Below are 72,089 nucleotides of genomic sequence, written 5' to 3'. Positions count from 1 at the left end.
TGCTCATATTGTTGAATCAGTAGCTGCATCTTGTTCTCCCTTACTTGCTCAGTACCATCACAAATAATCTGGATTGTATCCCAAACCTTTTTGGCGGTTTTACAGTTAATGATATTATCAAACATATCACCATCAACTCCATTGAACAATATATTCATGGCCTTCTTATCTTTCCTGACTTGCTCAATATCAGGGTCTGACCATTCATGCCTAGGTTTTGGAACAGATGGCTCATTGTCAGTTGCAGCTCTCATTGGTACATGATGACCTCTCTCTATGCAGTCCACATAGGCCTCATCTTGGGAAAGAATATGTAGGTGCATCTTCACCTTCCAGTGGTGATAATTGTCTTTGTCCAGAATTAGAATCTTTACTCCAACATCCTTTTTGTTCATCTTGTTGTTTGTTGTGATCTTTACACTCTTTGTACTTCAAGAGCTTGCTCTGATACCAATTGTTATTCCCTAACAATACAACAAGAATTAAAGAAGGGGGGTTGAATGTAATTCTGGCTACTTTTTCAAATTAAAATATTGTTCTGACTTGATAAATATAACAGTGTTTGATTAGCAATGGTGCGGAATAAAAGAGTGATAGAAATCAAAACACTTAAGTAATAAAAACACAAGCTTTTAAAACTTTCTGGTGGATTCGAAAGTATACACCTATTAGGTCACACACACTGTAGAGGGGGTGAATACAGTGTATAATACAATCAAATCGAACTTTAATATCTTGAGTAACAGAAAACAAACTTTATTGAAACAATAAACTTTGTTACAGTATGGAACTGTTACCTCTCAGTGATGAACAAATATCACGAGAGCTACTAGGGTTACAATGAATAATCTTCTCGAATATGATAACACTTGTAGTGTAAACCCTATGTCTGTGTTTATATACTACACAGTTACAAGATAATCGCTAATTTATATGGAATATAATTCTGCTTCCTAAAATATATCAATCAGATATCTTTTCTTCCAAGTATTCCATTCTTCACGGAACTCCTTCTTCATGCATATCTCTTCTTATGTTTATCTCGATCTTCTTTCCTTTAATCAGCTACTTTCCTTATCTAATCGTCCTTCAGCACTTAAGTTCTGATATCCAATTTCTGATGATTATCTCCTGATAATATAAGTACTGATATCCCTAAGTCCTGACTTCCAGTATAAGTATTGATTCCCAGTTAAGTACTGATTTATCCTGTTAAGTAAGATCTGAAAACTAAACATAAATCATATTAGCCATGACATTATCAAATATATCTAACAATCTCCCCCAACTTGTAAATTAGCATAATATACAAGTTTAACAGATATTTGATAATGTCAAAAACATTAAGTACAAATGCATGAGAATTAGACTAGATAACTACAACTTACAGTCCTTAAAGCTTTACCAATATTTAACTTCTGATAACAACTTCAGTCTGTACAAATATCAGAATTTAAGCAGTTGTAGATCTTTGACTTGGCTTCATCTTCTGATCTCTCTGATGTCAGGAGTTGTTCTGAGATAGTTCTTCAACAAACATCTCTCAGCACATCTAAGTTCATCAATCATTCTCCTTTTGGCATCTTTAATCTCTGCAGTATCTTCACCAATTTGAAAGATTGCAGCCCTGAGATCATTAATCTTTGCTTTTCTTATATCCTGATCCAGTCTGATCAAATAAGCTTTATCAGACTCAAGATTGAATTCCACAGCCCTGTACCCTAGAAAGGTAGTTATAATTTGAGCAGAATTGGGCTTCATTTCAACTATATCACCCTTGTGATCTCTGTACTTTGGAATATATGTGCTGTCAGACTTAACAGAATAAAGTCTTTTCTGTCTCTGAATCTGATCCTTCAAATAGTTTGCAGCAGTTCCTGTCAATCTGTCATCCACATAAAGTAAGAATAGTACATGCTCCAATTCTTCAAAATACTTCAATGGAATGGCATTTTGTCTTATATGATAAACCCTACCATCTGTCATGAAATACAACAAGATGTATTATTTCAAGTAGGTATGGTAAACCATTTGTACAGATTCCGGTTGATTCAATCTCTCAGGAGTTGCTCCAATACCTGGTTCACTCAAGGAAGTTGGATCATTGGTAGTGTTATGTATTCTCCTTTCATCAGCACTTCCCAATCCAGTTTTATCTCTTGCTTCCTTTCTAGTAACTACTCTAGCTTCAAAACTACTTGCAGTATTCTTCAAAGGTTGAGTCTGTTTTGCTTTAGTGAATCCTGGTAGGAGTGTCTTTGGTCTATCTTCTGATATCAAGTTAACTTGAGCTATGTCAGAGGTTACTTGCTTCTTCTGAATATCAGAACTTACAGTTTCTTGACTCTGAACAGCTTGAGCCATGTCAGAGGTTGTTTTAAGAACTTTTCTTGAAGTCAGAGCAAGATCATCCTTTTCATCAGTAGTTTCTTCATCCTCAGGAGGCACATAAACCTTGATAGGTTCACCAACCTTTTCTTTACCCTTGGATCTTGGATCTATCTGCGGTTGTGATTTAGCCAATGTTGCTTCAGTATGTATCCTTTCTTTGATCACAATGCCTTTGAGTTTTGGAAGTGGCTTTTTACCAGAAGCTTCAGATTTAGATGTGACTTTCTCTGATTTAAGTCTGGCTTCTTCTTCCATTAAACTCTCCAAGTCCATTCCTGGATTTTCCTGAAGAAATAAATGTCTTGACATTTCCTCATCAAGATCTAAAAGTTCATCAGAACTTATCCTTTTACTAGTAGCATAACTTATTCTTTTCCCAGTATCAGAACTTGTCCTGTGACTTGTGATTGCAGCTTTTCTTGATGTGAAACCTCTACCTTGACTATGACCTCTACCCATTCCAGAGTTTCCTTGATCATCCTTTTCATCATCCTTCCCTTGCAGTGTCTTGTCAGTCTTGCATTTGGACTTAATTACTTTCTCCCCCTTTTTGGCATCAGCAGGTAATAGGAGAGAGACAAGCAATTCCACTGAGGCTTGGATTTCAGTAAGTTGAGATTGCTGAGAAGCTTGATTTTTCAGAATATCATCAATCTGAGCTTGTTGTTTTTCTTGAGTCTTCTCAATAAAAGCAATCATGTCAAAGGTATATTTGAAGAATTGTTTCTTATCAATCTTGTGAACTTGATCTTGTTTGATAAATTCTTCCCGAATCTTGTGTAGCTCTGCATGAGTAGTTGAATGAAGACCTTTGTAATAACCCCAATTTTTGGAAATTTTTGAAACCCTTATGAATAGTGTTTTTGCTGAATGAGAAAACTTTTCATGCCACACTATGTAGGGGTTCTGTTATGGATATTCTAAGATCGTATTAGTATTCCATAAAGTAAATAAGTGTATGTAAAGATCGTCAGAATCCAATTCCGAACACTTTGATTTTTCTCGAAAATCCACCAGATACCGAAAGAATTGAGTATAAGGTAACATGATTAAAGGGATTTAAATTCAAGGATTATAAGAGAGGATTATAAAAAGGAATATAATGTATTGAGAAAGGTTAAGGGAACCCAAGTAATAAGATCCCGGGTATGATCCCTCAAACGATCAACGAGAAAGAGAGTTAAGCGAACCGTAAAACAAATAAACGTCCATGGGGCAAGCACATGCAAGTAACATGAGAAGGAAGCTTCTAATATAAGCTAAAACATGTGGTTAGAAGCAAGGTGACATCATCACACCACAAGAATGAGACATGTGGCAAAGTAGTGATGCAAGCAATGACATAAGCAAGTGAAAACAAGATATTTAGCCAATAATTAACCACAACCATGCATTCTTTGCACAAATATCAAGGCAAGACAAGCAAGCAAAAGCTCTCCCCCATTTCTTTCTTCTTCCATTCGACCTTTTCAAGAAATGAAGAAATATATTTTCAAAACTCAAGTTCTAGGCCATGGAAAATTACAAGGTTTGTTTCCTTGGATCCTATATTTCATAACTTAGTTATACCATGAGTTTAAGATCAAGATTCCATGGTTTGCATAGCTAATCCACTCATCAAAGATGATGATGAATAGTAGTGAATAGTAACTTACTTTGATTTTCTTGATTTTCATGAAAGCTTAAGGTTGATTAAGCATAGATCAAGGTTCCTAGAGGCTTGTTAGTGACTACCCACTCTCCAAGGAAGGTATAAACTCTTGAACCCTTAGTTTTAAGTTTGGTTTGTTTGGATGATAATAGTGCTTAGATGAATGGGTTTAGTTTGATGTTGATGGATGTTGGATTGTTGTTGAATTGGTGATGATTTGGTGTAGTTTAAACTTTGGAAATCGTTAGGTTATAGCTGTCGTAATGCCCGATTTTCTATAAACTGTTTTGTGATTAACTGTTGGACCCGAACACCCACTTCTATAAACTAACCACTTCCATTCTTAGATAGGTTATGTTTCAAGCTTCGTTTTGATATGTGGTTTGCTTGAATCCGATGTACGGTTTAGGAGAAACGACCGTTTTAAGTAACGGTGTTTCGCGAATGAACCTTTACCCCTCGCCTTACTTTGAAACCTTGGTTAAGGCCCTTAAATGACTAATTGGAGCATGAAACATTTATGTAGAGTGTGTTAGGCAGTTGATAAGACGCTCGCGAAAGAATCGCCTTAAAACTCGTAATGGGTAAATTATTAAAAATGGTGGAGCCGAGGGTACTCGAGCAACTTAAGTAAATCGTTAAGCGCAAAACGAGCGTTAGAGTCTGAGTTGGTTAGAGTATAGATTTACAAGTGACTTTGGTTTAATTCCAACTTACTTGTTGCTTATAGGTTACCAGACTCGTCCCGAGCCATTCGTAACCCCCAGTCGCTCAGGCAAGTATTCTATCCGTTATACTGTTGTTGTGATGTATACATTTGTATATGCATGATCTTGCGATAAATGCATGTTGGTTATTTAGCAAATTCTTGCGATATATTGTAGCATGTGATATGGTATATATGCATGCATGTTTCATATTCTTGAAATATATATCTGTTGGTTCAGTTGATAATACCTATGCTAGAGGATAGCGGTAACTTGCATATACCCTTAGTATAGGGACCCAAAGGTGAAAATATTTTCTAAAACCGGGAGTCGAGGATCCCGAGTAGATTTTGTATATATGGATATGGATATATATATATATTTATATATATATATGGTCATAGTTTTCAAAACTATTAATCGAATAAGGTTTATTCGATAACTTTAACTTTATTTTATTATTGAATATTATTTCGAATATTATTCGAAGGCGTATGACTCCTTTTATTTATTTATTTGAATATTATTTGAATATTCATTCGAGGGCTTATGACTCTTTTATATTATTTATTGAATATTATTTGAATATTCATTCGAGGGCTTATGACTCTTTTATATTATTTATTGAATATTATTTGAATATTCATTCGAGGGCTTATGACTCTTTTATATTATTTATTGAATATTATTTGAATATTCATTCGAAGGCTTATGACTCAGTTTATATTATTTAATGAATATTATTTGAATATTCATTTGAGGATCTATGACTCCGATTATTTGCTGAAATATATTCTTTATTTTATTAAAGAATAAGGTGTTAATAATCAAACTTATTTTCGATTATTCAAATAAAGATAATACTTTCATATAAGTATATCTTTGGTTATTTAATACTCGTTTCAAGTATAAGTTTTAATACTTCTACTTCAATTATTTTTATAAAGATTATTCTTTATGGGAATATTATTTAAATAATAATATTCAGTCATTTTCTAAATATTCTGGGGACTGATTTACTTCATTAAATCAGCTTTACTCCAAACACTCTTTAAAATGTTTTCGAGTCTTCAAAATGATTTTTAAAGTCAGAGCGGATCCCAAAACTCATTTTTATATTTAAGATCTTCCTTTTTAAGGGGATTTAAATACTCGCTCAAAACCTGGGGAATCTGGCTCTGTGGTGTATTTTATATTCGCAACGAGGTTGCAGTTTTGGTAAATGAATTGATTACTTGCCCAACGTTCGGGAAGTAAGCCCATCTAATTGAGTCGGCATAAGCGACAGGCCGGGGTACGGTCTATGAAAGTGTAAGTGGCTGGGTGGCAGTCCATCAACGCGTGAGGGGCCGGGTAACGGTCTAGCGCGAGGTCCTAATGCGGCCAGGGTGATGACCGGTGAGGAATTCATCCATCTACAGTAGAAAAGGTTACTTATTGGTATCTTTGCCTGATCAGCAAGATATCAGGTTTATGCCAAAATTCTTTCCTTTCCAAATTTATTGGATATTGCAATTCTGTTCATACTTTACATGACAGAGGTTTTCAGGAAACGTATATATATATATAGGTGTATATATATATATCGGGACTTAATGAAGTATATCATAACTTCATTTTCTTCAAAATATTTCAAAGATTGAATCTATTCAAGTCTTATCTTGTAGTCTCATCAGTGTGATGAACTTTGGAAGTTAATTATAACTTGAACGGTGGTAGTTCAAGTAGTATGTGGTAGTTCAAGTTGTATTTGGAAAAAGATATAAGTATATTGGAGTATCTTGTAACTTCATCTTTTAAACTTATATCTAGTAAATGATTATCTTATGTATGACAAAGATTTTCAGAAAAACGTTGAGACAAGGTTAGATATATTAGATCACCTTGCAACGATATTTTTATACAGTTATAAACTGGAACTTTGTGTATATTATGCATGGAAGAGGACTTCCAAGATTTTGAAAAGTATATATGTATATATACTAAATATTTTGCGACTTCATCACATTAAAATATCAAACTTGGTTCATTTCTTTTGACCAAGACTTTCATGAGTACTATGAGAAGGCTCATATATTGTTAATCATTATACATATTATTTTGGTGGGCTTGTTGCTCACCCTTGCTTTCTTCTTTCATCACACAACATCAGATAGGCAAGATGAACAGGACCAAGCTCCCAATTCGTGAGCGGATAGGAAACATTCCGCAGTTTCCTATAGGCGTTGATGTCGCTGTAGCTGAGGTAGGAACTACCAATAGGCTAGGCTTTCAACTTTTGATGTACCAGATTTATGTATATTTATGAATTGTAATAATGGCAAAGAAATGTAAATTTATTCAGAAAACCTTTTAAGGTGTATTGGCAGATAATTGTGGAATAAAATGACTTGTGGTTATTTTTGGATGTTCATCTCTGAGACTATAACGTGTGGTGTGTGTGTTTATTGTGGGGTCACAGTACAGAGTAGTTGAGTAATTATTAAGATTGGGTGTTATTAAGGGAAATGGAACTTGTTACAACCCGGATCCCCGACCCCGGATTTGGGGGTGTTACAGAAATGGTATCAGAGCTAAGCGTTATAAACCTCAGAGATGATGTGACGTTAAGATAATAAGTTCGTTAAGATAATAAGAACTCTTGCCAAGTTCATAGTCGGGCTACCTAACGTAGCACCGACAGTTAAAACCCTTATGGGAACCCTTATAAATATCGTGATAGAAGCGTAGTTCGTTATCGTATATGGTAGCGGGACTCCGAACCCTGAGGTTGCGGAGCAACAACGCGATGATGTTTTATTACTTATTGGAGATTAGATTGTGGATCCGATGGAGCGTCCTAATGCAGGACCGGATAATGTTGATATTGAGGATATAGCGGTTGAGGATGTTGTTCTAGAAGGGATAGTTGCTGAGGAGGATCCCATGGAGGATCCTGACAAGAATGAATAAAGGACCACTGATGAATTGATGACCATGGTTAGGTCGACTACCAGAGGTAGGATTGGTCGATCACTACCGGAGGTTCGTTCAAGTTTGTAAAGATAGTAGCCCCCTTTAACGTGGCTTACTCGTAAGACTGAGAAGTTCGAATGGACAGAGAAATACGAGAACAACTTTCAAGAACTGAAGCAAAGGTTGGTGACGGCCCCTATGCTGGCGTTGCCGGATGGAAAAGGAGATTTTGTGAAGTGTAGTGACGCTTCGCACAAGGGCGTGCTTATGCAGCACGGTAAGGTAATCGCGTACACGTCAAGACAATTAAGGTAATATGAAATTCGATATCCCCACCCATGAGCTTGGGCTCGTGGCAATAATTTTGCCCTAAATATTGGAGGCACTACTTGTATGGAGAGAAGTGCGAGATTTACCTAAGCCATAAGTGCTCTAGTACATTTTCCCGTAGAGAGAGCTCAACATACGCCAGAGGAGGCGGTTAGAGCTAATCAAGAATTATGATTGAGAGATTCTTTATCATTCGGGGAAAGCCGATGTGGTGGCTGATGCCCTTAGTAGAAAGGAGAGACTCAAGATGATAATGTCCTTGGGAGAGTTATAAGAGATTTTGAGAAAATGGAAATAGAAGTGAAGGTAACCGGAGCCGGTACCGAAAAGCTGTTTGAGATTGCAATACAGACCGAATTATCGGAAAAGAACATATTGTGCCAGAAAAAGTGATGAATGAAGGCAGAGAGCCAACAAATAGATATGAGATTAATACCGAGAAAGATGATAAGGGAATAATGAGGTATTCCTATAGAATTTGGGTTCCAAATGTTCAAGAGCTTAAAGATGAGATCTTAGATGAAAGTCATAGTTCAAGGAATAAGATTAAGGGCAAACCCTGAATGTGATAGTCAGGGAGGACGCCATCAAGATAGAAGGAACCCATAACATAATGAAGTGGAAAATGAGGATTTTAACGTATAAGATAACCCCAAGTATGGGAGAAGGTTGAAACATTTCATACTAAGGAAACAGAAAGTCGAGTAAGGAAAGGAGACCCGAGACGGTACTCCTATACGGCAATTTATGGACCTGTCTAGACAGAACTTACACTATTATCCCCAACCACCACCTTGAGGAAACAATGTAGTGGGAAATTCTTTCAGGACCTTTAAGTCGCTAAGCTCTCAGAGTTCCAAGGAACAAGCTGACCCAGCCGAGGTAAGAGCCTGGCTAAAGGAAATAGAGGAATCATTTGAGATTCTGAATGATTGACGAATCACAAAAGACTGTTTTTGTCACTTACCCTCCTAAGAGAGAGACCACCCGCTGGTGAAAGGCCAAGGAAGGCACGGAGCAAGAGATTATAATAAACTGATTTAAGTTCAGTCAATTGTTTTCAGGAAAGTACTTCCCAAGGTTATGGAGATAGTGTAAAAGCTTTAGAGCCAGAACAAAGGCAGACGAGTATGATGAATTATGAATCTAAGATGTAAAAGTTGTCAAGATTCGTTCTGAAGACACGAATCCAGAATGACGGGATGTTTGAAATCAATGCTTATGTTGTGTTGGTTCATGAAATAATGATAAGAGAAAGGAATATAACGGCAATAGAGTTTGAGGAATGATAAGGGAGTTGGGTATGAGGAAACCCTAAAGACTCGTAGAAATAGAAATAGAAGAGTATATAATCGTCAGGATGAGGGTGATTCACCATGAGTTAAAATTGATGGTTGAGGGCATAAGAGATACATATATTTTATCCCCTGTAAGTTGGGAAGATTCGAGGAAACCTTGAGATAATTCGAAGAATAAATAATGAGACGCGGATAGACTGAGGAGACAAGAAAGTAAGAAATTAAGAAAATTGGATGAAGGAAGTGACCTTCAAGAAGGTGAAGTGTAAGACCAGTGGCATGATACCCAGAAAGGGAGACGCCAGATATGAAAGATATCCCAACATTGAGGTGACTGTTGAGATAAACAACAAAAGTAAATAAGGAATTATTAAGAAGAAGTTCACGTTGAACACGACCAATATCTTCCAGAACATCCTTGTTATCGTTACCAGATTAGGCAAGAAAAGCGGATAACCGTTGTTATCTTTAGGAGGCCATTTTGATTAACCTCATTTTGTATACAGATGTTATTGTGAAATTAGGCATATACTATCGAGGTGGGAATGATTGAATAAGACACCCTTATCAGGGATATATGACTTGATTTATCCATGGAAGGATGCAGGTACCTTTTAAAGGTGGAATTAAGAATAGAACATCGGTAACTTAAAATGAATCCTAGGGGAATGCATAAAGGTTGGCATTTCACCCTTAATAGGGACAGTATGAGTTTTGACAGTATGATTTGGAAAGGATTAAGGTAATAACGACCTTTAAGGATCAGTGGAGAAATTTTTCAGAAGTATATAGACAATAGTTTTAGTATTAGTAAATGGTATTTTGATATGCCCTGTATCTAGGGAATACAGGAGGAACGATTCAAGGATAACCTTAGAGGTTTTACAAGGAGAAAGGTAATATTCAAAATTCTCCAGAATAGAAATGTTGATAAAGGAAATGTGTCGTAATTATAATGATGCCAAGTGGGGTACGTGTTACACCACGAGAAAGTATGGATCGAACCAGTAATGGTCGAAATTGTTCAGGGCAATTAGGGCCTAGGATAAAAAATGTTCTAAGTATGATTGAGAGTCAGTCTTGACAGTGATTAGCCTCTAAAGACTGAGGCAATAACTTATGGAAAAATGGTGATATTTTTTTTTTACCCATCTGATTTTAAGGAAAACATCTTCACATAAGTTGTGATTGAAATGAGGTAGAAAATTTATTTGGAGGTGGTTAAAATGACATTGACTGTAGGGAAATTTTACTATCAGGAAAGGCCAAAGAGGTGGCCGACACTTTAAAGGTAAGAGGATAATTATAGGCGCTTGTGCCAAAGGAATATAGTGATGATGGTTGAAGCCGTAAAGGTTGTATTATGGTTTGGAAGATTGACATTCCTTCTGATGACTGTGCAATACCCAACCGTAATAGTAGTTGGTAAAGGTTTAATTCGTGTAATTGCCATGAACGGGCTATCTATCTTAGAAGGTCCTATCTTGAGAATAATCCAGGACCATATTTCAAAAAGGACTAAACGAACCTTTGAGTTAAGTCTTCAATTGAAGGCATACGATTAAGAATGGTATTAACCTGCTATCGTTGCTTTGATTGAAACTCTTCTGCAATTTTATCTGCTTCATGTCATGAATGTATTTCAGGATCAGGAGTGTTCTTCATGAATCAGGAATGGTGATTATGTTACCTCCGTAGAAGGATTTGATACGACATGTATGGACTCCGTATGGTTAGATATTAAGATTTCATGGAAAATGAATGACGACAGTAAGTCAGTGGTGGACCATAGTAGTGCAGCAATGATTCTGCGAGTAATGAGTCGATTACAACCATGAGAGTTGTATTGGAATGGATGTTGAGATTAAGTACCACTAATCGGGTCATGGTGATGTATAAGTTATCATTGAATAGACTAATTAGGTAGATTATTTACCTATTGAATATTTATTCCTCCTTATCAATTGAGGGTCGTATGACTATACGAGGAAGGTTGCGATGCAAGCATAGAATTCTAGTAACGATGATGTCTAGAATGAGATCCCAGATTCGATTTTCGAATGTCGAGGGAGTTTCAAAGGTGATTGTGTATAAGCTCGACGGAAGAGCATGGGTCCATAGAATGATGGACGGGATAGCGAAAATATTTAGGCATGTGAAATACGATGCTATAATACTTGATGTTGATATAAATACATATATGTTTTGTTCTCCTATGACAAACCTCTATAGTTCAGAGGTAGATTCTAAGCCAGATATTTTATGGCAATACTTTTTTTTCATATATACAATTCTCTTTAGTTCGTTCTTTTCTCTTCTTTTCATTTCATGTAAGCTGAGAAGAACGACCCTTCCAGAAGGGGAGGTATTGCCGAATGACTATCTATCTTTGTGATAGAAGCCTAGTAGGATACCACATGTTGTTTAATTGCTTGTCAAGTACTAAAGGCTGGCCACCTTCTGTACTAACTATGCAATAGAACAAGTGTTCATGATCATAGTGATCTCTCAACAAATTCCTTTACTTCTATATGATTGATCAAACTTTGGGAAATAGAAACATCTGAAAAAGGAGTAGTAAAGTTATGGTGGTATTCAGAATGGAAGCACATTCAGTGATACTAAGGTTGACGTGGTTATTAAAAGGTTATAGAGCGCTAACAAGCAAAAGTATAACCAGTATAATATTAGGAACGGAAGGTAGTAGTGATTACGAGCTGGAAAAGAATAGGTATTAAGAAGGAAAAGCTCTAATGCTTAAAAGCTATAATAAGAGTCTGTGCAATAGACTTGAAAGAATTTGGAATGATCACTTAACACGGATTAAGTTTTCTTACGACAATAGATCATATGTCATTATCGAGATGTCGCCTTATGAGATCCTTGAGGGAAGACAATGTCGATCTCCCTTATGTTAGGATGAAGTTGTAGAGCGCAAGATGCTCGGACCCGCAGTAGCCCAAATGGCCATGGATATAATAGATCTAATCAGAGGACGGCTGGTAGTAACCCAAGATGGACATAAGAGGTATGCTGATTTGACTCGAAAGGACAAAGAGTATGAAATAGGGGACCTAGAAATGTTATAGGTATCCCTTGGAAAGGATTGATGAGGTTCGGAAAGAAAGGAAAGCTAAGTCCACAAATTGTTGGACCCTTGGATATATTAAGACGTTTTTGGAAGTTAGCATATGAGCTAGCCCTACCCCCGAACATGTAGTAAGTTCATAGCGTGTTCCACATATCAATGTTAAGGAAGTGTAATTCGGATGCCAGACAAATAGGGGCATATGAGTGCATAGACATGCAACCAGACGTAACCTATATGGAGCAACCAGGAAGGGTTATAGAGTGAAAAGGAACAAGTGCTTAGGAGAAGGATTATCAAACTAGGCAGAGTTTGGTGGTAGGACCACAATGTGGGAAAATTTACTCGAGAGTTAGAAAGTGCAATGCTAAGAGAGTATCCCTATTCATTTTCTACCTGATTCCGGGACGGAATCCTTTTAAGGAGGGGAGACTGTAATAACCCCAATTTTTGGAAATTTTTGAAACCCTTATGAATAGTGTTTTTGCTGAATGAGAAAATTTTTCATGCCACACTATGTAGGGTTTCTGTTATGGATATTCTAAGATCGTATTAGTATTCCATAAAGTAAATAAGTGTATGTAAAGATCATCAGAATCCAATTCCGAACACTTTGATTTTTCTCGAAAATCCACCAGATACCGAAAGAATTAAGTATAAGGTAACATGATTAAAGGGATTTAAATTCAAGGATTATAAGAGAGGATTATAAAAAGGAATATAATGTATTGAGAAAGGTTAAGGGAACCCAAGTAATAAGATCCCGGGTATGATCCCTCAAACGATCAACGAGAAAGAGAGTTAAGCGAACCGTAAAACAAATAAACGTCCAAGGGGCAAGCACATGCAAGTAACATGAGAAGGAAGCTTCTAATATAAGCTAAAACATGTGGTTAGAAGCAAGGTGACATCATCACACCACAAGAATGAGACATGTGGCAAAGTAGTGATGCAAGCAATGACATAAGCAAGTGAAAACAAGATATTTAGCCAATAATTAACCACAACCATGCATTCTTTGCACAAATATCAAGGCAAGACAAGCAAGCAAAAGCTCTCCCCCATTTCTTTCTTCTTCCATTCGGCTTTTTCAAGAAATGAAGAAATAGATTTTCAAAACTCAAGTTCTAGGCCATGGAAAATTACAAGGTTTGTTTCCTTGGATCCTATATTTCATAACTTAGTTATACCATGAGTTTAAGATCAAGATTCCATGGTTTGCATAGCTAATCCACTCATCAAAGATGATGATGAATAGTAGTGAATGGTAACTTACTTTGATTTTCTTGATTTTCATGAAAGCTTAAGGTTGATTAAGCATAGATCAAGGTTCCTAGACGCTTGTTAGTGACTACCCACTCTCCAAGGAAGGTATAAACTCTTGAACCCTTAGTTTTAAGTTTGGTTTGTTTGGATGATAATAGTGCTTAGATGAATGGGTTTAGTTTGATGTTGATGGATGTTGGATTGTTGTTGAATTGGTGATGATTTTGTGTAGTTTAAACTTTGGAAATCGTTAGGTTATAGCCGTCGTAATGCCCGATTTTCTATAAACTGTTTTGTGATTAACTTTTGGACCCGAACACCCACTTCTATAAACTAACCACTTCCATTCTTAGATAGGTTATGTTTCAAGCTTCGTTTTGATATGTGGTTTGCTTGAATCCGATGTACGGTTTAGGAGAAACGACCATTTTAAGTAACGGTGTTTCGCGAACGAACCTTTACCCCTCGCCTTACTTTGAAACCTTGGTTGAGGCCCTTAAATGACTAATTGGAGCATGAAACATTTATGTAGAGTGTGTTAGACAGTTGATAAGACACTCGCGAAAGAATCGCCTTAAAACTCGTAATGGGTAAATTATTAAAAATGGTGGAGCCGAGGGTACTCGAGCGACTTAAGTAAATCGTTAAGCGCAAAACGAGCGTTAGAGTCTGAGTTGGTTAGAGTATAGATTTACAAGTGACTTTGGTTTAATTCCAACTTACTTGTTGCTTATAGGTTACCAGACTCGTCCCGAGCCATTCGTAACCCCCAGTCGCTCAGGCAAGTTTTCTACCCGATATACTGTTGTTGTGATGCAAAATATATGTATATGCATTATCTTGTGATAGTGCATGATTGTTATTAGCAAATTTTGCGATATATTGGAGCATGCTGATATGGTATATATGCATGTCTGTTTCGTAATCTGGTTATCTATCTGTTGATTTCAATGCTTATAGTTGCATAATACCTATGCTAGAAATAAGCAAGTAGTTGCGTATACCCTTAGTATAGGGGATAAAAGGTGAACATATTTCTAAACCGGGAGTCGATATTCCAGAGTATATTATATATATATATATATTTATATATATATGGATATAGTTTTTAAAACTATGGATCGAATAAGGTTTATTCGATACCTTTATTTTACTTAATTGAATATTAATTTGAGTATTCATTCGAGGGCTTATGACTCAGTTTATTTTATTATTTGAATATTATTTGAATATTCATTCGAGGGATTATGACTCAGTTTATTTTATTATTTGAATATTCATTCGAGGGCTTATGACTCAGTTTATTTTATTATTTGAATATTATTTGAATATTCATTCGAGGGCTTATGACTCAGTTTATATTATTATTGAATATTACTTGGATATTCATTTGAGGATGTATGACTCCTTTATTTTATGAATATTATTTATAGTATTCATTCGAGGTATTATGACTCCGCTTATTACTTAATAATATTTTTTATTGTATTAAAGAATAAGGTGTCGATAATCAAACTTATTTTTGATTATTCAAATAAAGATATTACTTTCGTATAAGTATATCTTTGATTATTTGCTATTCATTCAAGTATAAGTTTTCCAACTTCTACCTCAATTATTCTTATGGGAATATTATTTAAATAATAATATTCAGATATTTCTTTCATATCGGGACTGATTTATTTTAATAAATCAGTATTACTCCAAACATTCTTAAAAATGTTTTCGAGTCTTCAAAATGATTTTTAAAAGTTAGAGCGGATCCCAAAACTCATTTTTATATTTAAGATCTTCCTTTCAAAGGGGATTTAAATATTCGCTCAAAACCTGGGGAATCCGGCTCAGTGGTGTATTTTATATTCGCAACGAGGTTGCTGTTTTGGTAAATAAATTGATTACTTACCCAACATTCGGGAAGTAAGTCCATCTATTGAGTCGGCATAAGCAACATGGGCTCAGTGGGCGTCCATGATAGTGTAAGTGGCTCAGTGGGAGTCCATCAAATGCATAAGTGGCTGAGTGGCAGTCCAGCATAAGGTCCTATTGCGACCAGGGTGATGACCAGTGGGGAATTCGTCCATCTACTAGTAGAAAAGGTTACTTATTGGTATCTTTGCCTGATCAGCAAGATATCAGGTTTATGCCAAAATTCTTTCCTTTCCAAATTTATTGGATATTGCAATTCTGTTCATACTTTACATGACAGAGGTTTTCAGGAAACGTATGTATATATATAGGTGTATATATATATATCGGGACTTAATGAAGTATATCATAACTTCATTTTCTTCAAAATATTTCAAAGATTGAATCTATTCAAGTCTTATCTTGTAGTCTCATCAGTGTGATGAACTTTTGAAGTTAATTATAACTTGAACGGTGGTAGTTCAAGTAGTATTTGGAAAAAGATATAAGTATATTGGAGTATCTTGTAACTTCATCTTTTAAACTTATATCTAGTAAATGATTATCTTATGTATGACAAAGATTTTCAGAAAAACGTTGAGACAAGGTTAGATATATTAGATCACCTTGCAACGATATTTTTATACAGTTATAAACTGGAACTTTGTGTATATTATGCATGGAAGAGGACTTCCAAGATTTTGAAAAGTATATATGTATATATACTAAATATTTTGCGACTTCATCGCATTAAAATATCAAACTTGGTTCATTTCTTTTGACCAAGACTTTCATGAGTACTATGAGAAGGCTCATATATTGTTAATCATTATACATATTATTTTGGTGGGCTTGCTGTTCACCCTTGTTTTCCTCTTTCATCACACAACATCAGATAGGCAAAATGAACAGGACCAAGCTCCCAATTCGTGAGCGGATAGGAAACATTCCGCAGTTTCCTATAGGCGTTGATGTCGCTGTAGCTGAGGTAGGAACTACCAATAGGCTAGGCTATCAACTTTTGATGTACCAGATTTATGTATATTTATGAATTGTAATAATGGCAAAGAAATATAAATTTATTCAGAAAACCTTTTAAGGTGTATTGGCAGATAATTGTGGAATATAATGACTTGTGGTTATTTTTGGATGTTCATCTCTGAGACTATAACGTGTGGTGTGTGTGTTTATTGTGGGGTCACAGTACAGAGTAGTTGAGTAATTATTAAGATTGAGTATTATTAAGGAAAATGGAACTCGTGACAACCCGGATCCCCGACCCCGGATTTGGGGGTGTTACACCCGTGTTTATAAATTTCAATATTATCCTAATTCTCACTTCTTAAAAGCTACGGGTGGTTCTGGTTCGAGTTTTATATGGTCTAGTGTTATTACAGCTAAGGAGTCTCTGGTTGAGGGTTTCCGTTGGGTCTTGGGGGATGGTAGGGAGATTGATGCATTCACAAATCCATGGATACAAGGCAAGCTTGACTTTATAGTAGACCAACATACCAACTACAATGCGGGGGACCCCTATATGTCAAGTTTTATTCTTCCAATTACGAAGTGTTGGGATATTGGTAAAGTCATGAATGTGTTTTCTAATGCAAAACTTATTCTCTCTACTCGTATTCCTCAAACAGAAGCTACTGACATGATTGTTTGGCTGAGAACTACCAATGGACATTACAATGTAAAAACTGGTTATCACCTTTGGCATGAAAAAAATGTAAACACAATATATATTACCCAGTCTAAAGGGTGGCGAAAGATCTAGAAGCTCACACTACCTCACAAGGTCAAGGTATTTCTTTGACAATTGTGTAAGAATAACGTTTCTGTTAGAGACAGACTAATGCAATGAGGTATCTCCCTTTCTATTCAATGTCCTACGTGAGAGGTGGATGTTGAGAATCTTCTGCACATATTTTTTGTTTGTCCCTTTGCAAAAAAAATTTGGCAGTATGCAGGTGGCATTGACTATATGCAAACTGTTGAGGATGTCCTGACCTGACTTACTCAAAAAATTAGTACTGTAAATGGTGATGAGGTTGTTCGTATTGCTAAAGTTCTTTGGGGTCTATGATTTTTTAGAAAAAAGAGGGTTTGAGAGAATATAATTGTGAGTCATATTATTGCTATGGATTGGAGCACGAAATTCCTATCAGATTGGAAACATGCGAAGGCTAGCAGCAAAAATACAAGCTAGCTGTGTGTCAAATGTTCTTCCTTAATTACACAGATGGGTGCCCCCATATATAGATTGTTCGAAGCTTAATATTGATGATTCTTTCCGCATTGAATCTGATAGATTTTCTATAGGCATGGTCCTTAGAGATCATCTAGGTAACTTTGTGGCAGGTAAGGTAACCTGTTTTCCCAATGTCAACACTGTTCTTGAAGCTGAGGTTAATGCTATTTTTGAGGGGGTGTAATGGCTGCTCACTATATCTTGTAAACGGGTAATCATCGAATCAGACTCTCTTCTATTGGTTCAAGCCATTCAGCGTAGCTCATGTGACCATCTTCTTGAAATTGGTCATGTTATTAAGGTGTGCCCTGGGATTGTGGACTCTAGATAGGAACACTCTCTCTCTTTAAAAGGCAAGCGAACAAGGTGGCCGATGTTTTGGTAAAATTCCATGCTCGCTAAATTGTCAAAAAAAATTCTCGTTTCCTCCTCTTGAATTGATGGAGACACTATTATATGATTCATCTTCTTTTTAATGAAAGTTTTGCTTTTATTCAAAATAAAAACTAAAAAAAATCTTATACTAAAAACATGTAAGAAATTTTTTCATTAAACTAAAGAATCTTATATTAAAAACACTTAAAAAATCTTAATAATTAAGAGAACCTTATATTAAAACTAAGATAATTATATATTAAAAACACATAAAATGATATAATATTTGAGATTCTCCCAAATATTCAATATTCTCTTAAATATTTGATATTTAAGAGAATCTTTACAGAATAAATTGTTTAATTTCACGTACCATTTAAAGAAATCTTTCATTAATATATTAATACATTAATTAAAAATAATAGTAAAAAAACCCGTGTATAACAAATTGATATAAGAAGTACCTAAAATATTAAAAAATAATAAGTTTTTTAGAGGCAAGTGTCTTTCTTAAATAAGATACTGTCATCTTTAAATAGATCACATAACAATTTTATGTCTGCTCAAGTATAGAGCTTAATGGACTTAAGTTTTTTACTCAATACTATTATTATTTTTCCAAAATATAATACAATATTTTAAATATGCTCTAATATGTTTAACAAAATCTTATTATGTTATTTGCATAAATTCAAATAGTTTGAAATAAAATAAATAAGAATGTTAACTAATTTTATGATACAATAAACGAATTATAAAAATATGACGATTCATTTAAAAGATGTATTTATTATTTGATTTTGTATCGTACCACTTTAAGAGAATCTTCCCTATGAAATAATAATATATATGCTAGTGAATGTTCTAAGAGAGAACTTTTAAGTTATTAATTTGTAATATCTTCTTTAAAACCAATACAAGTTTTTTTAAAAAAATGGTTAATAATATTTGATAAAATCCTCCTTGTTAGAATAATATAAAATTCTGGAAATTTTCTAACAGCTTAAAATTTTAGAGCAAGTTTATGCTGGAAAGGACTAAGTATCCTGTCACCCCAACATTTTCTCACCAATTTACTAGGGACACTGCTAGCAAGCTTCTTTTTATATAAAAAAAATTGATGCCTATAGCAATAAATCTTAGAATGCTTATTAACACACTGGGTTACATATAGATTCTGTAATTGATAGATTGCACAATACGAGGAGAAAAGAAATTAGGGATAATCTAATGTCCTCTCTCCTTTCAATTGTTAACATTTGAAATAAAGTATTCAATACATACATTGCTCCTATATAATATAATTATATGAATTATTTTTTTAAAAAAATTCTTCTAAATAAATATTAAATATTTAAATTTTTATTAAAAAAAATAAATTCAAAATAAATTATACAATTATCTTAAGATAAAATGGGTGGGTGTCCTATACTCAAAGAACAGAAGGAAGGGAGTAACACGTAAAGAAACATCTAATAAAATCTTTTAAGAAAATTCTGCTAAATTTGGAATAGTCGTGTAACTTGATAACTTCAAGTTTTTTATTATTGGTCAGCACTCAGCACTACCACACACAAAGATCTTAATTTTTTTAAAAAAAAAGATAAATAACAATTAAAACACTTGTGAGATTCTTCTATCAGATACCCAATTTGTTTACCAATTAAAATATCTAATTAAATTGGATAATAGTTAAAAAAAATTCTTTGATAGAATTAAGTTATTTCCATATTGATGAAATCGACCATATTTAATATTCACGAGGTGTAAGATAAATGTGCTCATTCTTCTTACTAATCACAGAAATGATGTCACCATTATTAATTGATTAAGTTATAGAATAATTAAAAGCAACGGTCTTAGATCAAGCTCTCTGTTCTCATGATCTGCCTGGAACCTTACTAAAAAAATCATGGACACTACCTTTTTGTTATAGTCTTCAGAACCTATGTTCGGCAAATAATAACAAATATCATTATTTCAATAAAATTATATAAATCTTTTACATTATATACAAGTGTAATGGGTATGTTCTCAAACTAAATATGTATTTTCTGCAATATGAGTTGAACTTCTGTAATATATTTTGTTAAATAATATATTTTGTAATGTTTTACTTGTAAATTGTATGCAATCTATATATATATATCCATAAGTAAGAATTTGGGGCCTAGAATTTGGGGCAATTCATATATATAATTTTGATATTTTTAACAAAAGAAAATAATTGGATCACATTTTTGAATGGGAAGAAAATATATATAAATCCCATAAGTAAGAATTTGGGCCGGAAAATTTGGGGTAGGTTCATGTATATAATTTTGATATTCTCAACAAAAGAAAATAAAAGAAAATAAAATATTGGATCACATTTTTGAATAGTAAGAAAATAGTTCATAATTTTGATAAGGTGTTTATGGAATAGAAGAAAACAATTGTAAATAGTTGAATGAGAATCTTGCATAATTTTGATATTTAGGAAAAAAATATATTTGGAATGGGAGAAAAAGCCTGAGATTCTTATTAAATTTTTTATATTTGAAAAGGTTGAAAAGCTAAATTAGAATTTTTGGAGGAAGCTTGGATTAGAATCTTAAATCTGTAGTTGAACTCAATTTTGATTTATGTGATTCTTTTTAGGCAATTATTATTCTTTTTTAAATTATATTTTAACATTACTCTTTATACATTTGTGTTTTTATAATTTTTTTGAACTTTTTATATATGAAATTAAAATAATTAATTTTTATTTAGACAAAATTTGAAAAATAAAGTGTAATAATTTTTTTTAATTAAAAATTACAAAATTTAATACATAAAAATTGTACTTTTATTTTTTGATAATTTCTCGTTCAAACCAAAACTTCTTATAAACTAAGGGAACAAAGAGGGTTCAAAAGTCTACTTCACCTTTAATATTTTTTTTAATAATATTCAAAATACGATACAATCATTTCATAATACTCAACTTAATTTTTTTGAATGAAATTCAAAAGTCCAACTCAAGTATATTTTTAATAATATTCAAAATCTAGAAGAATTATTTCATAGTTCCCTAACTTTAATTTTTTATCCTAAGGATGAATTTGTAACTCCTTAGTTTTGATGATCACAACACAGCAAGCCATCATGTTGTTATTTGAGAATGTTTGCAGGATATAACAGCTTGATATCCGTGCTGTTTAAGTATCATGACAACAAGCTATCATAAGACAGTAATCTATTTCAGCAAGCTATGATCACGATTGTCAGAATAACAGCAAGCCAAGATGCACAGTCCAGATTCAACAAGGAAGTCGAATTTCATGGAGATTTTATAGGATCTTCATATATATTAGTTGTAAGGACTTCTCTAATATAATATACGTGCATGATATATAGAGAGCTCATTTATAAAACGTTTTTAATCATTCAAATTGATTTCCTAAAGAATAGGAGTTTGTTTCTCTTTCAAACTCTTTCTCTTATCTTCTTATTAAAACGTTTTATACTCTACAAAATAGAAGAGATATTTTCTGTACGTTGAACATCTTTCTTTCTCTTCTATCTAACGTACACATGAACGTTGGAAACCATCCTAACGATCTTAAACGGTAGAATTGGATTCTAGCCGTTGTAAGTTGTTGAGAATGTTTCAAATGTTAATGTGTGGTTATTTATATATATGGTTTCTTGCAGTTTTTATAAAAAGACGACTTTTGCAAGCTAGAACACATACAACTCCTGATCTTTATTGATTTCAAAATACTCTCAAGCTCTAAATATATACACGTGTTTCATCTTAGAAAGAGTTTATAGTTTGAGTTGTAAACTTTATCACTGATTTGTATTGTTCAATTTGTATTGATTAGTTGCTGGATAAGTTGGCTAGGGAAATAAGGGTTTAGTGGTACTTGCTAGAGGAGTTTGTACTACGGGGTAGTATAGTACTTAGAGAGCAGGTTCTTAAACGGGGTTTCAGCAAGCCATTATCAGCAGTTGGGATAAAGAGAGATATATTGTTGTATCTTGTAGTTGTAACCTTCATTGATCAATAATATATTCTCTTACCAAGTTGGTAAGGGACCAGGACGTAGACCATAGGGGCTTAGGGGTCGAACCTGGCTAAAATTCTTGTGTGTTCTATTTACTTTCCTGCACATTATTTTCTGCATTGCATTTAGTCATCTCAGCTTACTATCATTGTCAGATTATAGTTCAGTTGATAAAATCTCAGTAAGCTATTATCGGGTAAAATTTAAAAGTAATCCTAGTTAGCCATAATCACCTATTCACCCCCCCCTCTAGGTGTAATTTCAGTTGGTATCAGAGCTTTGGTATACTAATCTTTCTGTAACAGGAATAGTATTCGATCAAAATGGCTGACAAATATCCCGAAGGAACCTCAGATTACCGAGCACCTCTCTTGCTTGGTACAGAAAACTATAACTGGTGGAAAGGTCGCATGGAAGTGTATCTATCCAGGGAGCCACTAGCTTTGAGAGTTGTTCAGAAGGGTCCTTTTGAGTTCAAGGACAAAGAAGGCAAAGTGAAAGACGTTGATGATCTCACAAAGGCTGAACTAATCAAATACAGCTTCAATGGAAAGGCTAGGAATTCTCTCATGAATGGGTTATGTCCTAGTGAATGTGATAAAGTCTCTTCATGCAAATCAGCTAAAGAGATATGAGATACTCTGGAATTGTATCACGAAGGATCCAAGAGTTTAAGAAAGGTAAAATTGAGTAAACTAATGAATGAGTTTGGAAATTTCAAGCTTCAAGACGGAGAAACTATTCGAGAAAGTCAAGCTAGATTCCAGATAAATCTGAATGCCTTAAAGCAGCTTGGCAAACATATCCCACAAGAGGAAATCAACATGAAGATACTTAGTGCTGTGCCATTTATCTATGAACCAAAGGTAACAGCTCTAGAATCCTCTCCAACTATAGATACTATGGATCAATTGGCTGTTTTTGCAGAATTGGAACAATTTGAAAGCAAAATCAAGGAAAGCCAATCAAGTTCTATGCAAGCTCCAGTTGCTCAAATGAAGTAATTAGCTCTTCACACTAATGATAGCTTACTGGAATCTGAAGATGAGTCAGACGAAGAACTAGCTTTAATATCCAGGAAGATCAGAAAGATGATCGAGAAGAAGAACAAGCTGAAAAGAGATAAAGGCAGATTTTCCAACAACAAGAAGCCCAACAAGGATTCTAAAGATCAGACATGCTTTGAATGTGGAAAGCCAGGCCATTATAAGCGGGACTGCTACAAATTGAAGTCAAAACAACAAACTGTCTTCAAGGATAAGAAGAAAGCTAAAGCTCTAATGACTTGGAGTGATGATGACTCGGTTTCCAGTGATGATTCAAGTGAAGACATGGTCAATCTTGCCCTAGTTGGACTTGATGATGATTCTGTTCGAGTAAATTCAGAAAGTGGATACCTAGAAAGTGATTCAGAAGAAGATCAGAGTGAGGTAAACTCTTGTAAATATAATTTATCTTCTAAAAATATTGTTTTGGAACCACTAACCATGCAGGAATGTAAGAATGTATCTATGGGTGAATATTATTCTCTTAAAGCTGAAAATAGCAAGCTAAAAGAGAAGAATAATTATCTCAAGACTATGGTTCAAGATTTGATGAGCAAAGTAGATACTTGGATTGACAAGAAGGTACCTACACAAGCTGACAAAGAGGCTGAAATCAAGGATCTTCAAGCTAAAGTTAGTCATGTGGAAAACTTCAACAAAATTCTCCTCAAAAGAAACAAGACTCAATTAATGGAGATCACAGAGTTAAAGAAGGAGATTGAAGCAAGGGATGAATGTTTGGAGTTGTTCAAACTCAGAGAATCAATAGATGCAACACCTTCAAATCAAGCAGAAGAACCATCTCAGCAAGCTGAAATCATAAGTCAGCAAGCTGAAAAGATTGATCTGCTCACAAAGGAAGTTGAGGATCTGAAAAAGGGCATGGGATCGTTTGTTCAAGGAGAAGAAAGTCTCAAATCTATGATGAACAACACAAATATTCCATTGGTCAGAGAAGGAATTGGAATGAATGCGAACAAGAAGGACAAAGCTCTAAGATATGAAGGAAAACATGGCATACCCTATGATTATGCTATGCCTTGGAAGATATGCAACAGATGTGGAAAGAAAGGGCATCTTGAAAAATATTGCAAAGTTCAGAATGGACAAAAATCATACCATGGAGGAAACAAACAGAAAACAGCTTACTATGATCAGAATGGCAGAACAAAGACAGCTTACCATCATCAGGCTGGCAGAGTTAAATCACCTAGATTTATCCAAAAATGGATAAAGAAATCTGATTTACATGTTCTATATGTTTTATCTGCTAACCATGTCGGACCCAACAAACTTTGGGTACCAAAAGGTTGAGTTGTTTTATTTGTTTTGTAGATGTGTCTTGCCGCTCGAGTCAAATCAACTCAATGGATTTTAGATAGCGGATGTACTAGACATATGAGTGGAGACAAAGCACAATTCTTGAGTCTTCAGATGAAAAAGGGTGGAAGAGTGACTATTGGTGATAGCAAAACTCTTCAAATTCTTGGAAAAGGTAAAATAGGTAATAAACACATTTCAATTGATAAAGTTCAATATGTTAAAGGCCTTAAATATAATCTGCTTAGCATAAGTCAGTTATATGATGATGGTCATACTGTTAACTTTGGTATTGATAAGTGTATTATTACTATTGGTACTAACAAAGTCCCCCTAGTTGCTAGAAGGGAAGGAAATATATATATTTTGGACTTTAAGTTGCAGAAAACAGCTTGCTGTCTTGCTGCAATAGACACTGATCCTTATGTTTGGCATAGAAGATTGGGTCATGCTCACATGGACTTACTTAACAAGCTTTCAAAGAAGAAGTTAGTCAAAGGTTTACCCAAAATCAAGTATGTCAAGACTGAGGTGTGTTCGGCATGCCAATTAGGCAAGCAAATTAGAAGTACTCACAAAGCAAAGAAAATGGTATCTACTTCTAAACCCTTAGAACTTTTACATTTAGACTTATTTGGTCCAGAAGCTTATAAAAGTATAGGAGGTAAGCAATATGGTTTTGTAATTATTGATGATTATTCTCGTTTTATATGGGTATTATTTCTTAGAACTAAAGATGCTGCTTTTAATGAGTTTGATAAACTAATTAAATTACTTGAGAATAAGCTCAATACAAAGCTTGTAGGAATAAGGAGTGATCGAGGTGGTGAATTCCAAAAAGACTTTGTTACTTATTGTGAAGAAAGAGGAATATCACATGAATTCTCGGCTCCAAGGACTCCACAACAAAATGGTGTGGTGGAACGCAAGAATAGGTCACTGCAAGAGACAGCAAGGACTTTGTTGCAAGAAAGCAAGTTACCTAGAAGTTTTTGGGCAGAAGCAGTCAACACAGCATGCTATGTTCTGAATAGAGTATTGATAAGACCTATTTTGGATAAGACTCCATATGAATTACTCAAGAAAAAGAGGCCCAACATCAATTACTTCAGAATCTTTGGCTCAAAGTGTTTTGTGCTCAAGACAATTGGTAATGATGGTAAATTTGATGCTAAATCTTATGAAGCTATTTTTCTTGGTTATTCTATGAATAGTAAAACCTATAGAGTTTATAATTTGTGTAAGCATATTGTTGAGGAATCTATAGATGTTACTTTTCAAGAACCTAACAATGATCTTCTAAGAGACGAGGAAGATGATGCAGGTGAAGCTGGACAACAGCAAGCTGAAACAGAGAAGGCTACTCAAAACAGCAAGCTGAAACAGAGACTGATTCTGGAAAAAAGCAAGCTGAAATTGAAACTGCCTCAGGAAATCAGCAAGCAGAACCTTCTACTCCAGTTGATGATGCAATTGTAAAGATGGCAAAGATGACTCTTGATGGTCCTAGAGGAAATAGAGCAAAGGATAAAATGCCAATCTATGATGGTGAAGACTTAGCTCCTCCATCTAAGATAAGGAAGACTTCACATGAAGATATTGCAAAGCATTCATTGCCAAAAGCTACACGGACAGTGAAGAATCACCCTCCAGAACAGGTTATTGGTGATATTTCTAATGGTCTCAAGACAAGAAAAGGCACTGCAAATTTTTGTGCTTATGCTGCATTTTTAGCTCAAGAGGAACCCAAGAATGTCAAAGAAGCACTTGAAGATGAAAATTGGATCACGGCTATGCAAGAAGAACTCAATCAATTCGAACGATGTGATGTTTGGGAACTGGTCAAGCCACCAAAGGATGCTTCAATCATTGGTACAAAATGGATTTTCAAGAATAAAGTGGATGAATTTGGTACTGTTACTCGAAATAAAGCAAGGCTCGTAGCACAAGGGTACAACCAACAAGAAGGCATTGACTTTGATCAAACTTATGCTCCAGTAGCTAGATTGGAATCAATTAGGATGCTTCTTGCTTATGCATGCTACAAGAAGATCAAGCTACATCAAATGGACGTCAAAAGTGCTTTTCTTAATGGATTTCTGGAAGAGGAAGTTTATGTCAAGCAACCCCCTGGTTTTGAACATGGACAACATCCAGATTATGTCTACAAGCTTAAGAAGGCATTATATGGCTTAAAGCAAGCACCAAGGGCTTGGTACAAGAGGCTTAGTAAGTTTTTGATCAAAAATGGCTTCATTCGAGGTAAAATTGATCCTACTTTATTTACTAAGCAAAATGGTAATGATATTTTGATTGTCCAGATATATGTAGATGAGATAATCTTTGGATCCACTAATGATTCTATGTGTGAGTGGTTTTCTAAGTGTATGAGCAGTGAATTTGACATGAGCATGATGGGTGAGCTCAATTATTTCTTGGGGCTCCAAATTAAACAATCTAAAGATGGAATTTATGTGCATCAATCAAAATATGTCAAGAATTTGCTGACCAGATTTGGTTTTGACAATGTCAAGCCGAAATCTACTCTAATGAATCAAAATAGCAAGCTGAAATCGGATGAAAAAGGTAAAGATGTTGATATCAAGAAGTATAGAGGTATGATTGGTAGTCTTTTATATCTTACTACTTCTCGGCCAGATATTATGTATAGTGTATGTGTTTGTGCTCGTTTTCAAGCTAAACCTAAGGAATCACACTTAAATGCAGTTAAAAGAATATTTCGATATTTAAGTGGGACTATTAATCTTGGGTTATTTTATCCTATTACAAGCATATTTGATCTTGTGGGGTATAGTGATGCTGACTATGCAGGTTGTCAAACTGATAGAAAGAGTACAAGTGGTGTTTGTACATATTTAGGACAAAGTCTCGTATCTTGGCAAAGTAAGAAACAAACTTCAGTTGCATTATCCACAGCAGAAGGTGAGTATTTGGCAGCTGGTAGCTGTTGCTCTCAAATTTTGTGGATGATTCAGACTCTACGAGATTTTGGAATCAAGTGTGGCAAAGTTCCAATCTATTGTGACAACACTAGCACCATCAACATATCAAAGAATCCAGTTAATCACTCAAGAACAAAGCATATTGATGTTCGTCATCATTTCTTGAGAGATAATGCTGCCAAAGGTAAGATTGAATTAGTTTTTGTACCTACTGAATATCAATTGGCAGATATCTTTACAAAATCCCTTGGCGAAGCAAGATTTTCTACCATTCGAAGGGAACTTGGCATGTGCAGTGTTTAATGGCAAGCTATCTTTGGAAATTTGGTAATGTTGGCTTACTATCATTTTTCATATTAGCTTACTATGATTGGTTATTTGAATGACATTTTTGTGTTAAGTTATTTTTTTTAATTATGATATGTCATTCTCTGTTTAATTATGTTTAAATATTTGCATGATTTGCTGATTTAATTGTTAAATGATTAAAGTGCTAATTGTGGTGTTTTAGATATATTTAAGATGTTATTTTGATAAGTGTTAGAATTAGGATAATTATTATGTGTTTTTAAATCTTATCCTAAATTCTCCCCTAAAAAGGCTATCAAAACACGGGTTAGGGTTTTCACTTCTTATTTCACCGCCGCTCAGTCATTTTTCTACTTACCGTCTTCTCTCCAACATCATCAATTTGATCTCATCATGGTTCGAGCAACAAGGAAATCAAATCTTCTCGCCAATCGTTCTGTCTCTAAACAAGATAACACTGTGGTTGATTTGGGAAATGAAAGTGCCGATGAAATGTCTCAAACTCCTGATTCCAAGAAGCTCAAGATCACTCTATCATTTGACTCTCCGGATTTGGAACAGAGGTTCACTGAGAATGCATTGGATTCTCGTCCCATTCTTCCTGGTATTCCAGTCGTCAGTAAGCTTCTTCAACAATCTGGTGCTTTAGCTTTGTTTAAGACTGTTGGTATGGATAATTTTGTGCTTGAATTACCGAAAGTTTATTACCCTGATTTAGTTCGTGAATTTTATGCGAATTTGCATGAGGATAAGTTTGGTAATTGTGTGTCCACAGTTCGTGATAAGCGCATTCGATTGAACCCTCCTTTTCTTAGCTCATTAATTAAGTTTGAGAATCCAACTGAGATTGAGGTTTTTACTGGAAAGGGTTATGTTGTGTTACCTGATTTTTCTATAATGGATCAATTTAAGTTGCTGTTAGGGTCTGATAGCAATATGGAAGAAAATCCCCAACCTCCATCCACTACTTTAGTCACTCCAATGGCTCATTTTCTGTTTAAAATTTGTCGTGCTAATGTGTGTCCTAGAGGTGGAAACAAATCCACTTTCAGTTGTCAGGATGTTACTGTGGTTGCCATGATTTTAGCCGGTAGGGCTTTTGACTTATCTCATTTGATTCTCAAGAATATGCTAGCTGCTTTGAATCAGAAGAAAATAGGTTTGCCTTATGGGTTGTTATTATCCAAGATTTTTGACTCGTTTAAGATTGATCTTAAGTCTGCTGATAAGTTTTCTGTAAAGGAAGTGTTGGATGCTAAAACCTTAGCAATGTCAAACTTGCATATTGAAAAAGGTGAGTTGGTCAGGATCATTCCTAATCTACCTACTGAAACCCCTGCTGTAGCTGAGCCCTCAGCCTTTTCTCCAACTGCTGAGATGATGCACTTGCTTAAGGGTATTCAAGATGACAATATTCTGCTTTTTGGACATATGGATGCTACTACAGAGCAAGTGAATCAGCTGAAGACTGAGATTAAGAGATTGAAAGATATTATGCTTAACTTCATGTCTGCTGCAAAACCCTCGGCTTCTCAATCAAATGTTGTTTTGGAAACTGGACTAGATGAGTTGGTAAATGCTGCTGGAAATGTGGAAAATGAAGATCAGCTAGATGCTTATTTTTCTCCAAAGGATGATGCTGTCAACACTTCTGATCAGCCTTCAACCTAGATCTTTTTGATGCTTTAAGGGGGAGAAATTTAGGAGACTTATTTTATGAGACTTATTTTATGATGCTTATGTTTATTTCTGTTTGACTAGTTGGCTTATGGTTAAGAATTTCTTATGTTTAATCTGTGGTTTGCTACTTGGTTTATGATGCTATTTGGTTTATGTTGGCTGTTATTTAAGACTTAATTGACTTTTAGTTTTTTAAGAATTGATGTAATGATATAATGCTGCTATGTTGGATATGCATATGTGTCATTTATATTAATTGCAGTAACATGTTATAAGTTTTTGAGATATGCATAGATTTAGGGGGAGTTTTTATAATTCTCCTAAATGTGTGTAATCATCAAAAAGGGGGAGATTGTAACTCCTTAGTTTTGATGATCACAACACAGCAAGCCATCATGTTGTTATTTGAGAATGTTTGCAGGATATAACAGCTTGATATCAGTGCTGTTTAAGTATCATGACAACAAGCTATCATAAGACAGTAATCTATTTCAGCAAGCTATGATCACGATTGTCAGAATAACAGCAAGCCAAGATGCACAGTCCAGATTCAACAAGGAAGTCGAATTTCATGGAGATTTTATAGGATCTTCATATATATCAGTTGTAAGGACTTCTCTAATATAATATACGTGCATGATATATAGAGAGCTCATTTATAAAACGTTTTTAATCATTCAAATTGATTTCCTAAAGAATAGGAGTTTGTTTCTTTTTCAAACTCTTTCTCTTATCTTCTTATTAAAACGTTTTATACTCTACAAAATAGAAGAGATATTTTCTGTACGTTGAACATCTTTCTTTCTCTTCTATCTAACGTACACATGAACGTTGGTAGAATTGGATTCTAGCCGTTGTAAGTTGTTGAGAATGTTTCAAATATTAATGTGTGGTTATTTATATATATGGTTTCTTGCAGTTTTTATAAAAAGACGACTTTTGCAAGCAAGAACACATACAACTCCTGATTTTTATTGATTTCAAAATACTCTCAAGCTCTAAATATATACACGTGTTTCATCTTAGAGAGATTTTATAGTTTGAGTTGTAAACTTTATCACTGATTTGTATTGTTCAATTTGTATTGATTAGTTGCTGGATAAGTTGGCTAGGGAAACAAGGGTTTAGTGGTACTTGCTAGAGGAGTTTGTACTACGGGGTAGTATAGTACTTAGAGAGCAGGTTCTTAAACAGGGTTTCAGCAAGCCATTATCAGCAGCTGGGATAAAGGGAGATATATTGTTGTATCTTGTAGTTGTAACCTTCATTGATCAATAATATATTCTCTTACCAAGTTGGTAAGGGACCAGGACGTAGACCATAGGGGCTTAGGGGTCGAACCTGGCTAAAATTCTTGTGTGTTCTATTTACTTTCCTGCACATTATTTTCTGCATTGCATTTAGTCATCTCAGCTTACTATCATTGTTAGATTATAGTTTAGTTGATAAAATCTCAGTAAGCTATTATCGGGTAAAATTTAAAAGTAATCCTAGTTAGCCATAATCACCTATTCACCCCCCTCTAGGTGTAATTTCAGAATTATCAAAAATATTGCCTTATATTTTTGTCAAATCATGTTATCAAATTTATATTTAGATTTGTTTAAAATTGATATTGTTTTCATATTTTTGTTTCTCATTACTTTATTTTATTTTGTAAACTTGACAATTTATCATATTCTTGTATTTGCTAGACCTTTTTTGTTTAAAAGTATCTATTTTTTTCAGAATATTCAAAATTTGAGAATAATAATTTCATAATGCTCAACTTTAATATTACTAGAGTTAACTTCAACTTTTTAATAATATTCAAAATGTAGAAAAAAATTCATAATTCTCGGCTTTAATTATTTTTAAATAATATTTAAAATCTGATAATAATCATCTCATAATATTTTTTTATTTTATTTAAATAATTAAAGAAAATAAATAATATTTTATTATTTTTAATAAAACAAGTATCTAATTATCTCACCAATTATGCTTACTTAATATGCACATAAATATGACAATTTTTATATTATCAGTATAATATAATCTTATGGATCCTCCCGACTATACATTTACTATTCTATTTAACATATATGTGTATTTATATATTTGAAGTGACTACTACTTTTTTTTAAAAAAAAATTGTTTTCTTTAATTTTCTTGTAATTGATGTTTGCCTAAGCAAAAGGTCTAAAATATGAAAAAACACAGTTTAATTTTTTGTCAAATCATGTAATCAAATTTATATTTGTTTAAAATTGATATTAATTTCATTTTTTGTTTCTATGTTATTTTACATTTTTTGTAAAACAAAGGATTTTTCACAAAGTTTGTGTTTGACAGACCTTTTCTCCAACAAAAACTTATTTCAGTTTAATCTCGTTAAGAATTTTGTTGATGGCGTCAAAAGTTTAAATATTGATTACATTTAAACCTCAATTGAATTAGCAACATATGCTTGGGCCCTTTTATTGAAAAATTATTAATGTTGTTTGAGGAGAATGTAACTGTCTCGGTTTGGTATACCTGTTACAGACATGCTTTAAAATTGTAAAAAAGTTGTTTGGTAATATCTAAAAGGTGATGTCTGGAAAAATGATTTTGATCTAAAAGCTTTGTTACCAAAAACATGGCAGAAAAAACTCTTTTCACTACCTTATCAAAAATATTATTTTTTATATATTATAACTCAAAATATGCATAAATTAAAAAAAAAATTATCAAACAGTTACTTTTTCACCAAACATATCCCATATATCATATATCAATATCAAGAGTGTTGGATGTAGTAAACATTTGATTATGAACTTGGATATTATTAACCCCAAATTTTTTGAATAATTTCTAATATAATGTTAAAAGAAAATTTCATTATGTAGGAAATTAATAGTAAGTCTCCGTTCACATCAATATCTAACAATTTACAACAATACAAACTTTCTTCATTAATAACTAATAGTATAAATATGAATTCTAAATGAATAAGATCATATGATGATAAATATAAAAATAACATATAACTTTTTTTTGTTATATAAATTAAAATTTTAAATTATTCATATGTATGCAATATCCAAAAGATGTTAATGATTTTTATAGTAAGTATGTGATAATAATTTGAGTGTAAATAAGAATTATTTTAAAAATGTGAATAAAATAATTTGAGTGTAAATAAGAATTATTTTAAAAATGTGAATAAAATAATTTGAGTATTAAAATAATAATTATATTTATTATGTGATTTATCTTATGTATAACTATTATTGAATAAATTGATAAATTAAAATAAATAAAGTAAAAGTTAAGAAAACTAGAAGAAGTGTCCATTACAGGTATAGCAATAACAAAGTAGCAACTTTCTCAAACTTTCTCAACAATTGAGTTGGCATTGTGTTTCTTATGCTAAGTGAATTATGAATCATTAAGAGCGCAAAAATACTAAATAAATAATTTTAACAATTCAAAATCCTATTATTAAATTAAGTTAAGTTTATTAAGATATTAATAAATGACCCCTTAGTACCATTGCAGTTAAATGTAATGATCTGATTTGGATGAAGAACACTATCATTTTTTTCATGAAAAATGCCTAGCTAGTTGATCCACTTAGAGTTTCTCAAAAAATAGCCTTTGGCAAAACTACCAAGGCAATACGAATGAAATAAATCAAAAGTAAACCAAAATATGATATCAAAAATCAAAAATCTGTTCCTCCAAATTTCATTTCAAATTCAAGTCCAAAAAATAGGTAAAAAAAGATTAGTCTCAACCCAAAAAAACTGATAATGGAGTCCAACATTATTATGATATAGCTGTGTGTGTTTGTCTACATATTGCGAACTCGAGCCTCCCATTTTCCATATCCATCATGCTTTCATCGACACACTTATAGCCTGCAAGCGCGAACAAATTTTTTTGATCAGATGATAAATATCGAATTTTGTAAAGAAACTAATGACGTCGTATATAGAATGTACTTAGAAACAAATTGTGTACCATATTTGAACATATTTAAGTTCCGGCATTCGGATCAATTCCATTCAATGCATGTTTAATATTGTTGCAGCTGAGCCTTAAAAACTGTACTACACTGGTAGCATCTGAGTAGGTTATGTCCATCATTGGAGATCTATTAAGCAGAACCTGAAAAGAGACGGTTAATAAAGTCCTGCTTGCACCTTCTTCCCCAAATGAAGGTCCATCAGGGAGGATTGTGAATCCTGATGGCAGTAAAGCTTGACCGTTTGGATTTCCACTGTCCAGTATCACATCTAAACTCCCTGTTTCAGTGTAGGAAAACACAACGTGGGATGCAACTGCATCCCTCCAGCTTTCTTGTAACATTAGCGCATCCCCCTGCCTCATCGTCTACAATTTTTTATTTACGTCATTGTCATTTTATGAAAAAAAAATGAATGAGAGAGATAGAGCAAGGAGAGGGGGGTGTACTTACTGAAACTTTAAATATAGAAACAAGATTTTCAGCTCCTTCTCCATAAGAAATGTTGAATATTGGGTCATAATTATTTCCTTCGCCAAAAATGTCCCACTGTGTTGATCATAATATACATGGATTCAAATTGTGTTTCAATGTAAATTTAATAGTAAGAGTCTTCCAGATGTAACAAGACTTATGCATGATTGATGATAATTGATTTTTTTTAATTTAAATAGGTGTAAATCTGCATCACATTTTCAAGAATTTTAAACTACAGGGGTGAGATAATTACACTAGTTTTCGTAATGCATAATCTTTCAAAATTTCCAGATAATTTATATAAGTATAAATTAAAAGCTGAATTACCTCCTTTCTACAACGGTGATCACGCAGGAAATCAAACACCATCTTCGGTGAATCTGACAGCGTAAAAGAGATAGAAGCACTTAGCAAAGTGCCATTTTGTATGCCTGGATCACCCATGACTGTTGTGCTCATCAACTTAACATCATCATCGAAATTCCAATTCAATTTAGTCCATATGCCATCCTTTGGACCGGTAATCCCAGAAAAGAAGTTGTTCGCCATTCTCTCTGCAAATTTTAATATTCCTCTTCTCCCTTCTGGACTTGAAATCACTTTAAAAAAAAACATAATCTCACCAAAGATACTTTGAAGTTGCCTTAGTACTAACTAGTAATTCTTTGCTTGCATTAATTCAAATTATATTTACTCACATAGATTGTTGAAATGACGAGTTGATGGAACATTGGGTGACATTGCTATGGCCAGACGCTGACTTTGTCTATCTAGAATTGAAACCCATCGGTTTGCTCCCAATCCCAGATCAGACTGTAGTAGATGTTTGTACATGTTGCTAACATCATTGTAGTCGACGTATACATGCTCAATCCAAGTAATCTAGAAAAGCATAAAATTAAGATTACTATATCAGTCATAAAAGAATATTACGAAGTAGTAATATAAATGCTTGTAATTATGTATTTACTCACCAAGGAGGTTCCATCAGCCATTGCTTGAATCATGCAACCTGATGGCTTTTTCTGACAGGTGGTGTTTCGAAGATTAGGGAGTATGTTATCTAATGAAACATCAACAACTGCCCACATCCCGTCGGAAAACTGTGTACAATATCTCGCAAAACAAATCTCGCGCTTAGGAATATGTGGTGTAGATATATGATATTCAGCATCCACCTGAGATGTAAATGCATGCAGTTAATTATTCATATATAGTTGCACATAGAAAAACTAATAGTAATTAATTAGATAATAAGCATGTATGGGTTAGTTACCACTAGCAGAGCTGTGTTGTGGTCTATTCCCTCATTCAGTACACCCAACGTCGAAGCTCTTGAGACAATGGAAGAAAAAATGAGTGCCCATTCATTCTAGGAGGGATAGAACAAGAGAAGTTAGATGATTATTACTTCAAGATCAATATATGTACAATCAAATTGATAAGAGTAAATAACAAATAAAAATGGAACTTACCACATTCATTAGAATGGCGAGCAATTGTGCGGGGCTCAATAATACCCTGGCTATATGCCATGAAGCTTCACATGTATAGCCTAATCTTGTGAGACCAAAGATATTATGAAATTCTGCAAGATACTCTACCTGATCCAGGATTCTAGTTGTGCCGTCAGCACTACAAGAAATCCATAATGGATCTATAGTCATTGCCATCCGTTTAAACTCGTCTGCAGCTGAAGTGACTAGTTCATTTATAGCTCTATAGCCATTGCCATCTATTATTTGAAGGCCTTGTGGATTGGGTATTTCCATTGGAAGGTTTTGGGGATTCTGAGATAATATTATTGGGTTTTGTGAATCCTGAAATGCTATGGGAAGATTTTGTAGATCCTCGTTACCCATATGCCCTGTATTTACTGCAGATTTAAGTTGCTTTACCTATAAGAAAAAATTAGGATTTAATTCAAAGAAACAAGAAGAAGAAAAACCATGATAGCACACTAATCTAAACTGAGATTATTATACAATGACGACAAAAATACAGACTCAAGTTAATGAGTTAGAACTATAATTGCTAATCGATGAAGTTAAAATAAATTAAGGTAATCATATCATACCTTTTCTCTTAAACATATATTTTCAGCTCTCAATAAATTTCCTTCCGTGGCTTGTTGAGCACTGCTAAATCCAGAATGCTCACATTGTTGAGCAATTGTTAAATCACATCGTGGGCAAATTGTTTTGCTCAGAATTTCTCTCAAGTACTCGTTTCTAGCTTGTAAAACTTTATTCTGGCCTCGGAGAAACTTGTTTTCCTTGCGTTTACTTTTACTCTATAAAAAATTGAGATACAAATACAACAAAAGTTAAATTGTATTTAATTTGTAACTTACAAAAAAATTGACTATATGATCGACAATAAATTAAATAAATAGAATATTTGTACCTTAGTTTGAGTGCGCTTGTTCTGAAACCAAACCAAAACTTGCATAGGTTCCATATGTAAAGTTTGAGCAAGCTCATTTCGTTTCTCCTCATTAGGGTGTGCATCTTTCTTGAAATACCTAGATTGAAATAAAAATGACAGAATTAAAAATGAAAACATATAAAATGCAGAATATGGCAAAACAGTCTAATTTATTAACAGCTAGATATTATCCAAAATATACTAGATATTTATGTCACTCTCGTTATATATGGTATACACAAAAAATCATGTTTGAATGCAAACTAATTTAAACACAAACTATATATAGAATAACTTTCCATCTTTTTTACGAGCAAAGAGTCTTACATCTCCAATGCAGTGATTTGTTGTTGAGTGTGGCGTTGGATTCTCCTTTTTTTAGAGGAAGGGCCAGCAGCAGCGCCAACACCAGAACCACCAGCAGCGCCAGCACCAGAACCAGCAGCACTGGTACCACTATCTGTACCTTCAATAGCAGCAGCAGCAGCACTGGCACCACCATCCGCTACTCCATTAGCAGCAGCAGCAGCATTGGCACCACCATCCGCTCCTCCATTAGCAGCAGCAGCACTGGCACCACCATCCACTACTCCATTAGCAGCAGAAGCACTGGCACCAGTATCAGCACCAGCACTACCACCAGCAGCACCAGCACCACCTGCAGGGGCACCAGTACTAGCACCAACAGCAATTTGAATGCTGCCGACTAAAAAAGAGCCTGAAGAAACATTTGTAAGGCCTGCCTCCTTAAGTCCAGTTTGAGTGTTGTTTTTCTCCATTTCAATCTGTAAATCCCGTAACATTAAGTTGAAATGTTAGTTCCGTGCATACATTTGCCAAGCCATGTAGCTTGTCTATATATTATAATTAAAATCAAATACATTTTTACTCTATCTTTTATTTTTAAGTTAAAGCAGTTTTATTGATAATTATTTTATAATATTTAATTAAAGGTATTTTCATATTTTTTTTAATGTCACATTAGATATTCTATTTTCTATATATATATAATATATTACATAATATCAAAACAGTGGTTAAGATAAAAAAATATTAACAATATAATTTAATTGAATATGTTTGTGTGCACAAAAATTGTTATATTAATTATTTATTTTCAAAACATTCAATTACCAATATTTTTATAAAAAAAATGTCGCAAAAAGATGTAATTTTGAAATTATTAAAAAATGTTCACTTTAAAACAATTAAAAATTAATCACATATAAAGATATCATAATACAAAATTAGGAGTCAATCAAAAAAACCGTGTTTGTGGTGCCTGCAATTTTTGTTCAAACTGCATGTGTAGTTTGGTCAAATTCTCAAATTTCTCAAATTGCAATCGTATCGCGTTAAATCGCACAAATTGCAACCCGAAATACGGTAATGTCTTTCAAGATTCAAAAAATAATAAATAATTATTTATTGATAACTAAATTTGTATTGATATTTTCCATTAAAATTAAATATACCTGATTGAAATAAATTTTATTAAATTATATTGTTCAAAGCATAACCTTAACAAATAAGGCAATGGAATAAATCCCTTAAACACAAGTTTGACGTATATTATAAGTTAATTTTGTTATATCAAATCAGGTACTTAATAATAATATTAATAATAATCATAATAATAATTATAATAATAATAATAATCTATTTATCTTTATTATAATAGTAATCATTTAATGGTGATAGTCTAAAATTAGTAAAATACAAATAACTTTAATAACGTATGAAATATAATATTAATAAATATATATTATATAAATATTACATTTATTAAATTGCTATGTAATATGATTTGTAAACATCAAAAACTTAAACTGCAACACATACCGCAACGGGTTTGAGAAAAATCCAACGCAACCACACTACAAGAATTAAAATCGAATTTTACGGTGCGGTTCGAGTGATTTTTGCAATATATAGAAAAATTTATTTGTTCAAAAATAATCAAATTAAAAAAAAATTAGGGATAAAATATCATTTGGTCAGCTAAATCGTTTCATTCCATTTCTCCACAAATTGTAAATTTTCTTTTAAGACAAAAATGTCAAACATAAACAAACAAGAACGAAAATTTGTGGAAAATGTATGACTTCAAAATCACACGCCAGAAAATGAAGTTTTTGTATATCCACATCTACTAGATTCATGTATAGAAAGTAAACATGCATATGATGAAAATAAAGATAAAGCGAATCAATTGCGTAAAATATTACTTACAAAAGGAAAAATTAAGATGAAGGTGAAGCTAATATGTCTTGAAAAGAAAAAATGGATTGTAATTTGCTTAAGAACTATGTTACAAAATGTGTGAGTGGGAACCTGTTATGGCAGGATATTTATATAGATATCCTATGAAGTTTCTAGAAAAAAAAACAAAGATTTTGGGCGATATTCGTCTATGATATTTTAATATTTGTTATGAAACAAAACAGCTGGATTATAATCTTTTATCTGTATTTGAATCTTAAATTTGTTCATAATTTCTTGAATAACACTTGTTCCTTCATTTTTAATCATTTTAATATTTGATACAGAACAAAACAGCTGGATTGGATTTTAATTTTTTGTCTATAGTTGAATCTTTTCATAATATTTTCTTATCTTTTTAAGAAAAGTAAAGAAAACTAACAAAATTTAATTAATTAAAAACTACACAAGTATTTTACAATATCCCAATATGCTTATCTGACCAAAATGCAAAAAATGATTAATTTTCTTTTATCCTAATATACACCCTACTAGATGACGATTATTAAATAACGTGAAATATTTTCATAATGATATATTATTATTATCGAAAAAAATTCTTTTATTTCATCATAATTATCGATGATTACCCTAATCAAGTAAAATGCAATACAAAAAATGAAAAGTACCTTATATTAATTGATAAATTATGTAAAATTCATATTTGCATAAAATTGTTACTTTCTCAAGTGAAGTATTTGATTTTTTTCTTATTTACTTTATCTTTTTATAGACCGCCATTTTATTACGTAACGCAAAAAAATGAAAGAATCATTTGAAAACTTTTGACGTTGTGACATAACTATAACATACAAGCCTATAACTGAATATGTATCGGACCCAACAACTCACTACAGGTCAAATCAAAAAACTAGCAATTGGTACACATTAATTGTTGACTTGTATCAATAAAGGCCTCTAATATGATAGATGTCCTCGTCGATCTCAGAAACACACATACGGAACCTTAGCAATGCCTCTGCACTTCTAGCCAGGCAGAGTTTTGATACCATTTATAACATTCAAGCCCCCAACCGAATGCGTACCGGACCAACCAACCCATCACAGGTCAGTCTGAAAAAATCTAGCGATTTGATACACATTAGTTGTTGACTTGTATCTGTAAAGGCCTCAAGTAATCTTATTATTATCGATGTGGGATGTTACAAATATCTCCTCTAATAGGATCGACGTCATCGTCGATCTCACAAAGACACATACGGAACCTGGACAGTGGCTTTACACTTCCGGTCAGACAGAGCTCTGATACCAACTGTAACCATCCGACTTTTCGAACTATCAATTCTAAGTCAAAACTAAAATGAAATAAATTTTACCAATCCAAAAGTCTATTACAAAGGTTGCTATCACAAATGCGCGGCTAACGGAAGTCCAAAAGTCAATCTACTCTAATACTAAGTCCTCGAACTCCAACATTATCCAACTCGAATCTTAGAGGAAACCTGAAAATTGAAAGAATAAGCTGCGAAATCCAGCATGCAACTTCCGTCCAACGACTCAAAATAATATTTTTAACATTTTTTCAAAACACAGTTTAGACGTGCGAAAAAATAACATATTTACATAGGATTTCACAAATATTCGGTAACGAAGATCACACGATATATTTTCTAGGGCAAGGATCAAAACGAATCACACAACATATCATATAATCCACATCATCAAAATTCTCAATAAATTAATAAATCTTAATAACAAAATCTTTTTTAGTCCCACAATCCTAAATCATACCCTATGCCACACATTCCCAGTGACTAACATCTTATACTTAATGCCACACTTCCCAAGTGACCGGGTTCTTATTCTTATACGATGAGGGGCTAGTTTACATCTTGTTGTGCATATGTTGTGTACTTGATGATTTCATAAACAAAACATCTAAGTAGATTTTACTTGGTGAAATAATGTAGCACTCGACAGATAAGAATTATAGTCCCGACGGATAACTCATTATAGTCCCGACGGATGTTAACTTATTATCCATCGAGTGAGTAGCTTATGTAATAATAAGTCTATAGCACAGTTATGTATACATCTTTGTATAGATTCTGTAGTAGCCTATAAGTCATGTTGACTTTAACTAGATATGCATAATAGGTTGATTAATTGTATATAAATGATGTCTTGTAATTCTGCATAAGTGAAATGAAGTCAAGTGCCGAAATAGCTACCGATGGATGATTAACAAAGCCATCGACGGATGATCAAATGACTATCAACGGATGTTTAGTGTAGCAGTCGACGGATGATCAATGAAGCCATCAACGGATGTTCAGAAAGTCGACGGAAGATCATACATCCAACGGATGTTCAGAAAGTCGATGGATGATCATATATCCAACGGATGTTCATAAAATCCAACGGATGATCATATAAAGAATTCAAACAACAGTTGAACAGTGAAAGCTGAGCACAGCCGTCGAGATGTATACAAATCTACTGTGGAAGCCCATTAACTGGGTAATAGAGGACGAAAAGCAGCAAAGCTTAAGACTGATAGTTTTTATATTTATTCAGTCCTTTTGACTTTGTAATCTTGGTAATATATAAACCAAGAATGTAGCAAATAAAAAAAGGAGTTGAGAAACAAAAACAGAGAAATCTTTGTAAGCAGAATCATTAGCATTTCCCTGTATTCTCAACAGTTCAATTTGTAAGCAGCTGTGAGCATTCTTGCACACAGAGTCCTCTCGATATATAATATATATCTCTGGTGAAATTGTTTAAATCCACCAGAAAGTTTTTAAAGACTCTTGTTTTTAATTACTTATGTTTTAATTCAATTAAGTTTCTATTCCGCATTGTGCTAATCAAAACACTTATATCTATATTCGAGTTGAACATTTTTATTTCGAGAAAAAGGTTCAAGAATTCCATTCAATCCCCCTTCTATAATTCTTACTATATTGTTAAGGGACTAACAATTGGTATCAGAGCAAGCTCTTAATCTACAAAGAGTTTAAAGATCAAAACAATTCAGCAAGATGAACAAGAAAGACGTTGGAGTCAAGATTCCTTTTCTAGATAAAGATAATTACCATCATTGGAAGGTAAAGATGCATCTTCATATGCTTTCTCAAGATGAGGCCTATGTGGACTGCATAGAAAGAGGTCCTCATGTTCCAATGAGAGCTGCAACAGGAAACGAGCCATCAGTTCCCAAGCCAAGGCACGAACCATCAATCTCTTGTTGCCCGTGTTTATAAATCTCGTTATTATCCTAATTCTCACTTCTTAAAAGCTACGAGTGGTTCTGGTTCGAGTTTTATATTGTCTAGTGTTATTACAGGTAAGGAGTCTCTGGTTGAGGGTTTTCGTTGGGTCTTGGGGGATGGTAGGGAGATTGATGCATTCACAGATCCATGGATACAAGGCAAGCCTGACTTTAAAGTAGACCAACATACCAACTACAATGTGGGAGACCCCTTATATCAAGTTTTATTCTGCCAACTACGAAGTGTTGGGATATTGATAAAGTCATGAATGTGTTTTCTACGGAAGATGCAAAACTTATTCTCTCTACTCGTATTCCTCAAACAGAAGCTACTGACAGAATTGCTTGGCTGAGAACTACCAATGGACATTACAATGTAAAAACTGGTATCACCTTTGGCATGAAAAAAAATGTAAACACAGTATATATTACCCAGTCTAAAGGGCAGGGCAAGATCTGGAAGCTCACACTACCTCACAAGGTCAAGGTATTTTTTTGGCAATTGTGTAAGAATAACGTTCCTGTTAGAGACAGACTAATGCAACGAGGTATCTCCCTTCCCGTTCAATGTCCTATGTGTGAGGTAGATGTTGAGAATCTTCTACACGTATTTTTTGTTTGTCCCTTTGCACAACTTTGTTGGCAGTATGCAGGTGGCATTGACGATATGCAAACTGTTGAGGATATACTGACCTGGCTTATTCAGAAAATTAGTATTGTAAATGGTGATGAGGTTGTTTGTTTTGCTAAAGTTCTTTGGGGTCTATGGTCTTTTAGAAACAAGAGGGTTTGGGAGAATATAATTGTGAGCCATATTACTCCTATGGATGGGAGCACGAAATTCCTATCAAATTGGAAACAGGCGAAGGCCAGCAGAGCAAAAATACAAGCTAGTTGTGTGTCAAATGTTCTTCCTCAATTACATAGATGGGTGCCACCAGATATCGATTTTTCGAAGCTTAATATTGATGATTCTTTCCGCATTGAATCTGATAGATTTTCTATAGGCATGGTCCTTAGAGATCATCTAGGTAACTTTGTGGCAGGTAAGATAACATGTTTTCCCAATGTCAACACTGTTCTTGAAGCTGAGGTTAATGCTATTTTTGAGGGGGTGTAATGGCTGCTCACTATATCTTATAAATGGGTGATCATCGAATTATACTCTCTTCTATCGGTTCAAGCCATTCAACGTAGCTCATGTGACAATCTTCTTGAAATTGGTCATCTTATTAAGGTGTGCCGTGGGATTATGGACTCTGGAGCAGAATTTTTTTTCTCTCTCTCTCTCTCTCTCTCTCTCTCTCTCTCTCTCTCTCGTTAAAAGGCAAGCGAACAAGGTGGCCGATGTTTTGGTAAATTTTTATGCTCGCTAAATTGTCAAAAAAATTTCTCGTTTCCTCCTCTTGAATTGATGGAGACACTATTGTATGATTCATCGTCTTTTTAATGAAAGTTCTGCTTTAATTAAAAATAAAAACTGAAAAAATCTTATACTAAAAACCTGTAAGAAAATTTTTCATTAAACTAAGAGAATCTTATATTAAAAACACTTAAAAAAATCTTAATAATTAAGAGAACCTTATATTAAAACTAAGAAAATTATATATTAAAAACACCTAAAACGATATAATATTTGAGATTCTCTTAAATATTTGATATTTAAGAGAATCTTTAGAGAATAAATTGTTTAATTTCACGTACCATTTAAAGGAATCTTTCATTAATATATTAATACAGTAATTAAAAATAATAGTAAAAAAACCCGTGTATAACAAATTGATATAAGAAGTACCTAAAATATTAAAAAATAATAATTTTTTTAGAGGAAAGTGTCTTTTTTAAATAAGATACTGTCATCTTTAAGTAGATCACATAACAATTTTATGTCTGCTTAAGTAAAGAGCTTAAGGGACTTAAGTTTTTTACTCAATACTATTATTTTTTTTCCAAAAAATAATACAATATTTTAAATATGCTCTAATATGTTTAACAAAATCTTATAATGTTATTTGCATAAATTTAAATAGTTTGAAACAAAATAAATAAGAATGTTAACTAATTTTATGATACAATAAACGAATTATAAAAATATGACGGTTCATTTAAAAGATGTATTTGTTATTTGATTTTGTATCGTACCACTTTAACAGAATCTTCCCTATGAAATAATAATATATATGCTAGTGAATGTTTTAAAAGAGAACTTTTAAGTTATTAATTTGTAATATCTTCTTTAAAACCAATACAATTTTTTTTTAAAAATGGTTAATAATATTTGATAAAATCCTCCTTGTTGTTAGAATAATATAAAATTCTGCAAAGGATCATTCTCTATTATCTTGAGTTCCTTGATATGGTATCAGAGCTAAGCTGACAGAGGATTAGGTTCGATCCCTACCACCCCCAACATTTTCTCACAATCACGACCATTCTCTAGTCTTGAGATTTTAAGTAACAGGTTCCTTGACACTATAAACAATTTTTTTTAGTGAAATCTTAATACTTTGCAAAAAAAAAAATTTAGTTTTCGTAAGCATTTAAGAGAATTTTTCTCCAATAAGATTCTCTTTTGATATGCAAAGTGTTTAACGAAATTTGTACTTATAAATTATATTAACATACTCATATTTTTATATTTCACTTTGTACTTACGAATCATAATAAATTTTTTAACTATACGTTCATGTTTCATTTGCAATGCAAGCCTCTTTTTATATAAAAAAAATTGATGCCTATAGCAATAAATCTTAGAATGCTTATTAACACACTGGGTTACATATAGATTCTGTAATTGATAGATTGCACAGTATGAGGAGAAAAGAAATTAGGGATAATCTATGCTCCCTCTCCTTTGAGTTGTTAACATTTGAAAAGAAGAAAAAAATAAGATTATTTTATTAATTACCAAAATGTAAATAGTAGAGAGTTGTTTTTATATTATTTAAGATTTAAGGGGAATGTAGTGGGAGTCTTGTCTTATGACATGGTTTGAAAGTTTTCTTTCGTCGAGTATTGTTAAAGTCTTATTTTGAATCTGCGATGTTCAACAGTAGTGGCGAGGGGGAGAAACTCAATACAGGAGATGGAGGCTAGTTTTGCGAGAATCTAAATCGAGGATGAAGATGAGGGAGGATTGATGTATGAAGAGAACACAGAGACTTTGTCTGATAGAAATGTGCGCTGGTGCCTAGTGGGTCGGTTCTTGACGGAATCACCAATCGATTTCCAAGCCATGCAACACAAGATGGCATCGCTCTGGAGGCCGGGGAGGGGAATGTATGTGAAGGAGATAGATAGGAATATATGTGTTCCAGTTCTACCATGAGGTGGATATCTCTCGAGTCATAGAGGGAAGTCCATGGACATTTGGGATATTCCAATTAGTATTTGAACGTATGAAAGAAGGCGACGATCCACATTTGATACCTATCAATACTCTTGAACTATGGGTTCAGCTTCATGGGATGACTACTGGCTTCATGTCACAAAAGGTAGTGAAAGATGTAGGAAACCACATTGGAAAGTTCATAGCATCAGATGCAAATAATTTTGTTGGGGTGTGGAGGGAGTATATCAGAGTAAGAGTGGCCATTGATCTTGATAAGCCTTTAAAACGGAGGATGAAACTGAAAAGTAAGGACGGAAACTGGTGCTGGGTAAATTTTAGGTATGAAGGTGTGCCGATATTTTGTTTCATATGCAGAATGATATGGCACAGTGAGAGGTTCTGTGAGAGAATTTTCGACACACCATTGGATAATATTGAGAAGCCATATGGTGCTTGGATGAGAGCGGAGCCAAGACGGAGAAACCATACGATAAGAGACAAATGGTTGAGGCATGGGGGCAGCTCTCCGGTCAGTTTTCCGGCAGAAGGAACAGAAGTCGGCAACAGTTTAGTTGTTACCGCGGATGTCGCTGGGGGAATCAATCAGGGCGAAAATTCAGGAAGGGGTGGAGTTATCATTGGGCCAGAGTATCGGGAAATAAATATCGAAAAGCGCGGGATTGAAATAGATACTCAACATATTCCTAAATTTGCTCCAACTGACATGATTTTGAATAACGTAGTGGCGGGAGAATTTCTAAGTGGAATAGAGCATAATGGGCTCTTTATTTCTGACCCGAAGTGTAAAAGAACAGAAGAGCCCAATGAGGAGGGGCCAATTAAAAATATAATGAGTACAGATATAGACATGAAAGACACTCAAAGTACTGCAAACTTCGAGCCAAAAAACGGGATAATGGCGGGTGTTGCTACGCAGACCCGCCAATCATTATGAATACGTTGAGCTGGAACTGCCGAGGAGTGGGGCTTCCTCGAAATATTCAGTTTCTAATGGACGTTGTACGTCAAGAAAAGCCTTTGTTTTTGTTTTTATGTGAAACTTTTGCCAGAAGAGCCAAAATGGATTGGGTTCGGAATAAGTTGGGGTTCGAGGGGATGCTAGTAGTGGATTGTGAAGGAAGAAGCGGTGGGCTAGCTCTAATGTGGAAAGAACGAGACCAAGTAAATCTCTTGGGTCTGTCTCAAAATCATATAGATGTAGAAGTAAGGGTGCAGGGTTCTCATGCATTGCGTCTTACTGGTATATATGGAGAACCTGATCGAGCTCAAAGACGGAAAACATGGGACATGTTATGACATTTAGCTCGGGATTCAAACTTATCATGGTGTGTGATTAGAGATCTTAAAAATGTAACGTCTTTAAATGACAAAATGGGAGGGTCTCAGTATCCAAACTGGTTAATAGAAGGGTTTAACGATGCAATTCAAGATATTGGCTTAGTAGACATGAATATAGTGGGTCACCAGTTTACTTGGGAACGAGGAAGAGGTACGTCAGAGTTGATGGAGGTGCGGTTGGGCAGAGCTTTAACATCGCAAAATGGTTAGATCTCTTCCCATTAGCTAAATTATATAACCTGGAGTGCAATGCTTCAGATCATAGTCCAATATTTTTAGTTCCTCAACAAAAAACTCAGATCAATACGGCGTTCCGATTCAGATTTGAGAATGCTTGGTTAATTGAACCAATATGCGAGCAGATTATTAAAGATGGATGGTATGTGAATTCAGATGGTAGTATTCAGCAGAAAGTGAAGGCTTGTAATGAGACGCTGGCAGTATGGGGAAAAGAAGTCACAGGTAATTTTAGCAAGCGTATAAAGAAGTGTAAATAAGAAATGAAGAAGTACCGTGGCAGCAGAGATGAAAGCTCACAGGGGAAATATATTGAGGCAAAGAACCAGCTTTCTTTAGCTCTTGATCAACGAGAGATTTTTTGGCGTCAGAGATTAAAGCAACTGTGGCTGCAAGCAGGGGATAAAAATAGTAAATATTTTCTTTCCTCAGCAAGTGCTAGATGCAAAAACAATCTTTTTCACCAATTACAAAATGCTGAAGGAGAGTGGGTTGAATGGGAAAATGGTTTAAATGAGTTGATTTCTGAGTACTTCACAGGCTTATTCAGTGCATCAGAGACTGATTGGACAGAAGTTGTTAGTTGCATCCCAACTACTATATCCACAGCTCAGAATGAGGAGCTGCTAGAAGAGATTACGGAGGCGGAAGTTAAATTAGCTCTGTTTTATATGAATCCAGATAAAGCGCCAGGGCCAGACGGTATGACTCCGGCCTTCTTTCAAAAATATTGAAAGATTATAGGAGGAGACGTGGTTGATATGGTTAGAAAGTTCTTCCATGATGGCACGATGAGTACTGATTTGAATTCAACAAATATAGTCTTGATCCCAAAGAAAAAAGGGCCTGCTGTGATTACGGATCTTCGTCCTATTTCTTTATGTAATGTCTTAGTTAAGATTATTACAAAGGTAATGGCCAACAGGATGAAACACTTGCTGGATTTGGTTGTCTCAGAGAATCAAAGCGCTTTTATCCCGGGGAGGTTAATTTCGGATAATGTAATGATTGCATATGAAGTCATGCACCTCTTAAAACGGAAGCAGAGAGGAAAGGAGGGTCACATGGCGCTAAAGATTGACATGAGTAAAGCTTATGATAGAGTAGAATGGGGGTATTTGCAAGCAGTGTTAACTAAAATGGGATTTCACGAAAGGTGGGTTTATCTTATAATGCAGTGTGTGAGAACAGTTTATTATAATGTTACTCATGCTAGAAGGGAAGTCGGACCTATCTATCCCAGTCGTGGTATTAGGAAAGGAGACCCGTTAAGCCCTTACTTATTTATTCTTTGTGCGGAAGGGATTTCAGCGATGCTGCGTCATTATGAGGCTAATAAGTGGATCAGGGGCATTAAAGTTGCTAGACAAGCTCCGAGTATAACCCACATGTTATTTGCTGATGATAGATACCTGTTTTGCAAAGCTAGTGAAGATGAGGCTTTACGTCTGCTGTAAATGTTGCAAATCTTTGAAAGAGCATCAGGCCAGAAGGTTAACTTGACAAAATCTTCAGTGTTCTTCAGCACTAATGTAAACTCTTCAACTCGTCAAGAGTTATGTCAGATTTTAAATATGGATGAAGCAGGGGAAGGGTGTACTTATTTGGGCCTGCCAAATATGATGGGAAGGAATAAAACACGCACTCTGGGGTTTCTAAAAGACAAAGTTCGAAATAGAATTCAGAGTTGGAATGGGCGATACATTTCGCAAGGAGGTAAATAAGTTTTAGTAAAGTCAGCAGTACAAACATTACCGACCTATGCTATGAGTGTGTTCTTATTGCCGCTGGAGATTACAAGAGAGCTGGAAAGAGATATAACCAAATTTTGGTGGAATCCAAAGTCAGATGAGCGCAAAGGTATCCATTGGATGAGTTATGATCGATTGAGCAGACATAAATCAACGGGAGGGATGGGTTTTCATGATTTCAGAGACTTTAACATGGCAATGCTTGGCAAGCAGGGGTGGAGGTTGGTTACAAATCCAAATAGCCTTGTTGGCAGGGTGTTTAAGGCTCGATATTACCCACAAGGGAATTTTCTGGACTCGGGGTTAGGGAACAATCCCATTATATATAGCGTAGCATCTGGGAGTCGAAAGGAGTTCTTTCTTCAGGTTTGAGGTGGAAAGTTGGGTCGGGGAAGGCAATCAATATTGTTGGCCAGCCATGGTTATTGGATGATCATAACCCCTATATTTTTACAGACCTGCAGGCTTTGGGTCAAAGTAAAGTATCGTCGTTGAGAATCAATGATCAAATGGGGTGGGATGAGGATATCTTTTAAATGATCTCTTTAACGACAGAGATAAAAGATGTATCCGCAATATTTAGTTGGGGGAAGAGGACGACTTGTTATATTGGAGCAAGGAAAATTCAGGTCAGTATTCTGTTCGTAGTGCGTATAGGTTGCTGCAAGCTCAAAAGCAGTTATGGCGACAAGAAGACAGCAGCAGTTTCTGGCGGAAAATCTGAAAAATTCAGGCTCCTCCAAAGGTGCTGAACCTGGTGTGGAGATCCCTCTCCAACTGTCTCCCTTCGATGACGTTGCTGGCACAAAAACAGGTTCCTGTAATATGCATTTATCCGGTGTGTAAAGGAGATGTTGAAACAATAGTGCATGCTCTTGTTCTTTGTCCGGTGGCTTCGTAATGTTGGCAAAGAATTATTCCACAGATTCAATGTCATGAAAGAGATGATCTGAAACACTGGTGGGAGAGAATTTTAAATGCTTGTGATAGTAATACATGTGCAGAGGTGGCCACAGTTTTCTAGGCTCTTTGGAAAGCCAGGAATGCAGTGGTCTGGAATAACTCTTATACTTAGTGTAATGTTATTTTGGCATCAGCAACAAGTTTTCTTGTACAATGGAAAAATGCCCAAAGAAGAGGTTCATATGCTCGATCCCCTACGTTAATGGAAGGAGATGGAGCGGAATCTTGGGTAAAACCACAGGAGGCTATAATCAAGATTACGGTTGATGCGGCAACTTTTAGTGAGTATAATGCTATTGGAGCAGGCCTAATCGCGAGGAATGCAATGGGTGAGCTGATACATGCTAAAACAGTTCTTAAAGATGGTCTGGTTCTAGCTGAGTTGGCAGAGGCCATGGCCATTAAAGAGGCGCTGAATTGGATCAAAGAGCAGGGATGGCGGCAAGTAGAGCTGGAGTCTGATTGCTTGGCTGCAGTTCAGGCTATTCGGAGTAAAGTTCAGATGAGATCTCCTTTTGGACAGATTATAAAGGAGTGTCGAGCTTTGTTGAATGAGATAAACACAATTTCGGTGTTCTTTATCAAACGGTCTGCTAATAGGGCGACTCATGAATTAGCTAGAGCGTCGTATTCATTTCCGGATCGAGTGTTTGATAGGAGTTCTATCCCTATTGTGTTAAGAATGTTTTATTGTCTGATTTGGTGAATTAATAAAATCTCCTTGTTTGTCAAAAAAAAAGTTAACATTTGAAATGAAGTATTCTACACACATTTCTCCTACATATTATAGTTACATAAATTATTATTTTTTAAATTTTTTTTAATAAATATTAAATATTTAAACTTTTATTAAAAAAAATAAATTCAAAATAGGTTATACAATTATAATTATACTAGATAAAAGTCTTAAGATAAAATGGGTGGGTGTCCTATACTTCATTTCAAACGTTAATAACTCAAAAAACGGAGGGAGTAACACTTAACACAAACATCTAATAAAATCTTTTAAGAAAATTCTGCTGAATTTGGAATAGTCGTGTAACTTGATAAATTCAAGTTTTTTATTGGTCAGCACTACCACACACAACGATCTTAATTTTTTTTAAAAAAAATTAAATAAAAATTAAAACACTTGTGAGATTCTTCTATTAGATACCCAATTTGTTTACCAATTAAAATATCTAATTAAATTGGATAATAGTTAAAAAAAAAAAACTTTGATAGACTAAAATTAAGTTATTTCCATATTAATGAAATCGACCATATTTAATATTCACAAGGTGTAAGATAAATGTGCTCATTCTTCTTACTAATCACAAAAATGATGTCACCATTATTAATTGATTAAGTTATAGAATAATTAAAAGCAACTGTCTCTGGTTCTCATAATCTCCCTGGAACTTTACTAAAAAAATTATGGACTCCACCATTTTATTATAGTCTTAATCTATGTTCTGCAAATAATAACAAACATCATTATTTCAATAAAATTATGTAAATCATTTACATATATATACAAATACAATGAGTATGTTCTCAAACTAAATATGTATTTTCTGCAACATCAGCTTAAACTTCTTTTTTTTTTGCCAGAAAGAAAAAGCTTTCATTAAACTTTCAAATCACTCCGAACTACATGAATAAAATCTACGTGGGTGTTATCCCCTCGCCAACTACGACCAGCTAAAGAACTAGTATTCCTCGCAATAAAGTGAGCAACCTTGTTCGCGGATCATCTAATAAACCTCAAAGATACTTCCTTATCTTTTAACTCTCCTAACAACGTTTTACAGTCTTCGATAATTCTCCCCAAGTATGAGAGCTTGATGGCTGAACTTCGAATTGCCTGCACAGCCACTAAGCTATCTGTTTCGACCACAAAACCCTTACCTGGTTGTGTCTTGACCCAGCTTAGAGCTTCTCTTATCCCCATAATCTCTGCCATCTCTGGTCGTATGGTACCCTGATGACATTTGGCTAAAGCATCAACTATTTTCCCTCTATGATTACGAGCAACTAATGAGAAACTATAACGGTTGAGCTCTTCAAAGATTGCAGCATCAGTGTTTAACTTAATCGTATCCTGAGTTGGTAAAGTCCATTGCTCATCACCTTCTTCCTGCGTAATAAACCCCAGAAAGCAGTCAAAGTTTTTATCTTGAGCATTACTCCATTGATTAAGAACCGTTGCAGCTGATGTTATAATCTCTGTAACTTCTCTACCCTTTTGATCCCAAACTAACTCGTTCCTAGCTTTCCACAATGCCCAGCAAACCATTACTTTCATTCGAACATCCTTCCCTGTATACACATTCAACACAGTGTCCAACCAGCTAAGAAAGCTTGTATTGCTATCAGGCATGAAACTCATTCCGACCTTATCCCAACAGGCCCTTGAAAATTGACATGTTACTAACGTATGCAAAGCAGTTTCTGGTTCATTGTTACAGCTTGGACACATGTTATTAATATCTACTCTTTTGTCTCTCAGTCGATCCTTTGTTGGCAAGCAATCTGTTGCAGCTCTCTACAGGAAATTCTTGATTTTTGGTGGTACTTTTAAATTCCACATTTTACGCCAGAAACTAGAGTTATTACTCAGCTGATTGTTCTCTCCATTGTTCTGCAACATCTGGTACGCGCTCTTAACCGAGTACTGCCCCAATTTCTCATGCTTCCAGTACCAACCATCTTTCTCATTACGACGAACAGAAATCATCTCAATCAACTGAAGGTCTCTTTGAATAAACATGTCATTTAATAATTCAATATCCCATTCGTTTTCATCAGTAACAAAAAGAGACGACACAAACTTACCCTGTAGCCCTTCATTCACAGTATGGACAAATGGATCATCGTTCTGAGGGAGCCATGGGTCGCCTATAATAGACACAGACTCCCCATTACCCACCGTACGAATTGAACCTTTTCTCAGAAGTTCTTGAGCTGCAATAACACTTCTCCAGATGTAACTAGGATTGCTTCCTAATTTAGCCGTTAAAAAAGAGCCTCTCGGATAATATCTAGCTTTGTAAATTCTTGCCACTAGACTATCCTGATACAACATTAGCCTCCACCCTTGTTTACCAATCATTGCTATGTTAAAATCGTGGACATTTCGAAACCCCATACCTCCTTCAGATTTTCTCTTCGATAATCTTTCCCAGCTTAGTCAATGAATACCACGATCCTTATCACGGCCTGTTTTCCACCAGTAACGACACATAATACGCTCCAAATCTCTGCATAATTCTAAAGGCAACAAAAATACCCCCATTGCGTACGTTGGGATGGCTTGAGCAATTGTTTTCAGCAAAATTTCCTTCCCTCCCTTAGACAAGGTTTTCTTATCCCATCCCTGCACTCGATTCTGAAGCATGTCTTTCAAATAACCCATTATGGCTGATTTGTTTCTTCCCATAATATTTGGTAGACCCAAATAAGTACTATTATCATTAGCTTCAGGGCATTTTAGAACATCACAGACCTCCTTCTTATCCTGCTGACTCATATTCTTGCTGAAAAAAACAGATGACTTAGAGATATTCACCTGTTGCCCTGATGCCATTTCAAAAGTATTCAACATATTTACCACATGATTTGCAGCTTCCTTATTTGCCCTGCAGAAAATATAACTGTCGTCCGCGAAGAATAAATGAGATAAAGCAGGCGCCCCACGAGCAACCTTAACCCCTTGAATTAAACCTCGTCTTTCATAATCCTGAATTATAGCAGTAAATCCCTCTGTGCATATGAGAAATAAGTAGGACGATAATGGATCGCCCTGTCTAATGCCACGCTCGGGAATGATTGACCCAAACTCCCTGCCATCATGAGCAATTCTATACCGAGCAGACATCACACATGCCATAAACAAATTGATAATTCTGTCATGAAAGCCCAGTTTCGCCAACATTGCCCTAAGAAAGCCCCATTCAACTCGATCATAAGCCTTACTCATATCGAGTTTTCAGGCCATCAAACCCCTCTTTCCTTTATTTTTCCTCTTCATAAAATGCATAACTTCATAAGCAATCATTATGTTATCCGATATTAATCTCCCTGGGATAAAAGCACTTTGTGTCTCTGAGATAATTTTATCAATAACTAATTTCAATCGATTTGCTAACACCTTAGATATGATTTTATACACCACATTGCATAAGGAAATCGGACGTAGATCGGTCATAAGCACTGGACACTTCTTTTTTGGAATTAAAACAATATTAGTATCAGTTAAGTGATCCTCAAACGTACCAGTTTCAAAGAAGTGGCGAGTCATTTGAACAATATCCGCTCCAACTATATGCCAATACTTTTGATAAAAACCGGGACTCATTCCGTCTGGTCCAGGTGACTTATCAGGATGCATATGAAACAGAGCATCCTTCACCTCTTTTACCTCCACTGCCTGCAATAATTCTTCATTTTGCTCCCTTGTAATCTTACACTGAACACAAGTTAACACATCCTGCCAATTCGTTACTGAGGCTTTAAACAGAGTTGAAAAATAATGAATCATTGTTTCCTCCATTCCCGAACCCCATCCTACCTGCATACCAGCCTCATTAGTCAACTGAGTAATTTTATTATTCCTTCTCCTGTTCTTCATCGCAGAATGGAAATATTTACTGTTATGGTCCCCTTCGCGAAGCCATAATTGTTTACTTCTCTGTTTCCAGAAAATTTCCTGCTGCACATAAATTTCAGACAACTTTGTGCACTCTTCCTGGTACAGCTTAATAGAGGCTTCGTCCCTTCTTCCTCTAACAATCTTAATCACCTTTTTATAATTCTGAATTCGATCCCTAAAACTCCCAGTAATTTCCTTTCCCCACACCGCCAGATTATTCGAGCAAGCAATGATTTTTTCTTGCCATGATTTACCTGTGCTATTATTCCATATATCCTCCACAATACTTTTGCACATAGGTTCGTGTAGCCAGGCGTTTTCGAACCTAAACCTTTTGGTAAACGTACCAGACTTTATCGTGACCATGGGCTCAAGAAGTAACGGACAGTGATCAGACGTAGTAACCTCCATGTTTGTAAGCTTAGCTTCTTGAAATTGCTGTAAAAAACTTGTACTTGCTACTGCTTTATCCAGCCGAATCTCTACCCAGTCATCAGTGCCGTGCCCACGTTCCCAAGTGTACGGGTATCCTAATAACTCCATATCTACCAAATTGCAATCCTCCAAAACCTCTTTAAACCCTTGAATAAGCCAACTCGGATACATTCTTCCACCCTTTTTATCTGTTTGACTAAGGACATTATTCATGTCTCCAATCAACACCCAAGGGAGACTAGATGTCGTTGACAGATTCCTTATAAGCTGCCATGTTTCTTTGCGTTTTGCTCGATCAGGTTCCCCATATAACCCTATCAATCTGAACCTTTGCCACCCCTGAATGGTAATGTCCAAATCAATATGATTTTTACTGAGAGACCTTAACGAAGCTTCCTCCTTATTCCTCCACAAGAATGCAACACCTCTACTATGACCTTGTGACTCCACTGTAACCATACCCTCAAAACCAAGCAAGTTTCTAATGCTTTCCACCTTGTCTTTCTTGCATAAAATTTCACATAAAAATATAAAACTGGGTTTCTTTTGGAGAACAATCTCCTTAAGGAATTGAACGACCCATGGGGTCCCAAGCCCACGGCAATTCCAACTTATAGTAGTCATAATTCTTGGCGAGCTCTGCTCCCGAAACCCGCCACCTGCACGTTTTTTGAACCCAGTTTGTGTGCTAAGCCTGAGCCCATCTCAATATCATCGCCAATTATTTCCTCTTCCTCTGAATCCATGTTTAACTCAGTATTCTGGCGCATCTCAATATCATTATCCAGCCCATTAGTTTCGGTTCTGCGTTTTTTATTTTCTACAACTGATATGCCTTTTTTATTGGCTGCCAACTCAGCAGAATCAGTTTGTTGGGATATCCCATCACTCGCACCTTTTGCTGCATTTTGAAAATTTGTTACATTTCCAAATCCCTTGATTGTTTCCTCCGGATGTTCAGCTCCAATCTTCACTCCTAACTTCACGCCTTTTCCCCTATCCAGCTTTGACTGTCACCTAATTCCGATTGCTTATTCCGATCATCCTCCTCATTACCGGTACGTAGCCATTTTGCTCCGATAAGCTTAGTCTGGCGACGAAATGAAGCCCTCATCCACGTCCCATATGGTTTTACTATCTCATTCTCAGGAGTGTCAAACAATCGACCACAAAATTTATCCGAATGACCAAGTAATCCACAAATGAAACAAAAATTAGGTACATTTTCATACTTAAACACAATCCATTGCCAATCATTCCCACTCTTTCGAACCTTCATTCTCCTCTTCAAAGGCTTTGCCAGATTAATTCTTACACGTACTCTCATATATTCCTTCCATCCTCCAACAAAATTCTTAGGACAAGACTCTACATAAGTACCTACAAAGTTTCCAACCTCCTGGATGACCCTTTCTGACATACAACCAACTGGTAACTCATGAATTTGCACCCACAGGTCTAAAGAATCCAATTGCATACATCTTGGATTGTTGCCCTCCATTCTCTTGATAATCAAAGCTCTTCTATTAAACGACCAAGGACTACCATCCAAAACCCTACGAACGTCCAACTCATGATAGAATTGGAATAGATATAGATTCGCATCCAACTCCTTAATATAAACCCCTCTTCCCGGCCTCCATAGTGCCGCCATGGTTTGCTGCATTGCTGAAAAGTCTACCACTCCGTCAGATATGAACTTGCCCACCAAACACAATTTCGGATTAAAACCAACAAAAGATTCATTTTCACTGATTTGCTCTGCCTCGTTCATCATTAACACACCCACCCTCTTCTTCATCATCCAAAGTGATGTTGTTCATTACTTCGATAATATTACTTGTAGACGCCATTACTGGAAGAAACTGATTGATAACAACTTTACCAGACAAAAGACTTTGACAAAAACGAGAGAAAACTAGCTGACCATGTCAATAGACAAGACTGCAAAAAATGAGCTTAAACTTCTATTTTGTTGAATAATATATTTTTAATGTTTTACTTGTAAAATGTATGCAATCTATATATATATATATATCCCCATAAGTAAGAATTTGGGGCCCTAGAATTTGGGTCAATTCATGTATATAATTTTGATATTTTTAACAAAAGAAAATAGTTGGATCACATTTTTGAATAGGAAGAAAATATATATATATCCCATAAGTAAGAATTTGGGCTGGAGAATTTGGGGCAGGTTCATGTATATAATTTTGATATTCTGAGCAAAAGAAAATAAAAGCTGGATCACATTTGTGAATAATAAGAAAATAATTGTCATAATTTTGATAAGGTGTTTTTGGAACACAAAGAAAATAGTTATAAATAGTTGAATGAGAATCTTGCATAATTTTGATATTTAGGAAAAAAATACATTTGGAACTGAGAAAAAGCCTGAGATTTTTATTAAATTTTTATATTTGAAAAGGCTGAAAAGCTAAATTAGAATTTTTGAAGGAAGCTGGATTAGAATCTTAAATCTGTAGTTGAACTCAATTTTGATTTATGTGATTCTTTTTAGGCAATTATTATTCTTTTTTAAATTATATTTTAACATTACTCTTTACACATTTGTGTTTTATAATTTTTTTTGAACTTTTTATATATGAAATTAAAATAATTAATTATTATTTAGACAAAATTTGAAAAATAATATGTAAAAATTTTTTCTTATTAAAAATTACAAAATTTAATACATAAAAATTGTACTTTTATTTTTTTATAATTTCACGTTCAAACCAAAAGTTCTTATAAACTCAAGGAAATAAAGAGGGTTCAAAAGTCTACTTCACCTTTAATATTTTTTTAATAATATTCAAAATACCATACAATCATTTCATAATACTAAACTTAATTTTTTTGAATGAAATTGGAAAGTCCAACTCAAGTACATTTTTTAATAATATTCAAAATCTAAAAGAATTATTTCATAGTTCTCAACTTTAATTTTTTATCCTAAGGATAAATTATGAAAAATTGCCTTATATTTTTGTCAAATCATGTTATCAAATTTATATTTAGATTTGTTTAAAATTGATATTGCTTTATTTTATTCTTGTATTTGCTAGACCTTTTTTGTTTAAAAGTATTTAATTTTTTCATAATATTCAAAATTTGAGAATAATAATTTCATAATGCTCAACTTTAATTTTTTAAATGGAGTTAATTTCAACTTTTTAATAATATTCAAAATCTAGAAAAAAATTCATAATTCTCGACTTTAATTATTTTTAAATAATAATTAAAATCTGATAATAATCATCTCATAATATTTTTTTATTTTATTCAAATAATTAAAGAAAATAAATAATATTTTGTTATTTTTAATAAAACAAGTATCTAACTATCTCACCAATTATGCTTACTTAATATGCATGTAAATATGACAATTTTTATATTATCAGTATAATATATATCTTATGTATCCTCCCAGACTATACATTTACTATTCAACATAAATAAATACACACACGTATTTATATATTTGAAGTGACTACTATTTTTTTTAAAAAAAAAAATTATTTTCTTTAATTTTCTTGTAATTGATGTTTGCCTAAGCAAAAGGTCTAAAATATGAAAAAACACCTTTTATTTTTTGTCAAATCATGTAATCAAATTTATATTTGTTTAAAATTGATATTAATTTCATTTTTTGTTTCTCGGTTATTTTACATTTTTTATAAAACAAAGGATTTATCACAAAGTTTGTGTTTCACAGACCTTTTCCTCCAACAAAAAGTTATTTCAGTTTAATCTAAAGTTCTTTAAGAATTTTGTTGATGACATCAAAAGTTTAAATATTGATTACATTTAAACCTTAATCAAATTAGCAACATATGCTTGGGCCCTTTTATTGAAAAATTATCAATGTTGTAAATTATGGGTTTGAGAAGAATGTAACATGGCTCCGTTTGGAAAAATTGTAAGAAAGTTGTTTGGTAAACCATTTTGATTAAAAGCTATTGTTAGCATAATTATTGGTTTCACTATTAAACCTTCTCAGAAATATTATTTTTATATATTATAACTCAAAATATGCATAAATTTTAAAAAAAATTACCAAACACTACTTTTTCTCACTCCCAAACAGAGCCATAAGCTTGTTTGTAATATCCCATATATCATATATCAATATAATGAGTGTTGAATGTAGTAAACATTTGATTATGAAATTGGATATTATTAACTCCAAAAATTTTGAATAATTTCTAATAAAATGTTAAAAGAAAATTTCATTATGGAGGAAACTAATCGTAAGTCTCCGTTAACATCAATAGCTAACAATTTACAACAATACAAACTTTCTTCATTAATAATTAATAGTATAAATCTGAATTCTAAACGAATAAGATCATATGATGATAAATATAAAAATAACACCTAATTTTTTCTTGTTATATAAATTAAAATTTTAAATCATTTATATGTATGCAATATCCAAGAGATGTTAATGATTTTTTTTAGTAAATATGTGATAATAATTTGAGTGTAAATAAGAATTACTTTAAAAATGTGAATAAAATAATCTGAGTATTAAAATAATAATTATATTTATTATGTGATTTATCTTATGTATAACTATTATTAAATAAATTGATAAATTAAAATAAATAAAGTAAAAGTTAAGATAACTAGAAGAAGTGTCCATTACAGACATACATAGCAATAACAAAGTAGCAACTTTCTCAACAATTGAGCTGGCAAGTGAATTATGAATCATTAAGAGCGCAAAAATATTAAATTAATAATTTTAACAATTCAAAATCCTGTTATTAAATTAAGTTTATTAAGATATTAAGAAATGACCCCTTAGTACCATTGCAGTTAAATGTAATGATTTGGATGAAGAACACTATCATTTTTCTCATGAAAAATGCCTAGCTACTTGATCCAGTTAGAGTTTCTCAAAAAATAACCTTATCAAAAATATTATTTTTTATATATTATAATTCAAAATATGCATAAATTAAAAAAAAATTATCAAACAGTTACTTTTTCACCAAACATATCCCATATATCATATATCAATATCATGAGTGTTGGATGTAGTAAACATTTGATTATGAACTTGGATATTATTAACCCCAAATTTTTTGAATAATTTCTAATATAATGTTAAAAGAAAATTTCATTATGTAGGAAATTAATAGTAAGTCTCCGTTCACATCAATATCTAACAATTTACAACAATACAAACTTTCTTCATTAATAATTAATAGTATAAATATGAATTCTAAATGAATAAGATCATATGATGATAAATATAAAAATAACATATAACTTTTTTTTGTTATATAAATTAAAATTTTAAATTATTCATATGTATGCAATATCCAAAAGATGTTAATGATTTTTATAGTAAGTATGTGATAATAATTTGAGTGTAAATAAGAATTATTTTAAAAATGTGAATAAAATAATTTGAGTGTAAATAAGAATTATTTTAAAAATGTGAATAAAATAATTTGAGTATTAAAATAATAATTATATTTATTATGTGATTTATCTTATGTATAACTATTATTGAATAAATTGATAAATTAAAATAAATAAAGTAAAAGTTAAGAAAACTAGAAGAAGTGTCCATTACAGGTATAGCAATAACAAAGTAGCAACTTTCTCACACTTTCTCAACAATTGAGTTGGCATTGTGTTTCTTATGCTAAGTGAATTATGAATCATTAAGAGCGCAAAAATACTAAATAAATAATTTTAACAATTCAAAATCCTATTATTAAATTAAGTTAAGTTTATTAAGATATTAATAAATGACCCCTTAGTACCATTGCAGTTAAATGTAATGATCTGATTTGGATGAAGAACACTATCATTTTTTTCATGAAAAATGCCTAGCTAGTTGATCCACTTAGAGTTTCTCAAAAAATAGCCTTTGGCAAAACTACCAAGGCAATACGAATGAAATAAATCAAAAGTAAACCAAAATATGATATCAAAAATCAAAAATCTGTTCCTCCAAATTTCATTTCAAATTCAAGTCCAAAAAATAGGTAAAAAAAGATTAGTCTCAACCCAAAAAAACTGATAATGGAGTCCAACATTATTATGATATAGCTGTGTGTGTTTGTCTACATATTGCGAACTCGAGCCTCCCATTTTCCATATCCATCATGCTTTCATCGACACACCTATAGCCTGCAAGCGCGAACAAATTTTTTTGATCAGATGATAAATATCGAATTTTGTAAAGAAACTAATGACGTCGTATATAGAATGTACTTAGAAACAAATTGTGTACCATATTTGAACATATTTAAGTTCCGGCATTCGGATCAATTCCATTCAATGCATGTTTAATATTGTTGCAGCTGAGCCTTAAAAACTGTACTACACTGGTAGCATCTGAGTAGGTTATGTCCATCATTGGAGATCTATTAAGCAGAACCTGAAAAGAGACGGTTAATAAAGTCCTGCTTGCACCTTCTTCCCCAAATGAAGGTCCATCAGGGAGGATTGTGAATCCTGATGGCAGTAAAGCTTGACCGTTTGGATTTCCACTGTCCAGTATCACATCTAAACTCCCTGTTTCAGTGTAGGAAAACACAACGTGGGATGCAACTGCATCCCTCCAGCTTTCTTGTAACATTAGCGCATCCCCCTGCCTCATCGTCTACAATTTTTTATTTACGTCATTGTCATTTTATGAAAAAAAAATGAATGAGAGAGATAGAGCAAGGAGAGGGGGGTGTACTTACTGAAACTTTAAATATAGAAACAAGATTTTCAGCTCCTTCTCCATAAGAAATGTTGAATATTGGGTCATAATTATTTCCTTCGCCAAAAATGTCCCACTGTGTTGATCATAATATACATGGATTCAAATTGTGTTTCAATGTAAATTTAATAGTAAGAGTCTTCCAGATGTAACAAGACTTATGCATGATTGATGATAATTGATTTTTTTTAATTTAAATAGGTGTAAATCTGCATCACATTTTCAAGAATTTTAAACTACAGGGGTGAGATAATTACACTAGTTTTCGTAATGCATAATCTTTCAAAATTTCCAGATAATTTATATAAGTATAAATTAAAAGCTGAATTACCTCCTTTCTACAACGGTGATCACGCAGGAAATCAAACACCATCTTCGGTGAATCTGACAGCGTAAAAGAGATAGAAGCACTTAGCAAAGTGCCATTTTGTATGCCTGGATCACCCATGACTGTTGTGCTCATCAACTTAACATCATCATCGAAATTCCAATTCAATTTAGTCCATATGCCATCCTTTGGACCGGTAATCCCAGAAAAGAAGTTGTTCGCCATTCTCTCTGCAAATTTTAATATTCCTCTTCTCCCTTCTGGACTTGAAATCACTTTAAAAAAAAACATAATCTCACCAAAGATACTTTGAAGTTGCCTTAGTACTAACTAGTAATTCTTTGCTTGCATTAATTCAAATTATATTTACTCACATAGATTGTTGAAATGACGAGTTGATGGAACATTGGGTGACATTGCTATGGCCAGACGCTGACTTTGTCTATCTAGAATTGAAACCCATCGGTTTGCTCCCAATCCCAGATCAGACTGTAGTAGATGTTTGTACATGTTGCTAACATCATTGTAGTCGACGTATACATGCTCAATCCAAGTAATCTAGAAAAGCATAAAATTAAGATTACTATATCAGTCATAAAAGAATATTACGAAGTAGTAATATAAATGCTTGTAATTATGTATTTACTCACCAAGGAGGTTCCATCAGCCATTGCTTGAATCATGCAACCTGATGGCTTTTTCTGACAGGTGGTGTTTCGAAGATTAGGGAGTATGTTATCTAATGAAACATCAACAACTGCCCACATCCCGTCGGAAAACTGTGTACAATATCTCGCAAAACAAATCTCGCGCTTAGGAATATGTGGTGTAGATATATGATATTCAGCATCCACCTGAGATGTAAATGCATGCAGTTAATTATTCATATATAGTTGCACATAGAAAAACTAATAGTAATTAATTAGATAATAAGCATGTATGGGTTAGTTACCACTAGCAGAGCTGTGTTGTGGTCTATTCCCTCATTCAGTACACCCAACGTCGAAGCTCTTGAGACAATGGAAGAAAAAATGAGTGCCCATTCATTCTAGGAGGGATAGAACAAGAGAAGTTAGATGATTATTACTTCAAGATCAATATATGTACAATCAAATTGATAAGAGTAAATAACAAATAAAAATGGAACTTACCACATTCATTAGAATGGCGAGCAATTGTGCGGGGCTCAATAATACCCTGGCTATATGCCATGAAGCTTCACATGTATAGCCTAATCTTGTGAGACCAAAGATATTATGAAATTCTGCAAGATACTCTACCTGATCCAGGATTCTAGTTGTGCCGTCAGCACTACAAGAAATCCATAATGGATCTATAGTCATTGCCATCCGTTTAAACTCGTCTGCAGCTGAAGTGACTAGTTCATTTATAGCTCTATAGCCATTGCCATCTATTATTTGAAGGCCTTGTGGATTGGGTATTTCCATTGGAAGGTTTTGGGGATTCTGAGATAATATTATTGGGTTTTGTGAATCCTGAAATGCTATGGGAAGATTTTGTAGATCCTCGTTACCCATATGCCCTGTATTTACTGCAGATTTAAGTTGCTTTACCTATAAGAAAAAATTAGGATTTAATTCAAAGAAACAAGAAGAAGAAAAACCATGATAGCACACTAATCTAAACTGAGATTATTATACAATGACGACAAAAATACAGACTCAAGTTAATGAGTTAGAACTATAATTGCTAATCGATGAAGTTAAAATAAATTAAGGTAATCATATCATACCTTTTCTCTTAAACATATATTTTCAGCTCTCAATAAATTTCCTTCCGTGGCTTGTTGAGCACTGCTAAATCCAGAATGCTCACATTGTTGAGCAATTGTTAAATCACATCGTGGGCAAATTGTTTTGCTCAGAATTTCTCTCAAGTACTCGTTTCTAGCTTGTAAAACTTTATTCTGGCCTCGGAGAAACTTGTTTTCCTTGCGTTTACTTTTACTCTATAAAAAATTGAGATACAAATACAACAAAAGTTAAATTGTATTTAATTTGTAACTTACAAAAAAATTGACTATATGATCGACAATAAATTAAATAAATAGAATATTTGTACCTTAGTTTGAGTGCGCTTGTTCTGAAACCAAACCAAAACTTGCATAGGTTCCATATGTAAAGTTTGAGCAAGCTCATTTCGTTTCTCCTCATTAGGGTGTGCATCTTTCTTGAAATACCTAGATTGAAATAAAAATGACAGAATTAAAAATGAAAACATATAAAATGCAGAATATGGCAAAACAGTCTAATTTATTAACAGCTAGATATTATCCAAAATATACTAGATATTTATGTCACTCTCGTTATATATGGTATACACAAAAAATCATGTTTGAATGCAAACTAATTTAAACACAAACTATATATAGAATAACTTTCCATCTTTTTTACGAGCAAAGAGTCTTACATCTCCAATGCAGTGATTTGTTGTTGAGTGTGGCGTTGGATTCTCCTTTTTTTAGAGGAAGGGCCAGCAGCAGCGCCAACACCAGAACCACCAGCAGCGCCAGCACCAGAACCAGCAGCACTGGTACCACTATCTGTACCTTCAATAGCAGCAGCAGCAGCACTGGCACCACCATCCGCTACTCCATTAGCAGCAGCAGCAGCATTGGCACCACCATCCGCTCCTCCATTAGCAGCAGCAGCACTGGCACCACCATCCACTACTCCATTAGCAGCAGAAGCACTGGCACCAGTATCAGCACCAGCACTACCACCAGCAGCACCAGCACCACCTGCAGGGGCACCAGTACTAGCACCAACAGCAATTTGAATGCTGCCGACTAAAAAAGAGCCTGAAGAAACATTTGTAAGGCCTGCCTCCTTAAGTCCAGTTTGAGTGTTGTTTTTCTCCATTTCAATCTGTAAATCCCGTAACATTAAGTTGAAATGTTAGTTCCGTGCATACATTTGCCAAGCCATGTAGCTTGTCTATATATTATAATTAAAATCAAATACATTTTTACTCTATCTTTTATTTTTAAGTTAAAGCAGTTTTATTGATAATTATTTTATAATATTTAATTAAAGGTATTTTCATATTTTTTTTAATGTCACATTAGATATTCTATTTTCTATATATATAATATATTACATAATATCAAAACAGTGGTTAAGATAAAAAAATATTAACAATATAATTTAATTGAATATGTTTGTGTGCACAAAAATTGTTATATTAATTATTTATTTTCAAAACATTCAATTACCAATATTTTTATAAAAAAAAATGTCGCAAAAAGATGTAATTTTGAAATTATTAAAAAATGTACACTTTAAAACAATTAAAAATTAATCACATATAAAGATATCATAATACAAAATTAGGAGTCAATCAAAAAAATCGGTGTTTGTGGTGCCTGCAATTTTTGTTCAAAATGCATGTGTAGTTTGGTCAAATTCTCAAATTTCTCAAATTGCAATTGTATCGCGTTAAATCGCACAAATTGCAGCCCGAAATACGGTAATGTCTTTCAAGATTCAAAAAATAATAAATAATTATTTATTGATAACTAAATTTGTACTGATATTTTCCATTAAAATTAAATATACCTGATTGAAATAAATTTTATTAAATTATATTGTTCAAAGCATAACCTTAACAAATAAGGCAATGGAATAAATCCCTTAAACACAAGTTTGACGTATATTATAAGTTAATTTTGTTATATCAAATCAGGTACGTAATAATAATAATAATAATAATCATAATAATAATTATAATAATAATAATAATCTATTTATCTTTATTATAATAGTAATCATTTAATGGTGATAGTCTAATACAATCGTAAAATTTGTTAGTAAAATAAAAATAACTTTAATAACGTATGAAATATAATATTAATAAATATATATTATATAAATATTACATTTATTAAATTGCTATGTAATATGATTTCAAAAACTTAAACTACAACACAACCGCAACGGGTTTGAGAAAAATCCAACGCAACCACACTACGAGAATTAAAATCGAATTTTACAGTGCGGTTCGAGCGATTTTTGCAATATATAGAAAAATTTATTTGTTCAAAAATAATCAAATTTTAAAAAAAATTAGGGATAAAATATCATTTAGTAGCTAAATCGTTTTATTCCATTTCTCCACAAATTGTAAATTTTCTTTTAAGGCAAAAATGTCAAACATAAACAAACAAGAACGGAAATTTGTGGAAAATGTATGACTTCAAAATCACACGCTAGAAAATGAAGTTTTTGTATATCCACATCTACTAGATTCATGTATAGAAAGTAACTATGCATATGATGAAAATAAAGATAAAGCGAATCAATTGCGTAAAATATTACTTACAAAAGGAAAAAATAAGTATAAGGTGAAGCTAATATGTCTTGAAAAGAAAAAATGGATTGTAATTTGCTTAAGAACTATGTTACAAAATTTGTGACTGGGAACCTGTTATGGCACGATATTTATATAGATATCCTATGAAGTTTCTAGAAAAAAGCAAAGATTTTGGGCGATATTCGTCTATGATATTTTAATATTTGTTATAGAACAAAACAGCTGGATTATAATCTTTTATCTGTATTTGAATCTTAAATTTGTTCATAATTTCTTGAATAACACTTGTTCCTTCATTTTTAATCATTTTAATATTTGGTACAGAACAAAACAGCTGGATTGGATTTTAATTTTTTGTCTGTATTTGAATCTTTTCATAATATTTTCTTATCTTTGTTAAGAAAAGTAAAGAAAACTAACAAAATTTAATTAATTAAAAACTACACAAGTATCTTACAATATCCCAATATGCTTATCTGACCAAAATGCAAAAAATGATTAATTTTCTTTTATCATAATATACACCCTACTAGATGACGATTATTAAATAACGTAAAATATTTTCATAATGATATATTATTATTATCGAAAAAAAATTCTTTTATTTCATCATAATTGTCGATGATTAACCCTAATCAAGCAAAATGCGATACAAAAAATGAAAAGTACCTTATATTAATTGATAAATTATGTAAAATTCATATTTACATAAAATTGTTACTTTCTCAAGTGAAGTATTTGATTTTTTTTCTTATTTACTTTATCTTTTTATAGACCGCCATTTTATTACGTAATGCAATAAAATGAAAGAATCATTTGAAAACTTTTGACGTTGTGACATAACTATAACATACAAGCCTATAACTGAATATGTATCGGACCCAACAACTCACCACATGTCAATTCAAAAAACTAGCAATTGGTACACATTAATTGTTGACTTGTATCAATAAAGGCCTCTAATATGATAGATGTCCTCGTCGATCTCAAAAACACACATACGGAACCTTAGCAATGCCTCTGCACTTCCGGCTAGGCAGAGCTCTGATACCATTTATAACATTCAAGCCCCCAACTCCCCAACTGAATGCGTACCGGACTAACCAACCCATCACAGGTCAGTCTGAAAAAATCTAGCGATTTGATACACATTAATTGTTGACTTGTATCTGTAAAGGCCTCAAGTAATCTTATTATTATCGATGTGGGATGTTACAAATATCCCCTTTAATAAGATCGACATCATCGTCGATCTCACAAAGACACATACGGAACCTGGACAGTGCCTTTACACTTCCGGTCAGGCAGAGCTCTGATACCAACTATAACCACCCGACTTTTCGAACTATTAATTCTAAGTCAAAACTAAAATCAAATAAATTTTACCAATCCAAAAGTCTATTACAAAGGTTGCTATCACAAATGCGCGGCTAACGGAAGTCCAAAAGGCAATCTACTCTAATACTAAGTCCTCGAACTCCAACATTATCTAACTCGAATCTTAGAGGAAACCTGAAAATTGAAAGAATGAGCTGCGAAATCCAGCATGCAACTACCGTCCAACGACTCAAAATAATATTTTTAACATTTTTTCAAAACACAGTTTAGACATGCGAAAAAATAACATGTTTATATAGGATTTCACAAATATTCGATAACGAAGATCACACAATATATTTTCTAGGGCAAGGATTAAAACGAATCACACAACATATCATATAATCCACATCATCAAAATTCTCAATAAATTAATAAATCTTAATAACAAATTCTTTTTTAGTCCCAAAATCCTAAATCATTCCCTATGCCACACTTTGCCATTGACTAACATCTTACTTAATGCCACACTTCCCAAGTGACCGGGTTCTTATTCTTATACGATGAGGGGCTAGTTTACATCTCTCGTCAAGTGAAATCAAAGTTTGACTAGGTATCGATGTGTTCCGGAATGTGCGCAAACTATTTCTATGTTCTATATATCAACTACCTAGTGATCGGATTCTAATTTTTATACATGACTAAGACCGGGGATTTCTGAAAATTATCATCTTATTAATCACACATCGACATCATACTTACGATAATTTAAAACATGCAACTGGACATATGTAATTGAATAACATGTTATACATCACACAGTAATACAGAACAACGAATAGTCAAGTACAGAACACGCATGAAAATAAATAACACGGAGCTGCGGAAAGTTACTTATTAAATAATTAGGAACACGTAATCAGACAAACGTTACACAATAATATGGAGCAACTGATAATCACTTACCTCAATCACACAAATCAATTAATCCATGTTAGAACACACAATCAAACCTCAGTAATCCATCAAACACGAAACATCTTAAATCTCGAACTTCTCTACAATTCCAATTCTGATCAGATTCTAATTTAGCATTTTTGACACTCTAAATGATATTTTCTTAATAACACGAATCATAAAAGTTGTAGAGAACTAAAAGACCTTTCCGAAAAGTCCAAAATCAACGAATTCTAATTTACGATGAATTTACTACAAAATTTACAAGACTGTTAATTCTAACTGAGAAGAGCCCTGCGAATTTTATGAATAAAACCGATGAAGATGAATATGGATTATATATAACGTTATAAAACCCCATCCCTTGACGTATAAGTGATCTTTGTTAAAATATAATCGAAATTTTAGGCTCATTCGTCTAATTCAATTTTTATAATTCTAATTCTAATCAAATTTTAATCTTTTTTTCTAATATTCTTTAATTAATGTTATTCTGCAAATTAAGTGATATTATAATAATCATTTGAACTAACTTTTAAGTTAATAATCCCTTTGAATTAATTTTTAAAGTTAGTTCAAGTTTAAGTTTCTTAGAGCATCTTCAATAGTCTTTTAGTACATTTCTTATAAATATAACAAACAATTGGGTTTAGAACATCATAAGATAACACAACTCCAACAACACTCTTTATATATGTTTCTTATTATTATTATACAGTTAAACTTAAAGAAGGAAAGACAAAAAGAGAGGAAAAGGGGGTTAAAATGGAGGGAAATGAATATTTTATTCATAAAAATGAAAAAGTGATGAGATATGGTCCCTTAAAATAAGTTTGAATAGGAGCATGTCAAATTTTTAAGGAACGAGTAACTAGTCTCTTGGAGTACATTTCATATCAAATTTACTTATTTTTTATTTAAGGTTTCACTTAGCCAGTATCTTGCAGATGCTCTGATGTTAATACAAATCGGACACTATATAAAATATAATGTTTAAATTTAAAATAAACAATCATTATGTATATTTCTTAGTACTAGAATACCTTTAAGTATAAAAATATAAAATGATACTAAATAAAAAAATAATGTTTAGCTTTGAAAATGTTATAACACCCAAATTGGATCATAAAATGATTTTCAAATTTGTTAAATGATCACAATCTGGTTACATAGATGCATTTCTTCACCGGTCATAGTCCATTTAAATAAGATGGACCCCCTTTGTACTTGGAACAAACTAAATGTTGGAAATCACATGTATTTTTATGATGAAAAAATATATAGCATAATCATTCACTTAAGTATATGTAGCTGTCAACGACTAAATATCATTTTCTGATAGTCATTGATATTGTAGTTTATCAATGGATAAGATTTTACAATATTTGTGCAGATCTCAATAAATAGTCGTTGGTGTAATTATTCATTATGTGGTCATATGTGACTCAATGGATAAATAGAATAGGATATGGTTAATTGTAAATATGAAATATCATGTAATTCTATTTAAGTGAAGCTGGACTTCAATGGCTAAGGGGAATTGATTATCAATGGCTAAAGGTATCAATCCATCAACTGCTAAGAAGATTACACTATCAATGGCTAAAGTAGCAAAGAGCATTGACAGTGACTTGACAGAGCACATATATTAAATCTGACAAAGCACATGGGTTGATAGAAGATCTCAGTTTAAAAATGGAAGCCAAGACATAATGTGCAAGTGATCTTGGACTCTAAAGAAGAAGAAGAAACATTCTATTTCCATGCATGATAAATTGAAGGGTTATTCAAAGTAATACATCAAGATAAAATCTAGCCTCATTTTTCAAGATTCACGGGAAAGAATGCAGAAGCAATCTTACTTGACTTAAAAGACTATGCGTTGAATTGACTAGTAAAGATTGTAATATGGTGATATATAAACCAAATTGTAGCAGTGTACTCTTTAAGAAATAAGTATATAATTTTTCATAGAGTTTAGTTGAGAGCACTATCTCTGAAGAGAATACTGTAGAAAAAAGCAGTGAAATTCTTATAATTTGCACATATTATTTCTTCAATATATAACTCAGATGGAAAGTCAAAAACAAACCACCTGAGATTTTTATGTCTTGTGTTTTTATTTCAGTTTAGCAATTGTTCAAGTTCAAAAAAGTTAAAAGTTAAAATTTGTAATTCAAGCCCCCTTCTACTAATTACCCCAGTATTGATTGTTAGTAAATAATAATTGGTATCAGAGCAAGCCTTCAACTTACAGAGGGTTTAAAGATATCGAAGTTATACAATCAATCACGTGTAAAAAGGATGTTGGTGTAAAGATTTCAATTTTTGACAAGGAATTTTATTCTCACTGGAAAGTGAATATGAAGCTTCACTTGATGTCTTAGGATGGAAGTTTTGTCAAATGTATTGACAATGGTCCTCATGTTCTTATGGAGACAATCACAAGACTTGAAGCAGCTGATGGAACCATTGGTGATGACTGAATAGTTGTGAAGAATCCCGATGACTACTCACCAGAGGATCTGGAAGAAGTCAACAAAGAAAAGGGGACTATAAACATCTTGTTTAATGGTATAGATTCTTAAATGTTTGAATGTGTCATGAATAGCTCTACAGCCAAGGATGTTTGGGATACCATCTAAACTCTTTGTAAAGGATCTGAACAAGTCATAGAGGACAAGTTGCAACTTCTCATACAGCACTATGAGTATTTTCACTCTATTCCTGGTGAAGTTTTGAGTGAAAAATTTAACAGATTCCAGAAGCTGTTGAATTGACTAAAATTGCATGATAGGGTCTATCAAGTTAAGGACTCTCATATGAAGTTCTTGAGATCTCTTCTAAAGGAATGGAATTCAACAACTGTCTCTGTTAGAAACTCATATGATTACATAGAGTACACTATTGATAAATTGTATGGAGTCCTAAAGACTTATGAGCTGGAGATACAACAAGATGAGGAAATTTAAAAGGGGCAAATAAAAGATAGATATGTAGCTCTTGTTGCATTAAATCGCTATGAGAAGCAAGTGGAAGCCAATGTAGAATCTACGACCAATGAAGTTGAGGAATCAAGACCAAAATTATCAAAAGAAAATCTAAAGATGTTGAAATTGAGAGTGACTCATCCTCATCTGATGAGCTAGAAAAGCTGGATGCACATATGGCTCTTCTGTCAAAAATATTTTGCTAACTTGAAATTCAAAATAATTTTTTTTCCAAGTCATTCAACAATGAGTTCAGAACTAACAGATGTTTGGTAGATAAATCCAAATTCAAATGCAACAATGGTGGATCAGCTGAGCACTTTGAAAATGAGTGTAGAGAGTCAAAGAATCCTAGAGGTGGTGAAGCTGTTGATTACAAGAAGAAATATTTTGATCTCTTGAGACAAAAAAAGAAAGCTTTCATTACCAAGTAAAATGACTAGGATGATGGAGATGACTCAGATGAAGAAGCTAAATATGTGAATCTAGCACTAGTGGCTAATGATGATGGTCTTGAAGCTAGCCCATCAAAGAATCTGGTAATCACTATCGATCTATCTAATTTGAGTAAGAGTGAATGCAAAGAAACCATTAATGATATGACTTCTGAACTGTATAATTTGCATGTTACTCTTAAATCTCTCAAAAAGGTAAATGTTAGTATTAAAGAATCTAATGCTTTGCTTGTTGAGAAAACTTTGTTAGAAACTCAGTTGCATTAATATGTGAAATTAAAAAGGAATAACTTGATAGTTAAAGATG

At 33.5% G+C, this 72,089-nt stretch overlaps 5 protein-coding genes across 5 annotated transcripts; 2 read left to right on the top strand and 3 right to left on the bottom strand.

Moving 5' to 3' along the window:
- Window positions 1–33,571: 33,571 nt before the first annotated feature.
- On the bottom strand, window positions 33,572–37,243 carry LOC141674205 (homeobox-leucine zipper protein PROTODERMAL FACTOR 2-like). The gene is made up of 10 exons (XM_074480928.1): window positions 36,792–37,243; window positions 36,444–36,561; window positions 36,115–36,330; window positions 35,513–35,935; window positions 35,314–35,409; window positions 35,012–35,215; window positions 34,736–34,919; window positions 34,365–34,636; window positions 34,014–34,109; window positions 33,572–33,928 (listed from the first exon to the last, which is right to left on the bottom strand). Exons 1-10 carry the CDS (start codon window positions 37,241–37,243, stop codon window positions 33,572–33,574), a joined length of 2,418 nt encoding a protein of 805 aa, XP_074337029.1.
- Window positions 37,244–46,684: 9,441 nt separating this feature from the next.
- LOC141674204 (uncharacterized) lies at window positions 46,685–47,148 on the top strand. The gene is made up of 2 exons (XM_074480926.1): window positions 46,685–46,802; window positions 46,910–47,148. The coding sequence occupies exons 1-2, from the start codon at window positions 46,685–46,687 to the stop codon at window positions 47,146–47,148; spliced, it is 357 nt and encodes a 118-aa protein (XP_074337027.1).
- A 1,506-nt stretch (window positions 47,149–48,654) lies between these two features.
- LOC141674202 (putative mitochondrial protein AtMg00310) lies at window positions 48,655–49,175 on the top strand. The gene is made up of 2 exons (XM_074480925.1): window positions 48,655–49,005; window positions 49,104–49,175. The coding sequence occupies exons 1-2, from the start codon at window positions 48,655–48,657 to the stop codon at window positions 49,173–49,175; spliced, it is 423 nt and encodes a 140-aa protein (XP_074337026.1).
- Window positions 49,176–51,334: 2,159 nt separating this feature from the next.
- On the bottom strand, window positions 51,335–52,063 carry LOC141674201 (uncharacterized). Its single transcript, XM_074480924.1, has one exon. The coding sequence runs from the start codon at window positions 52,061–52,063 to the stop codon at window positions 51,335–51,337; it is 729 nt and encodes a 242-aa protein (XP_074337025.1).
- An 8,878-nt stretch (window positions 52,064–60,941) lies between these two features.
- On the bottom strand, window positions 60,942–64,613 carry LOC141674200 (homeobox-leucine zipper protein PROTODERMAL FACTOR 2-like). Its single transcript, XM_074480923.1, has 10 exons — window positions 64,162–64,613; window positions 63,814–63,931; window positions 63,485–63,700; window positions 62,883–63,305; window positions 62,684–62,779; window positions 62,382–62,585; window positions 62,106–62,289; window positions 61,735–62,006; window positions 61,384–61,479; window positions 60,942–61,298 (listed from the first exon to the last, which is right to left on the bottom strand). Exons 1-10 carry the CDS (start codon window positions 64,611–64,613, stop codon window positions 60,942–60,944), a joined length of 2,418 nt encoding a protein of 805 aa, XP_074337024.1.
- Window positions 64,614–72,089: the final 7,476 nt, after the last annotated feature.

The sequence above is a fragment of the Apium graveolens genome, chromosome 7 (genome assembly GCF_009905375.1).
Source record: "Apium graveolens cultivar Ventura chromosome 7, ASM990537v1, whole genome shotgun sequence".
NCBI lineage: Eukaryota > Viridiplantae > Streptophyta > Magnoliopsida > Apiales > Apiaceae > Apium > Apium graveolens.
The sequence above is the reverse complement of the archived record's forward strand: the minus strand, read 5'-3'. Positions and strand labels throughout refer to the sequence as shown.

Coding starts and splice junctions, on each gene's coding strand:
- LOC141674205 (XM_074480928.1), bottom strand. CDS start 37,243: ATGGAGAAAAACAACACTCAAACTGGACTTAAGGAGGCAGGCCTTACA. Junction 35,410..35,512: donor TCGCCATTCTAATGAATGTG/GTAAGTTCCATT, acceptor TATCCCTCCTAG/AATGAATGGGCACTCATTTT. Junction 34,920..35,011: donor TGGCTGATGGAACCTCCTTG/GTGAGTAAATAC, acceptor ATGCTTTTCTAG/ATTACTTGGATTGAGCATGT.
- LOC141674204 (XM_074480926.1), top strand. CDS start 46,685: ATGGGAGGGTCTCAGTATCCAAACTGGTTAATAGAAGGGTTTAACGAT. Junction 46,803..46,909: donor TACTTGGGAACGAGGAAGAG/GTACGTCAGAGT, acceptor GCAATGCTTCAG/ATCATAGTCCAATATTTTTA.
- LOC141674202 (XM_074480925.1), top strand. CDS start 48,655: ATGAGTGTGTTCTTATTGCCGCTGGAGATTACAAGAGAGCTGGAAAGA. Junction 49,006..49,103: donor GAAAGGAGTTCTTTCTTCAG/GTTTGAGGTGGA, acceptor ACAGACCTGCAG/GCTTTGGGTCAAAGTAAAGT.
- LOC141674201 (XM_074480924.1), bottom strand. CDS start 52,063: ATGTGTCCAAGCTGTAACAATGAACCAGAAACTGCTTTGCATACGTTA.
- LOC141674200 (XM_074480923.1), bottom strand. CDS start 64,613: ATGGAGAAAAACAACACTCAAACTGGACTTAAGGAGGCAGGCCTTACA. Junction 63,306..63,484: donor ATATATGTTTAAGAGAAAAG/GTATGATATGAT, acceptor TTTTTCTTATAG/GTAAAGCAACTTAAATCTGC. Junction 62,780..62,882: donor TCGCCATTCTAATGAATGTG/GTAAGTTCCATT, acceptor TATCCCTCCTAG/AATGAATGGGCACTCATTTT.